At 40.0% G+C, this 71,647-nt stretch overlaps 3 protein-coding genes across 6 annotated transcripts; 2 read left to right on the top strand and 1 right to left on the bottom strand.

The window, feature by feature from the left end:
* The first annotated feature begins 5,690 nt into the window (after positions 1-5,690).
* Positions 5,691-18,730, top strand: LOC309386223 (uncharacterized protein). Of its 2 annotated transcripts, XM_081941360.1 has the most exons (7): positions 5,691-5,908; positions 8,342-9,589; positions 11,025-11,924; positions 13,393-13,487; positions 16,331-16,498; positions 17,187-17,334; positions 18,116-18,292. In XM_081941360.1, the coding sequence occupies exons 2-7, from the start codon at positions 8,343-8,345 to the stop codon at positions 18,150-18,152; spliced, it is 2,595 nt and encodes an 864-aa protein (XP_081797486.1). In that variant the 5' UTR covers positions 5,691-5,908; position 8,342; the 3' UTR covers positions 18,153-18,292. The 2 variants fall into 2 exon arrangements, with proteins under 2 accessions (XP_081797486.1, XP_081797485.1); XM_081941359.1 differs by lacking the exon at positions 5,691-5,908 and having other exon boundaries at positions 17,187-17,344; positions 18,116-18,730.
* Positions 18,731-22,242: 3,512 nt separating this feature from the next.
* LOC309386216 (GDNF-inducible zinc finger protein 1-like) lies at positions 22,243-38,473 on the top strand. Its single transcript, XM_081941349.1, has 6 exons — positions 22,243-22,294; positions 24,935-26,315; positions 30,322-30,416; positions 31,990-32,157; positions 33,386-33,543; positions 34,794-38,473. Exons 2-6 carry the CDS (start codon positions 24,946-24,948, stop codon positions 35,151-35,153), a joined length of 2,151 nt encoding a protein of 716 aa, XP_081797475.1. The 5' UTR covers positions 22,243-22,294; positions 24,935-24,945; the 3' UTR covers positions 35,154-38,473.
* A 648-nt stretch (positions 38,474-39,121) lies between these two features.
* On the bottom strand, positions 39,122-66,845 carry LOC309386503 (beta-soluble NSF attachment protein). Of its 3 annotated transcripts, none has more exons than XM_081941940.1 (11): positions 66,678-66,845; positions 58,466-58,545; positions 56,638-56,754; positions 53,654-53,700; positions 53,438-53,515; positions 52,478-52,533; positions 51,991-52,075; positions 49,722-49,826; positions 46,791-46,859; positions 44,741-44,791; positions 39,122-43,585 (listed from the first exon to the last, which is right to left on the bottom strand). In XM_081941940.1, exons 1-11 carry the CDS (start codon positions 66,782-66,784, stop codon positions 43,481-43,483), a joined length of 900 nt encoding a protein of 299 aa, XP_081798066.1. In that variant the 5' UTR covers positions 66,785-66,845; the 3' UTR covers positions 39,122-43,480. The 3 variants fall into 3 exon arrangements, with proteins under 3 accessions (XP_081798066.1, XP_081798067.1, XP_081798065.1); XM_081941939.1 differs by lacking the exon at positions 39,122-43,585 and adding an exon at positions 43,606-43,929; XM_081941941.1 differs by lacking the exon at positions 53,654-53,700 and having other exon boundaries at positions 66,678-66,725.
* Between the last annotated feature and the right edge of the window lie 4,802 nt (positions 66,846-71,647).

Below are 71,647 nucleotides of genomic sequence, written 5' to 3'. Positions count from 1 at the left end.
TAACTGATTCTGGTATCTAGCACTTATGAATAGACCTAGCTGTCTCTATATCTCTCAAGTGCTGACCTCTGGTCTGGGCTATTGAGGAGGGTGGGGGCTATTAAGAGTGAGTCGCTTCCTGCCTAAAAAAACATGTTTCTCCATTTCTCATCCAGGGAAATACAATATTCTGCCTTTTTAATATTTCCTAGAATATTTTATTCTTCTAGGAGAGAGGTGGGTGCTAACATCCTACAGAAAGAACTGAGGAACAAGATAGTGAAGTTTAGAGGGTTGGGTCTAAGAAGCTTTCTAAAGAAAAGAAGAAGAAAAGCTGTAGCAAAAAAAAAGGGAGAGGAAATAAAGTAGATAAGGACATGTTAATAAGCAGACAAAATAACTCTTTCTCTCAAAATTTGAAATGCAAGATGATGTAGAGCGGATAATTGAATGAATTAAAAAAATTGTAAAAGGCAGTAAGGCATTGCCATCAGTGAACTATATTATCTTATCTGTATTATTACTCTCTCTTACTGATCAGATCCAGATAGACTAAAAAATATAGAAGTAAGAGTATATTAGTGAGAGTGCATTATTTACTATAACTCTGCCTGAGCCTATTGTAAGAACTACAGCAGTATTTTTTGAAACTTTACAACTTTAGGATATGTGGACTTCAAGTTCCAGGACTCCCCATTTAGCATGTTGGCTGGGGAATTCTGGGAGTTAGTCCACTCATAATAAAGTTGTCAAGTTTGAAAAACACTGAATTACAATGAGGGAGAGAGGAAACCAAGAGAGTTAAGCAAAGAATTATAACATACACAGAATAAATCAGAGATCAGGTTCTGCAAACTGTCTAATTGTGGGGAAATGAAGAATTTGCCTCCTTCCTTTTTGATGGTATAGGTGTCTGTTTTATAGATCTCTGTTCTTCTGTACCTATGTGTAATTTACTTATCCTCATTACTAAAATTCCTTGACATACCTGCATAAAAGATTTTCATTGCTCAGATTAACCAAAACCAGAGAGAGCATTGCATAGCACTCAGCCAGGATAGTAAAGATTTTTTTTTTCTTCATTAAAAAAAATTTACATTTATATGAATTAGTTCTTCACGTTTCCTGAAATATCTCCATTGTTGCAATAAGGCATCCTTGGGACTTGGTTTTTTTCTTGCAGAAATTTCATTACGCAAACTAGGTAACATCACCATTGCTAGTCAGTGCTTGACTAGGACTGATGATGTTACCTATTTTGGGTAATAAAATGTCTGCAAGAAATCAACCAAGCTGTTCAGAGAGCACCAAAGACCTCCCATTTCAGCCCTGAGCTACAAATATTCTCCTTTATTGATTGTGGCAATAGATCTGTGCATCTACATGGCATAAAAATGAATTCCTGAGGCCGAACTATTCATAGTTAAGATTTTAGTGGCAAGATCTGATAACACCAATCATGTATATCACACTAGAATAAGCTGATCTTTGGAGGCAGCTTTCTGTATACACTTCCATTTTGCAATATTCCTCTACTGAGCTTCTGATATGAAGAGGTTGAGAGACGCCATATAATCAGTTACGGCTATATATTTTCAGATGAGGGTTAAGCTGGACCATGGGTTTCCTAGTGTCCTTCAGCAAGTATGATGATCAGACTCCTTAAACCTGGTTGTGTCTAGTAAGGATCCATGACAATGGAGGTTCACCGTTTTGGTTAACAAATGTGTGCATGCTTATGTGTACATAGATGAAATCTGCATCGTTAAAGTGTGGCTTTCACAATTTTATAAATCAAACTAAATAAATAGCAACTTCACTTTGAAAAGAATAAGAACTCTAATACTGTTACATAAGCATGAATGTTTTATGGGCTATTGCCAGTGAGAAATTACGGCATTCCGTTGCTCAGGCTGCTCGCCTGGGAACGGTCCCTGAATTTTCATTAAAACAGATGAAGCCTTATATTTTAACTAAACATATTCATGGCAAATTATTTAACAGCAGTTGGATTTCTCCCACCCACCCCCAGATGTAATTTATAGCACAGATTGCATCTCCTCTGTCTGCATCTTGGTGCTCTTTAATTTTTGAGCACTTCTTTTGTCCTTGCTGTGCTTGAAAATGAGCAGATGTCAGGACTGGTTTCCACCTTGTAAATGAACTGAAATGGATTTTACATTTCCGTAAGCCTCCTGTGGCAAAGTAAAAGTTCTTTGCGTAAATCTCAGCATAACCTCATGTTGTCAGACAGGGTACATATATTCTGACAGCATCCATGGATTTCACTGGCTTTATCATGATGATAAAATATACACACAAACAACAGATATTACCAGGGCTGAGGCAACTGCAAGGCAAGATTGTTTGTCTTTTAAAAGAAAAGAATGATAAAAATACAAAAACTTTAGAAAGTAATCCTGTTTTGTGGAACATCCAATCCATTTGGCCTCCCGTGCACTGTTACCTTGACGTAAATTACTCTTTGAGGGTAATTAGTTGCTCTGATAAGGCGGAAATCCCCATCATCACTTTCAAGGGTTAATAACAATTATATTAATTAAATAGGGCAACATACCTCCGCTTTAGAATTTCAAAAGGGAAAAAAATGCACCCGGTCTGATTAGATTTCCTATTTTTGTTGGGGATTTGTTTCGTGTAATATCAGGCAGAATTCTATTTCATAAAGATTTTCAGTGTTGATACTCTCTTAAGTAGGCAAAGAGAACAGATTAAAAGAAGCAGGATTGGTGTTTTTTGGCAAGTCTTATAAATGCTTCTCCGAGATAACGCTTGAGGTGCATTGATGCTTGCTCAGCATTTGGAAACATCACGATAAATGCTGTCATTCATTTATTAAACTAGAAGCTGTCTAAGAAGAGAGTTATCCCATGGTTGCCCAGCTTTCTGGACCTCTCACAGCCAGCATCTTCTTTTTACTTTTCAATGGAATTAATTGTCTTCTCCTAATGTTCACTATAGTACTCATGCAACAGATTATCATTTTGTTTCTTTGTTCTCTTCATCCTTTTAAATTGTAATCTTTAGGCCAATGTTTCTCAACTATGCTGGGTGGGGAATTCTGGGAGATGAAGTCCTCACATCTTAAAACTTGCCAAGGTTGAGAAACACGAATTGGGCAGTCAAAACAGTAATGGTAACTTCAAATGAATGGTTTTTTTTAGCACATTTCCAACAATCCTTTTCCTTTGTACAATCAATATTCTTATGAATTCTAAATTGATTGTGCTTGCTCAACATGTTATATCAGAGCCGATTGAAAGCCAAATTATATGTTTACTGTAGGAACTCCAATCTTTTTGGAGCAGTGAGCACATTTGCCATTGTGATAGTATCTTACAGGCAGTTTTATGAAATGGTTGTCATAGTAAGCATGGTCAAAAAAATTGCCAATCACTAGAGGGCAAGTTGGTGCGTTTCTCAGCAATGCAGGCTTCTTCTTCTTCTTCTTCTTCTTCTTCTTCTTCTTCTTCTTCTTCTTCTTCTTCTTCTTCTTCTTCTTCTTCTTCTTCTTCTTCTTCTTCTTTTGGATCCAGATAAATGCAAAGCTGAACTTAAAACTCACCATAATATTTATTTATAAAAAATATTTCAGGGAATACATAGCAAAAGCATATCCAAAAATGTCCAAAAAACATTTTGGACATTAAGATAATTGGACGCTGTGCTTTATTTTGCTAGCTTCACATGCAGCTTTTAACTTTTAAAAAAAAAACTAGAATAATTTTAAAACAAATTCAGCCAGGTCATGGACACCAAGAGAAGTTACTGGGGCTGGGGCAGAAGTGCCCACAGGTATCTAAATCTTATTATATTGTATAAGCCCTGACACTATGAGTAAACGTGTGTGTGTGTGTGTAGCCAACTGTGGTTTATGCACAATGTTTATTCAACAAACTTCACAATCCATTCAAAGTAAAATGCACGATTTGATTGATTCAGTAAACTATGATCAAGTAATGATGGGTATGAATTTCACCAATCAATGTTTAAAACTGCTTAGCTTCACCAGCTGGCTAAAATAATAAAACACAACATAGGCTGCGTTCATAAAACATACTAAATCCTAATTTATAAGCGATCACAGCTAAGTTATCATAGCTTGCTAGCCATATGGCTTTTTCATAATCCATGATTTAATGTATCTTCCCAGCATCATCCAGGCAGCCCTGCAGTGATATAAAGCCTGTTCTTGTTATTATTTTGGAACAACCAGGGTTGGACAATTCTGGATGAATTATAAATCAGTAATTGGGTAAACATAATATACTGAGGAAATCAGGCCTTTTTGTTACAAAGTCTTTTCACAGTTTCTGTATTATTAATTACATAGCCATGGTGCAGCAGTGGTTATAATGCAGTTGTGGTTGTAAAATGAGGACCCAGGTTATTTGGGGGCAATATGTTGACTCTGTAAACTGCTTAGAGAGGATTGTAAAGCACTGTGAAGCGGTATACACGGTAGGTCTAAGTGCTAGTGTTATTGCTAAATGTTTGGACCCTTCCCATGCCATTATTCTCTGCTTCAATTTCAGTCCTTCTTTAGAAGAACAAATACAGAGAAAGAACATGATGACATGTGAATTACAACACTGAAATATCACAATGTAATATTTGCATCAGATGTTGGAACAGAAATACACTATTGAAGGGGTCATCAAACTGCGGCTCTGGAGCCACATGTGGCTCTTTCCTCCCTCTGCTGTGGCTCCATCACCGGTCGGCGCCACAATTTTGAGAGGAGCTGGGGGGGGGGGGGAAGAGAAGCACAGTGTGTCAGGAGAAGACTCTATGGCAAGGGGAGGGTTTTCCAGGTGTCTCCACAATTGATAGGGCTTTCGGTTATGACAGGTAGAGGAAAAAGTATGCCGCACTAGGAGGAGACTCTATGGTAGGGGAACTGAACTTCCGGTCAGCTCCAGAATTGAACAGAGGGCTTCCGGTTAGGATCTTTGTGCCTCCCGGCGTTTTCTTTTCTGTGGGAAATGGGTCCAAATGGCTCTTTGAGTGTTTAAGTTTGCCGACCCCTGCACTATTGGATGTTTTGTATGATGATATCATCCTAATTTGTTATGGACACCAGTAGGATGGAACTATCCAACTTTCTTTTCAAACTACTAGGGTTTTTTCCCTTTTCCTTTTTTTTTTGTAGGAAGTCCTGTGGAATCTTACTTTTAATTTGCCATCCCATTAATGGCAAAAACAACATTTTGACAGCAATATGGTAGAAATTTTAAGCACAGAAATGCAGAAGTATGGGCCATCAAATCCAGCAGGATTTACACCAGTGTAGATATGGACAAAAACTGTATTATGTGGCTTACAGCTATTTCTCTATGCACAAGGATGGAACAAAGAAGCTGTCTCAAGGAAGCAGAAATTTACTTTAGGTGGGGATAAATCTCAGTGCATCCTAGTGCGACCCAAACGCCGCTTGCTTACTCGCTGTTTCTCTCCCTGACTTTCTCTCTCACCGAGTTTTGTAGGGTCCACGTTGCAGTTCTATAAGCTACGGGAAAACGGGGGTAGCCACGCTACAAAGCGAAAGACGACACAGTGCGGACGCAGAGTTCCAAAAAAATGCACCGCTCTTCCTAAACTCTTCCTTTCTCCAGCAGGTGGCGCGAGCACACTAAGTCTAGCGTGTTTCGCTTGAAGATGGCTTCCGAGGCTTCCTTGCCCACCAGAAAGATGGCGGACCCCGCTCCGGCTCAATGGCATACCATCGATGACGGCGAAGTGTGGGACGTGCGCCAAACTCCCAAGCACGCCTTTCCTTATTCCGTGGTCCCGGGGCTGCGCCTCTATGGTGGCCGCCGAAGTCTCTTTGAAAGCCGAGGCTTAAGTGACGCCTGCGCCAGAATCCGGCTTGTCTCCCCGTTTCGACACCCCCCCCCCTTTCGAGCAGGTCAGTCGAACCTCCCGGATGGGAGCCCCGGAAAGGCGTTTCGGAGCATTGTCCCGATTGATGTTTGGGCCAAACAGGCTGGGTGGGAAGATGGGCTGCAGCCTCTTTGTTCGCCCGCGACCGGGCAAGGGGCTAGATGCGCTGCCTAGGAATAGTCTTGTCACTCAAGGCTGGTGCACGACCTTTTCAACTATCTGAAACTCTGGCCGGTCCTAATCCAACCAGCCTTGTGGTTGATCGTTGCGATCTCTTCGGGTGGCAAGTAAAAGCCAGGCAGCTTTCCCCAATTTGCTGCTTTCCAATCAGTTTCCGGAACTATACTATACAGGTAATCCTCGACTTGCAACAAACAGATCATTTAGTGACCATTCAACGTTGGTCTGCACTGAAATTTTTTCACACTTATGACCGTTGCAGCATTTCCCCCATGGTCACGTGATTTACACGGGTGTTTGCCAACTGGTTCATAGGTATGACGATTGCAGTGTCCCGGGGCTATGTGATCCTCTTTTTGTGACCTTCTGACAAGCAAAGTCAATGGGGAAGCCGGATTCATTTAACAACTGGGTCACTGATTTAACAACTGCATAGATTCACTTAACAAATGGGGCAAGAAAAGAGGTAAAATGGAGCAAAACTCATTGAGCAAATTTCTCACTTAGCAACATAAATTCTGGCCTCAATTGTGGTTGTAACCCTCTCCAGTTGCCATTACTGCTGTATTATACCTTTCCCCAGCATAATGCCCTCGGAGATAATAGTTCAACATATTAGTGCATTCCCTTGCTGCTACAATTGACAGGATGTGTGGTCTAGGCTTATGTGGGATGATTGTAGGATAGTAATGCCTCTTTTTGATCATTCTCTGTCCAAAAAATGAAATACATATTTTAGATACATCAGCTTTCTCTTCTGGGAAGCAAGGGCAGATGTGTAATTTCCTTAGAAATAGATCCAGGGGACTTGTCCTGTTAATTATCTATCAACTAGTCCGTAAATTGTCTGATCCATTTAATGCAATCGTTCAGATGAAGGTTTTGCTGAGTTGCATTACAACAGGCAGTTTGTATTTTTGAATATTCTTTTAATAAAAACACTTCCCTTTCAAGTAGAAAGATAAAGAGTTGGGGCAAAAGTCTGATTTAGTATTTTTTGTGTCTTTTTCTACATACTGTATCTGAAAGTTTCTGAGGGAGCAGTATTCATTCCATTTGGAGTGGTACAGGCTCTGGAACGAACTGCCATTTACTGTAAAATCTACTGAACTTTGCATTAAGAATGTATGAATTAAACCTCTGACAGAGTTAGATCTATTCTTGTTTCATTGGGTTAATCAAAAAATCTTCCTCCTTTCCAAGTTGGCTGCTTTCATACATAAAAGTAATATTTCACAAAATTTTATATGAGTGTAGAAGAATTTGAATTATGTATGCTTTGTGTTTCTGTTTTTCATATGCTGGTTGTCAAAAAGTCATCCTTTCAGCTTTACACAAGTCACAATTGTAGAGGAGAGGGGCTAGAATATAATGCAACTTAAGTAAGCATAGATGATATTGTAGCTTTTGAATTAAATGAGAATTTTTCTCAGTTAATTTCCATCATCTAACCATTTAAATATGAGCCAGCAGTGTGCAGCAGCTGCCAAAAAAGCCAACACAGTCCTAGGCTGCATCAACAGAGGGATAGAATCAAGATCACGTGAAGTGTTAATACCACTTTATAATGCCTTGGTAAGGCCACTCTTGGAATACTGCATTCAGTTCTGGTCGCCACGATGTAGAAAAGATGTGGAGACTCTAGAAAGAGTGCAGAGAAGAGCAACAAAGATGATTAGGGGACTGGAGACTAAAACATATGAAGAACGGTTGCAGGAACTGGGAATGTCTAGCTTAAGAGAAAGAAGGACTAGGGGAGACATGATATCAGTGTTCCAATATCTCAGGGGTTGCCACAAAGAAGAGGGAGTCAAACTATTCTCCAAGGCACCTGAGGGTAGAACCAGAAGCAATGGGTGGAAACTAATCAAGGAGAGAAGCAACTTAGAACTGAGGAGAAATTTCCTGACAGTTTGAACAATTAATCAGTGGAACAGTTTGCCTCCAGAAGTTGTGAATGCCCCAACACTGGAAGTCTTTAAGAAGATGTTGGATAGCCATTTGTCTGGAACGGTATAGGGTTTCCTGCCTAGGCAGGGGGTTGGACTAGAAGACCTCCAAGGTCCCTTCCAACTCTACTATTGTATTGTATTGTATTGTATTGTATTGTATTGTATTGTATTATCTATCTGGCCAGTGATTGCAAGAATTTTAAATACTGAAAACTTATATAAGTCCTTAGTGAGAATATGGAAGAGCTGAAGTCAAAACTGATTTGGATGAGAAGGGTAATTTATGAAGCTGATGAAATGTTGTCAACTGTATTTCCATTTAACAGGATGGAAAAAAAGAAATTTTTCATGAAATCCAGTGTTGCTGCCTCCAACCTCCTGAGGACATTACATTCTTTCTATGAATTTGGACATTTTTGTGATGTTACAATATACACAGACCAGCTGGGTAGCCAACAAGAATTTTATGTCCACAAAGCTGTTTTAGCAGCTTCTAGCAATTACTTTAAAAGCATTTTTCTCAATAATGAAATGAATAATGTCAAAAGCTGCACAGTCATCCTCCAGGATATTCATGCTGAAGAATTTGTCTCATTCCTGAAGTTTGTCTACACTGCAGAGTTAGAAATTGAAGTGGACAGACTGCACCAGTTCAAGGAGATCGCTAAGAGATTTGAATGCGAAGATCTGCTTGAAATTTTGGAAGAAATGAAGGTTGCAGGTGGAAACGTGGAACCAAATGTTATTTTGAAAAAAAGCAAAGGTGTTAGGTTGCCTGGGAATCTAACAGAACTTGGAGGAGACAAAGCACAGCATGATTCATCTCGTGTTTTGGCTGCTGCACTGATGAAGAAGAATCATTTGGGGAAAAGAACAACCCATTCAAAACCAGCCACCAATTTTGATGATATTAAAAATAGATGTGCAAACCCTAATGAAGATAGGATTGCAAGTTGTAATTCCAAAGATGAGTCAGCAACGACGTCTGAGCATAACAGTGAGGCTGACTGTCCTCCAATAAATGAGGAGGACTTGAAGGAAGCCCACATCACTTTAAGCAGGACATTGCTTGACCAAAACGATGAAAGTAGTTTGACGCTTTCTAAGGCCAAACTCAGAAAATCAACCTGCAATATACCAAAAGCCTTGCCAAGATCATATGCCTGTGACAAGTGTAATTATTTATTCCATTTTGCTGAGCAGTACCAATCACACATTGAACTGGAGCATAGCCCAAGCTTGGGAGTTAAGTATAGCTGCAATATATGTAGCCAACTCTTTCCCAGTTGTCACACTCTAAGGCAACACAGGCTCACTGTCCACAGCCGACAGGGGACCGTCCCTTGTTTGCTGTGTGAGAAAAAGTTTCAGTGCCAAAAGGATGTCAATGCTCATATGCGCACGGTGCATGAAAAGAAGCAGCATCCTCAACAGTGCCCCTACTGTGACAAAGTCATCAGCTCCAAGGGTGGCCTGACAGTTCACATACGAACCCACACAGGAGAGAAGCCTTATAAGTGCCAGTGCTGCCCAGCCAGTTTTGCTCAGAGGTCAGCCTTCACCACTCACGTAAGGTAAATCCTTTTTTTTTAAATGCATAAAAAGCAAGACAACCATACCAAAGAGAAGTTAGCTTGTGAGCTTTTTAGCTTTTGATTTTGTAGCAGAGTTCCTACCGTGTTTCCCTGAAATAAATGCTTGGCCTTATTTTCGGGGAGGTCTTATTATTTGAGGGGTTGCAGGAGGCGGTGAGCGTGGTCACCTCATGGCTGCTGCTGCGTTGCAATATTTTCAGGGAGGGCTTATTTTCAGGGGAGGGCTTATTTTAGCGCATGCACTCACTAGCCCGATTGGGCTTATTATCCAGGGAGGTCTTATTTTCAGGGAAACAGGGTACATTATGCTCAGCCATAATGGAGCTGGTTTGGTTTTGGCTTACTGTGGGGGTTTTTTGGTATAAATTTTATTAAAAATTGATAAAGAACATAGAAACTAACCCAGAGTAATAAAGTTATTCATAAGATGACTAAGGAAGTAAGGAAGAGTATCAGAAAGCAAAGAAAGAGAAAAGAAAAGAAATGTAAAAAGAAATACCCTGTTTCCCTGAAAATAAGACCTCCCTGGATAATAAGCCCAATCGGGCTTTTGAGTGCATGTGCTCCCCAAATATGGTAAAATATCCCTTCAATGTGTTTACATTTCCAGTGGAGATTCAAAGTACTTTTATATATTCTAGAAGTTCCTGTTTATAATGATATATCATCAGTGGTAGGTTGCAAATATTTTTATTACCAGTTCGAGCGCGCTCCTGTGTGGTCACTCGTGCAACGCTCCTGCGCGTCCGGGCAGGTGGGTGGGGCCTCCCGCCGCCTCTACTAGTCCGGACAAACCGGAAGCAACCCACTACTGTATATTATTTTATAAAAATTCTCTTTGAAGCTAGAACATAAAATACAGCTAATCCCCAACCTACAACCAGTCACTTTGCAATTGTTCAAAGTTACAGCGGACTAACGAACCAGTCTCAAAATTTTGGCTGCTGTAATAACTTCCCCCTCATTCCTCCCACTGGGCCCTACACCCTCCTTCTCCCAGGGGTGGTATTCACTTACCTTCCCTACTGGTTCGCAAATGTGAGCATGCATTTCCGCCCACTTTTGGGAGATAATAAAGTGTGTCTTATGGAGCAAAAAATGCGGTAATTCCCATCAGAAGTCCGTTTTTTGTTTCCTCAAAAATGTCAATGTGATTTCTGATATATGACGGAGAGGGGCAACCTGTGTGACAGCTGTGGTTCCTGGAAAGTCCATTTGTAATTTTCAGAGCCGCCTCAGTGGATAGGGCTAAAGATTTTGTAACTCCTCATTTTGAGAACTTGGGACAAAGTTATTAGGCAAAATCAGGCTGATGGCTCTCATTTGGGAAGATATTATGTGCAAATGGCTTTTAAAAGTTTCTGTAAAGCTCAAAGAACCATTTTCCTATCTATAAATTCTTTTTTCCCAATAGAAAGATACACGAATCCATGAAAGATGGGAAACGCATGCCAGCTTACTGGGCAATAGTTCCACCAGCAGAGAAAGTAGATGTGATAGATAATAGAATCAATGCAAGTAATAAAACACAACTCAAGGTGCCAAATAATGATCTGCCAAAGGAAATACTTGGCAAAGCTACTCAGGAGCCTGAGGGAAAATCTAGTAGATCTCTTCCAGAGGAAGCACAATCTGACAACCAATCAAACAAGGAGCTGGGACTAGGTACTGAAAATAATACTAAAAAGGAGGAAACTTGTAGACAAGGGACTGTGGAGGAGAAAGGAAATGGAGAAAGAGTTTGTGAAGCCGGTGTATGCAGCAATAAAGACAACGAGGCCTTCTCTTCAGATGATAATTACAGTGAGGACTTAAATGTTCATGATACAGAAGACCCTGAATGGGATATAAATTGCAAAGTTAACAAGAGCAAGGCCATCCCGACATCTTCTTACATCATAACTTGTACCAAATGCACGGAGAAGTTTCCGTCACGAAGGAAATACGTCATCCACTGCAAAGAAATCCATCATTCCTTGCCCGGGAAAGTCTATCAGTGTGATGTTTGCAGCAAATCCTTTGCAAGTCACAACAGCTGGAAAGAGCACCAAGCCTGCGTGCACACAGAAGACAGGAAGTTTGCCTGCACCCTGTGCAACGCCACTTTCAAAAGGAAGAGGGATGTGAGGACTCACTCTGTGAGGAAGCATGAAGGTCGAGTGAAGCGGCCCCTCTGCTCCGTCTGTGGGAAAGTCCTGAGCTCCAGAACAGCCCTTGTCTTTCACATGAGGACCCACACAGGAGAGAAGCCATATCAGTGTGGCATTTGTAGCTCAAGGTTTGCTCAGCCAACACAGCTCAAGATTCATACCAGGTCAGCTTCTACTACCTCTTCCTTTTCTCCAAATGTGTTTTATTTTAAAATGCTTATATATGTGTATGTATGTATGTATGTATGTATGTATGTATGTATGTATGTATGTATCTATCTATCTATCTATCTATCTATCTATCTATCTATCTATCTATCTACTGTATCTCTATCTATCTATCTATCTATCTATCTATCTATCTATATCTATCTATATCTATCTACCTATCTATCTCTATCTATCATCTATTTATCTATCTATCTATCATCTATCTCTCTATCATCTATCTATCGATCATCTATCTATCTATCTCTATCTGTCTATCTATCTATATGACTCTGTGGGTGGGTGAGTGTTCCAGCATAACTCTGGAACGCCTTGAGCAGTTTCAACCAAACTTGGTACACAGATGACTTACTCTCTGGAAAAAAATACTGTGGGGGTAAGAAACCCCTCAAACCCCTTGGGGGGGGGGTGTTTAAGATACAGCCTGTTGTGTCTTAAAATGGCTTCTACTCTACTGCCATAAAATGGCTTCTACTGTGCAGCACACAGTGGAGTTGCCATGATAATGGCTTCACAGTACTCCAAAAGGGGGCTCCCTCTGGTAAGGGGGAAAATCTGACATTAGAAACTACGTATGGTGCAGATATTTCCTCCCTATAAATAAATACCCGGGTCACACTGGGTTATCAGCTAGCTTATTATATAAATGGAATATTTCCATTTATTTTTTTAAAGGCAGAGCCTTAAGATACGTTACTTGCACATGGCCCTATGCCCACCTCTTATTAAACTGAATCTGAACCAAAACAGCAATTCTCTCCCTCCCCCCTGCCCCATTTTAATAGAATACTATTTCCTTGAATTGGTGATTTATTTTCTCTGTTACTTCTCATGAGCGCTTAAACAGGTAGAAAAATAAGGACTCTTTATTTCATCATTCGAGGTTTTCAACGCCAGCATTGCATCTACCTTCATTTTGCCCTAGTCAAGAGAGTTATGTGATACTTCCTATTGCTCTGTCTCCACTCAAAGCCCTGGAATTGACTGCTGCAAAGTTACTGCCTAATTTCTAATATGATAGAAGGCTGTTATTAAATACATAGAGGACAATGAAATAAACTCTGTGGATTTAATTAGAATTTTATTTGACTACAATCAAATACTGTTGTTTTAATCTAGTATAAGTTAAAATGGAATGAAATCAGCTTTTTTGGGGGGTGGGGTGCTTGCTCCACCCAGCTTCCCAATCATCAGTTTAAAAGTCCTTAAATGTTATGTGCCTCTGAAAAAAAACCGGGAAATTATTTTGTCCAAATCGTTGTGGAGGCAGCTTCTTGGTATCAAGTTGCTTTCTTGCATACTTTTGGTTTGCAGTATAAGGTCTTGATGAACCCCTTGCAAAATTTGCAGTGAAATTTGGTTCTAAATCGTTTGGACAGCATTTCCATATTCCTCTGAATGCAGGTCACACACAGGTGAAAAGCCATATATCTGTGAGGAGTGTGGGGCATCTTTTGCTGATAAAGGCAAACTTAACGGCCATAAGAGGACACATACAGGTAAGGCTTAAATTAATTTCCTGAACATGAAAAGGGCAAAATTTACATACAAAGAAGGGATATTATATTCTCTTTTAATGAGAAGAAAATCAGTACAGTAGTAAGATATCTTGATTCAAGCAATTCAGCATGTTCTCCGATAGCCACATGGAGAATTATCTGGGGCAGACTGCAGGTGTGTACACATTCCTGGTTTCCTGCTGCTTGTAACAGTGGGAAAACAGATCAGTTCCTTGTTGTGGCCCGCCAGTGGCCAGCAGAACTGGTGGCAGACTCAGACAGTGAGGAGGTTGGGGAGGAACATGGGTCAGTCCTGGATTGTGGGGAAGGCTCTTGACGAGTGCTCTGCATTGGAGGCAGAGAGTGGGCCAGAGCCGTATGCCAGTTATCAGCTGCCTTCGGAGTTGGATATCAGTGGGGCAGAAGAACAGTTGGAGTGTGCGCATACGCAGAGCTGCCAGAAGAAGGGAACACCTAAGAAACAAGGGTCAACTTGGGAGTAAGGCCACAGTTAGACGGTGAATGGCCCCTCCCATTGGGAATAAAGAGGAGCGAAAGGGGAATGAAGTTTGCAGGAGACAATTTACCGTATTTTTCGGAGTATAAGACTCACCTTTTTTCCCTCAAAAAAGAGGCTGAAAATCTGGGTGCGTCTTATACACTGAATACAGCATTTTGGGCCTCCCGAAACCCTGCCCCTCCACCAAAATGGCTGTGCAGAGCCTGTAGGAGGCTTTCAGAGAGCTCCTGGGTGCTGGGGAGGGCAGAAATGAGTGAAAAGGGCCGTTTTTTGCTCAATTTCCCCCCCCCCCCAGCCCCCAGAGTACTCTATAAGCCTCCTAAAGACTATGCATGCAATATTTTTGACAAAAAATGGGCCTGTTATTGTGAAAAATGGGCCGTTTTTGTTCATTTTGGGGGGGGCATCCCCCCAGGAGCACTCTGCAAGCCCTCTAAAAGCTATTCATGCCTTTTTTTGGAAAAAATGGGGCCATTTTTGGAAAAAACGGGGGCATTTTTGCGAAAAACAGGGCATTTTTGGGAGGTTTGCAGAGTGCAAAAAAAAATTTTTTTTTAAATTTGCCTCTTCAAAACTTGGTGCGTCTTATACGCCGAAAAATACAGTAGTTCAATTCATTAGGGTGAAGATCTGTTCCTGACTTCTTGCCAAGAATTGTCTGCCTCAGAGTGGCGTTTGGAAGATATGTGCCTGGCAGCTCTCCAAGCCTGATAAAGCTCTGTAGTTGTGAAATCTCTCGAAAGACTGTTCGCAGGGACAGGAGAGGAATTCACTTTAAACTAAATAAAAGGGGTTTTATCGGGACGGGGAGTCGGCTTCATGTTTTTGGGAAGCCTAGGTCAGAACATTCCTCATTGGAAAGTTTTTGGGGTTTTTTTGCCAACTAGGTGGTCATGACAAGGTTCCCTACAGTTCCAAAAACCTGCATATAATGTAGGCGAGGGAGGTTGGAGGTTGGCGACTCAATTTCAAGCTGTTACATTGCAACTTTGCATACCGTTAGTCCAACAGCCTGCTGCATTGCAGAGTTCCTTCAGGAGAAAAGGATTGCTTAATTCTTCCCCGGAAATGTCACCTTTTCTTTTTGCAGAATTTTAGGAGAAATGAAGGAGTAAGTTTAAGCTCCCTCTGTCCATTGCATGCTTTTGTTTTACCGACGGAATCATTTGCAGAAAAGAAAAGGTTTTCAGATGACATTTATTCAGTGTAATAGAAGAAAAAGAAACAGGAAGAGTACCAATAGTCCTTGCTTACCGACAATCCTTGTTTAATGACCATATTTAGTTACACAGTGTAAAAAAAAAGCTTTGCATGCAACCAATCCTTACATTTGTGACCATTGCATTGTCACATCACATTATCGCACCTTGCAACTGGCTTTTACAAAGCTGGCTTTTATAAAATGTGAAGTCGTGTCTTGTGATGTTTTGCTTAACAACATAGTGATCCGCTTAACAATTGAAGGGGACCTGAGATGATAAACCTATCATGGTTCTGTGATGCTTCATTTAGTGACCATAGATCTTAGCAACAGAGTTGCCAGTCCCAATTGTAGTTGCTGAGTGAGGATCATAGGTAGTTGTTGACTTACGACCATAATTGAGCCCAGAATTATGGTAGCAAGTCATGCCAGTCATTAAGCAGCTCATCATGTGACTGCATGGTTTTGGTTTTTTGCATGGTTGTTAAGTCCTTAGTCCATAATGGGCCTTGCTGGAAACCAGCCAAAATTTGTAAATTGCAGTCCTGTGACGAGGGGAGAGGGGGGACGGCACTGCTAAAAGCTGTAAATGCAAGTTGGTTGTCAAGAGCCCAAAATGCAATCACATAACCAGGGGAGGGAGGGGTGGGCAGGCCGTCCGAACTTCAAATCTGTATCATAAGTGGCTTTTTCAGGGTCTGTCCTAGTTTTGAATAGTTGCTAAGTAATCAATTGTATGTCAAGGACAACTTGTATAATATGCAAGTATATAACATTACAAATAAGCCCTTGGTCATGCGGGATACAGCAAACTGACAGAATTTTCAGATTCTTCATGACTTCACAAGGTTTCTCAGTATTATGAAGAGTAAAATGCTTTATTTCTGAAAGGTTTTTAATAATCACCGGGGAGGAAAAGAGAAATATATTAAGAAAGCTTGAGAAAACATTATTTTGAAAATCTCTGACGGGTGATCCTTAATTTGGATGATCCTGCGTTGGATTTGAAATACTCATTCAATTATCCCTTGTCTGTCTTCTGCATAATGTTGCTTACAATAAAAGAATATAGCAATGGCTATAGTATATACATGTATATGTATGCATATATTTCCTTTACAGGAGAACGCCTCTTCAGATGTGATGTGTGTGGAAAACATTTTGCTACCAATGAATATTTAAAATGTCACAAGCGTTGTCACATGGGAGCTAAACCATACAAGTGCGATGTATGTGGGAAAACCTTTGGATTGAGAGCTTCATTAGCCCAACATACTAATGTTCATGCAGGTACGGAAGAAATGGTGTATTGGAGAGATGAATATGTAAAACAGATTTCTGGGGTTTACTGTTCACAGTTACCATAAATCCTATAAGTGTATCATGTGAAGAAAACTAGGATCCCCATAGTTTTCCTGTTGGTTTAAAAAATAATGACTTTCTGTTCATTAATTGCACTGAAAATAATTTAATTCACAAGCCAAACATCTATGCATCTATGCAGAGGCAGCACAGTGGTTAGAATGCAGTATTGCAAGCTAATTCTGCCAACTCCCGGCAGTTCAATTCTCATTGGCTCAAGGTTGACTCAGCCTTCCATCCTTCCAAGGTCTGTAAAATGAGGACCCAGATTGTTGGCGACAATATTCTGCCTTTGAAGCACTGTGAAGCGGTATATAAATTTAAGAGCTATTGCTAAGTGCTATGCCAGTCCAATACATATGCAAGCATGATCTAGCCTAGGGTTGTCAAACTCCCGGCCCTGGGCCAGATGCATCACATGCTGCCCATGCCCAGTTTAGCAAAGGAGGAAAAAGTCCCATAGACGTGAGTTTGACATTCCTGATCTAGCCTGTCCTCACCTCTGCAGGTCACAAAGGTCAAAAAGCAAGCTAGACGTATGTTTCTAACATTTTGACATTAGGATTTGGAAATAAACTAGCATTGGCTCGTTTCTTCACATTCATTTTCTTTCCAGAGACTCCTCCTTATTTCTGTGAGCAGTGTGGAAAGACGTTTACTCAGCAAGGAGCCCTAAGACGTCACCAGCGTATTCACACTGGAGAAAAGCCATACAAATGCAGGGCTTGTGAGAAAACCTTCACAGATATGTCTACCCTGAGGAGGCACGTATTGGTATGTTCAGTGTTTTGTGCTATAAATTTTGTCTGCGGGAATAGGTCGGTTTATGTCCTGAGGTCATTAAATAGTTCTCTCGCTGAGGGTTTTTTTAAGCCATGCATGGCATTGCAGTCATCTTTCATTCTTCTGTCACTTTGTGCATTGTGGCACAGCTGCTGGGGTAGGGAGGGGAAAGAAAAGGCACCTCTGCATGGGCAGAGAAAGCTTCAGTGATTTCTGCCCTGTTTCCTTATAATACCTACAACTCTGTAATGCACAAGGACTACACAACTTTGGAAAGACGAAGGGCTAACAGCACCCACACGGTTTGTGGTTTCAAAGCAGTTTTGAAGTTAACCTTGGGTTAGATCAGCATTTTTGAAACTTAGCAACTTTAAAATATTTGGGCTTCAATTCCCAGAATTTCCCAGATAACATACTGGCTGGAGAATTCTAGGATTTGTTCCACATATCCTAAAGTGCCACATATCTTAAAGGTGATTGTTAGACTATTCAATGTAGGAGAGGAAACTCTGTAGGAAGGATAATACACTTGTCTCACTGTAGCTAAATAAAGAATGTAAAATCTTAGTCACTGAACTGCAAATGCTTTATTTTAAAAATCAACAAGCTAATAAATAAAAAAACTGATTCAGATTTCATTTTTTTAAAGTTAATGACCCTATTTACGGAGGGATTTTAAAAATACGTTTTTATGTTTGACAAGCCAAATGAGGCCAAATGAGGCCTTGAATAATGAAGTATTTCTTTTTTCTTCTGTCATAGGTCCATGATAGGAATGCTCACTGGAGAAGTTTCTTAATCGATCTTACTATCAAAAAGGATCATAACTGGTCCAAAATAGAGGCTATGTCTACTACTTGTATGGAAGAGAATTCTACTACAGTTTTGTCTGACTGCCAAGAGAAATGCTACACTTCAGAAAACACAAATGTAAAACAACTAGAACAGATACCAGGCAGTAGTAATGTGAAAGAATCTGAACCTACCCTTATGCTTTTATAGCTGTCAACAATTAAAAGTTTAATATGGCTATAAACTTATATTGTTTCGATTTTTTTCCCTGTATAGGAAGATTCTCCAAATGGCTGTAGGATCCACAAATAGATATGGCGTCAGATATGGAATGTTTTCTAAGTGAGCTCTTTCTCTTAGCATAATTACTGATGTTTTAAACAGCTTTTGAGGACCAGACAGACATGCAATAAATAACAATAAGTAGAATTCTCTTTAAAAGAAACATCTTATAAAATAGGGACGGTCTTGTATTGTGCTTAGATGTAAATGCATATTAAATAAAAATGGTAAATGTTAAAAGTTTTACTACTCATTTGAAGACATGTTTGTTTCAGAGTGCAATAATAAAGGCAAATCCACCAACTTTGCTACATTTATTTGCTCACTTTTACTTGTACATAATAATAAAAATGCAAACCTGTATCCAGTAGTAGAAAACATACATAGCTCCAGGTTAAATTGTTGAATCCAACTTCTCTAAGCTTGTTTTGCCTCCTACAGATGTTTTATAAACGGTCTAAGTAACATCAGCGCCTAGAGAAGTGAAGTTCGTTGGGGGTTTATTTATGGTAGTTTGCTCTATCAGCCTTGGTGAAATGTTATCTAAAATTCATGGTAATAGACACAATATAGGAAGAGAAGCAGAAAAAAAGTAATGTGACCTATTCTATTACAGAAGTGTAAGGTTTTATAAGAAGTTAATTCTTAAATTATATGTGTAAGTGATACTTTTGGGTACATTGTAGAATTACATAGTCAGCTATTGCCTAGCGTGAATGTTGCCTGGGAAAAAGGGATTAGGGAAAAGGGTGCGTGGAAAAATCTGAAGGACATAAAAATTGCAGTTATAAGTAAGAGATGACTTATGTTGGAAAATACCGTGTTGGAATGAAAAGAGGACAAGGTCATGAAAGCCCTTGAAGATAAGAATAAGGCATGTTTTGCTGGATTTGGGGAACAGGAAACCCATGCAAAGATTTAAGAAGGAGCAGCATCTGATTAAAGCAAGATAAGTTAGTATTTATGAAGTGTTACATAAATAAGAGAAGCAAACAAATAGAAAAATAATAGATTGCAATAGTTCAGAGCAAGCATTCTGTGGAAGTGTAAGAACTCCGAATCTGAAAGTGTAAGACCACCAAATCTGAAAGAATGAATAAAGATTTTTTTTTGGGGGGGGGGAGATTTTCTTATAGTGATACTTGTGCATTTGGAGCACCTTTAAATAGAGTTGTAACGTACAGAACAAAAAATGGATAATTTATACGGTAATAATGCAAGGGTGCTTCACACCCTACATTTAAAATGTTTTATATAACTAAGCACTTACACTATTTAGCAGTAGTTATATTAGTAGTTATATAAACAGAGAATTGGGATCCAGTCATTTCTGTTCCTTTCTGATCTCTATTTTTTGAGGTATTGTTTTTAGGGCTGCTGTGCTCTGTACAAATGCAAGCAATTGTGAAAAGAGGCACTAAATTTAGTGCTTCCTGTGCAACTATTTCACATATTTTGCGTTGTAAACAAATTGAGGGAGTTCATATTCATGATGTTAGACTCTTATTTAAGTTTGCTGATACAGTAGAACCTCGGGTCACGAACGCTTTTGACCACGACCAAATCTGTTGCTTACCAAAAAATCTGCTAAATGTTTCGCTCTGGTCATGAACACATCCTCGGGTGGCAATCAAACACAGCTGCAGTAATTTCCCCTTCTGCACCATTTTTTTTTGGGTACACGCATGTGAAGTCAGTCTTGCTTCCGGTCACGACCAAATTGGGTTGCAACTAAAGTCCTGGAATGGTTCCACTCAGAGGTGGTATTCAGCAGGTTCTGACCAGTTGTGGAGAACCAGTAGCAGAAAATTTTAGTTCGGAGAACCAGTAAATACCATCTCTGATAGGCCTCACCACCATCTATTCTCTGCCTCCCGAGTCCCAGCTGATGGGGAGGAAATGGGGATTTTGCAGTAACTCCCTGCCACACCCACCAAGCCACACCATGCCCACAGAACCAATAGTAAAAAAAAATTGAATCCCACCACTGGTTCCATTGTATTTTACTTTTCAGTTGGGTGATTTGCATGCTAGTGATTTGCATTCCCAGGAGAGTAGGTGGAGCCCTGAAAAAGTTGCCATTTCTCTTGTTTAAAAAGTTACTCATCTTTTACAAGATGTATTACTTTTAGATTTATCAAAGTTTACTACTTTGTCACTTAGCAGAGATACACATGTTAAACTCAGGTTAACAAAACAGAACATGCAGTGAACGCCATATGTTGTCCAGTTTATCCCCCGATGTTGCAAAGTCAAACCATCCATTCCCATTGTAGTCTAGCCAAGTTATTGAGTGAATCCAACTATATTTTAAACCCGGGTTTACAATTACTATTCTTGGAAGGGTGAGTGGTAAAAGAAAACAAAGTCTCCAAAAAAGAAATAGGTGGCTAGATACCATCAAAGCCAACACCAACCAGAACATAAAACTGAAGGAAGCCATACAAGATGAGAAAATGTGAAGCTAGCCCGTAGAATCCCTAAAAATCAGACATGGTGAAAGCCTATCATCATCATCACCATGCTATGTATAGTCTCAACTGGACATGGGCAAGCCAGATGCCACTGCCCTATTTTAGAAGATTGTTTGTGTGACCACTTTGAAACTGGTTAGCATAAGACTATACACAAACAGCAAAATCAAATAATAATCTTTTTCATATGGTATTGCGGCTATATCATTTAGTAAATATTCAAAGTTACAATGGCAATGAAAATGTGTTGTATGACCCTTTTTCATACTTATGACTCAGTGGTGGGTTGTCAATTTTGTTACTACTGGTTCGGGCGTGTGACACTTCTGCGCATGACCAGAAGCGTCCGGGTAGGTGAGCGGAGCCTCCCACCACTACTACCGGTTCGGCCAATCTGGGCGGAACTGGCAACAACCCACCTCTGTTATGACTGTTGTAGCATCCCCATGGTCATATAATCGAAATGAAGACATCGGCACCTGACTCATATTTATGACGGTTGCAGTGTCCTGGGGTCATATGTGATCCTCTTTTGCCACCTTCTGGCCAGCAAAGTCAACCAGGAAGCCAGATTCACTTAACAACCATGTTACTAACTTAACGACTGCAGTGATTAACAACTGGCAAGAAAGGTTGTAAAATGGGGCAACACACACTTAGCAACAGAAATGTGGGGCTCAAGTGTGGTCGCAAGTCGAGGACTACCCGTAGTTACGCAATGCCTGCCAAACAGTCAGCTGGGAATGGGTCAGTCAGCTGTTGTAAGATAAGCGGAACCAAACTGCTCCTGTATATGTGTGCTTTCAAGTCAGCACTGACACTATCTGGATTGATCCCTGCAGTTTTCTTGGCAAGGTAGGTGTTGGTTGTTGTTTTTTTAAAGAAGCGGTTGCCATTGCCTGCTTCTTAAGGCTGATGGAGAAATCACCCGGCTGGCATTGGTGCGGTTCGCTGCATAATGGATATTCAAAAGCTGGTCTAACCAAGCGAACGAGACAATAGAGCAACCTCAAACACCGCGAGAAAAGGAACGCTCGAAAAAAAGAGATTCGGTGAAACCCGGACCTTTGCTAGGCACGGAGAGGCTCGCCTTTCTAGCCTTAGACGTCTCTATGGTGAAAGGCCTTTCTCCGTTTGGGTAGGGTAGGACAATAGAGCGGCCATCCCGTTTCATAGGAAGCCCGGCGGAAGGCCTAATGAAATCAGGGGTAGGGAAAAATCTGACTCCGCCCCTCCCCTCCCCCTCCCCCTTCTCCTGGCGACGAACGCCGTAGGTATGCTGTGACGTCATCGTGAGGAAGGAGCGGCGGGGCAGCCGTTTACCGGATGTGGGAGCGTGACGGGGGGGAGGGGCCATCCTGCCTTGAGGCTGCCCAGCTGCGGGGGCTGCCTGGTGAGTGGGATGGCGGGGTGGCGGCGGAGAGAGTCGAATCGGGAGGGGCGCGGCAGGTCTGCGGCGCTTCGATAGCGGGTCGGGCGGTGGGGGGGGGGCGCTGAAGAAGTGAGCCTGCTCTTAGGAAGAGGGGGGGGGAGACGAAGCGAGACAAAGTGGTACCCCTATTGTGTTCATTCTCCTCCTCCTCCTCCTCCCTGGTGTGTGTTTGTGACTGTGCGTGTGTGCGTGCGCGGTGGGTCTCCTGCAGAAAAGATCGCGGTGCGGAACTGAGGACCGAAAGGAAGGCGCCGTCATCTCCCCCCCCCCCCTCAAAATGCTCTGTCGCTGTGAGCTTGGCAAGGTATTCGTAGCTAAGATGGGGAGTAATTTATGCGTGACATCAATTGCGCTAGGACAAAAAAACAAAACAAAACCGGATGGCCAAACGAACCTCCCGCTTCCCCGGGGCTTTTAAAGCAACCTTGGTGCCTTTCCCAATCGATTGAGGACAATGTCCAGTTGCCCTTAGCCGTTGATCGTGTGCTATCTAGGAAGAGATGGGACTTGTAGTCCCATATATCTGTGGGGGCATCAAGTTAGCGAAGGCTAATGGTCCTGGAACGGCAGCAGACAGAATGGGAGGAAAATGGGCTGAAGTTCAGCTGAGAGAAAGATACATATTAAATGTATATGGAAGTGGGTTATTGTTTTAAAAAAAAAACAATAGTAAAGATGTGCATACTTAAAATATAGGATTTCTAAGCACTTTAGAAGTGTTTGAACTACAACTTGGAGATCATAGGGGGGGGGGAAATGCTCATTTGATTTTTTTTTAAATAGGCTGGGGCAGATTTATCATATCTTCCTGTTAGGAACTTTACATCAGGGTCATAAGGAAATCCCAAGTTTGAGACCCACAAAGCCTGAAAAAAATATAAATTGTGACAAAGAGATGCAAAGGCTGAGTGTCGGAATAAAAAAAATGTGAATTATTTTACTTAGCAGTAAATAGACATATTAAAAATAAAAACGTGTTAGAAAGTAATAGAAATAGGGAGATTGAATTGAATGCTCAACAATAGTACTATTTTCACTGATTCGTTTAAGAATTTCTGAGGTGCTTTTTACCTGCCTCCATCATAAAATTATTTCAGAACAGCTTGCATAAGATTATCTGCCAGTTTGTAATCTAAATGAGATTGTGTGAAAGGAAAAAAGCTGAGGAAAACAAGCAAATGTGGACTCTGGTTCTTGAACTGACGCTCATTATATGATAAACCCCTGGCTATCAGATGGGCAGGTTCTCCAAAGTCACCATGAATCAAACCCTGGTTAAAGCGATAATTTGTTTTAGGTTTACTTTTCTTAACCTCAGGCCTGTGTGTCATCTCAAGCCAGGTGATTTGGTTAACTGATTAACTCTTCTTCCCAACTTCCAAATGAAGAGATCTAAGATGTGAATGTTAAGCAGTTCAGGGTGACTGTCAAGATGGGGACAACTGGATGGATGGGGTGTACTTCAGTGAATTGAAAATTGTAAGAAAGCTGCATATGGGAAATTGCAGCATGCTGTATTATTCTAAACCAGTGGTTCTCAACCTGTGGGTCGGGACCCCTTTGGGGGTCAAATGACCCTTTCACAGGGGTCACCTAAGACCATCGGAAAACACATATTTTCGATGGTCTTAAGAACCGAGACACCAATTTTATGGTTGGGGGTCACCACAACATGAGGATCTGTATTAAAGGGTCGCGGCATTGGGAAGGTTGAGAACCACTGTTCTAAATGAAATAAGCATTTAACAGGGCTTTCAAAGGGGCTGAGAAGAAGGGAAGGAATGACAAAGAACTTCACTTTGTTAGGCTTCAAAGAGGCCACATACCCACTGCTTCCCAACCCCAGATTCTTGTATCATTAGAGATCTGAACTAAGCAGTTTGCCTCTCATTGCAAGTATTTAATTTAATCAATTCGTTCCTACATATTTTTCTCATCCTTCCTTTTGTAAGTATATGTGAATGAAAGAAACACAGATTCCTTGGTATGCCATCCCATTCAGGAATGTTTTTTTTTAAATCCCTCTTTCTGGTTTAAGCTTATAATGTCAGAAGAGTTTTGAGAGCACTGTAAAACCAAGTCCAATAGTTTACAACAAAAAAGAACAACTTCTCCTTTCTTGCTGTTTAGTCCTATTTAGGCTGCTTCATTTAGTGACCATTCATAATTAACAACCGTGATATAAAAGAAACTTTAGGTCCAGTTCCTGCAATGACGACTTTTGCAGATCTGTAAAGCAAAGGAAAAATGAAGTAAGATCATAAAAGAATTGCTGTTTCACTTAGCAATCTATTTGCTTAATGACTAAGTTGCTGGTCCTAATTATGACTGCTAAACAAGGACTACCTATACATGCCCAGCAATTTAGGGAGATACAGTTGCAAATCACTGGCAGCCTATCAAAATCTGTGAGGGCCGACTACCAAGGAAATTGTTATATACATATTGAACAGTCAGAGACCCTTCCAATCAATGGTCATAACTGGATTTTGAAGGTTTTATAGATCTATTTCTTTTTTCAAACTTGTTGGGAGAACATTACTTTGGGGTGTTAATCTCATTTGTGTGGCAGACTATTAACATGTAATAATGTATTTTTAGAGAGGAAGAAGATGGAAAGTAATGCTGTTCTTCTGGAATCCAAATCCTCACCCATCAACCTTCTGAATGAAATGCACCAGCTGCGTCTCCTAGGTCACCTTTGTGATGTCACCGTGAGTGTAGAATATCAAGGTGTCAGAGCCGAGTTTGTTGCTCACAAAGCTGTGTTGGCAGCCACAAGCAAGTTCTTTAAAGAGGTCTTTCTTAATGAAAAAGGCATGGATGGAGTAAGGAGCATTGTGTTACTGAATGAAGTCCAGGTAGCTGACTTTGCGTCTTTTCTGGAGTTTGTTTATACTGCCCGGGTAGAGGTAGAAGAAGATCGGGTACAGAGCATGCTGGAAGTGGCTGAGAAACTGAAATGTTTAGATTTGTCAGAGACCTGTTTTCAGTTAAAAAAACAAATGCTTGAATCGGTGTTGCTGGAGTTGCAAAATTTTTCTGAGTCACAGGATACTGATGAGGATGGCAGGGCTCATCCTGGCACTTTAATTGGGCCCAAAACTGTGACTGAACCACAAGGGGACAATATGGATTATTTTGCAAGTTCTGCCCTCAGAAGACCCAGGACTGGACCGGACCTCGAGTCCACCACCCTGAAATTAAAGGAAAAGTTGGACAAAAAAAAAGAAGCCCTGAAGGCCCCCTGTGCCAAAATCAGGCGGGCGAGTGGCAGGTTGGCTGGCAGAAAAGTCTTTGTGGAGATACCCAAGAAGAAGTACACAAGGCGTCTGCGAGAGCAACAGAAGTTTGCTGAAGCTGTTGTGGAGGAGAACTGGCTTTCCAAAGACCAGGGCCCCCGTGAAAAGGGTGGGGGCGAGGAGGAGGAGGAGGAGGAGGAGGAGGAGAAAGATCAAGTGTTGAGCAATGTGAAGCTAGAGGAGAAAGGCTCTGATGGTGCTGAGGACCACCGGGAAGAAAACCTGACTAAACCGGAGGAGGATAAAAAGAACCGCAGTGGCAACTTTACTTGCAGTACTTGTGAGCGGGAATTCCTCTACGAGAAGAGCTTTCTGAAGCACATCAAGCAGAGCCACGGTATCGCAGCCAAAATCATTTACCGTTGCGAAACCTGCGGCCAGACTTTTGCCAACCGCTGCAACCTCAAAAGCCACCAGCGCCACGTCCACAGCAGCGAGCGCCACTTCCCATGCGAGCTCTGTGGTAAGAAGTTCAAGCGCAAGAAGGACGTCAAGCGGCACATTCTGCAGGTTCATGAGGGTGGTGGGGAGCGTCATCACTGCCTCCAGTGTGGAAAGGGTTTGAGCTCCAAAACGGCCCTGAGGCTTCATGAAAGGACACACACAGGCGACAAGCCTTATGGGTGCACAGAGTGTGAGGCTAAGTTTTCTCAGCCTTCGGCACTTAAAACACACATGAGGTATGAACAGACGGGGACGGGCCTTGTAAGCTAAATCTCCAGGGAAAAAGCGAATGCCCTCCCTGAGGCAGCTTCTTCCTGGGCAAAAAAAAGGAACGGAGAGGTTGGAGCTCCTCTCTGGCGGATTCAGTAATAGGGGTTTTCTTTTGAAATGGCAGATAGCCGCCAACATCTAAAATGCTCCTGAGCCACCGTAACATACATTGGAATAAACGTAAGCCTTAGCTAAAGAACAGAGAACATTTAGAATCCTGATTATTAAACGTGTTGTGGGAATGATGATGACATCCAAGTCACAGGCTGACTCGGGTAAAATACAATACCGTGTAAGAGTTAAGGAGAATTGTAGCAGGTTGTCCCATGTTGGAAAACCAGTTCATACGATTAAACCTTGCCTAGGTAATATTTGAAATACGGTCAGGAGGGTTACAGGGGTATTTATTCTCAAGCAGCCTTCTCATTCTGGTGCTCTCCAGATGGGCTGGCTGGAACTGCCCGAACTACAGCTCCTTCACTCTCTCCTTTTGACTTGAGTTTGGAGAGCATCCGTGCTGTTTGCAGTCAGTTTACCCTATTAAACATTCAGAGAGCACTTCCTTTAGTCCTGATTGAATGTTTCTCATTACTTTTGGCCAGATTTCTTTTCTTCTGAAAAAAAACCAGAGTAGGTTTCTAATATTACTTAGAGTAGAAATGAGACTTCCTTGATAAAGACAAGGAATTGGATTGGTCTTTAAGAAAAAGATATTTCTGCCTGTGCTTTTCAGTCATAGCCGGGCAAATAAAATAATACATGTAAGAGATATGCAAAACTTTCGTCATGTTTGGAGGCTAGACTAAGCTTTTGTATAGTGTGACATAAATGAATGTAGCCTTTTTGGCTAGTCATAGTCTCTTGTTATCTCTTATGTTATTGAGGAGAACAGAATCTCTTGAGTTTTGACGGATCCTGATTTATTGTTTTGCCTAAACTGGGAATTATGGGTGAAGTCTGATACCCAAACAATTCAGCTTCAAACCATTGGTTACAAACTAGACGAAGATAATCATCATGCAAAACACTAGGTTTGAATGCAATAGGCAGCTGTGCTTACCTAACGGAACAGTTAAATACTGTGCAAGTAGAAAAGAGTCAGGTAGGGGCGTTGGCAAGCTTAGGGGAAAGTAAGCTGTGCGTACTTAGCTAAGGAAGGATTTAGAACCATGGCTGAATGGCTGGGACACTGTGACTAAGCACCTCAGCAAAGATCTATGCCACTGACTTTCAAATCTAGCAATATAGGTAATTCTCAACTTAACCATTCATTTAGTGGCTGTTCAAAGCTACAATAGCGCTGAAAAAATGGCTTACAATCATTTTTCACACATATGACCATTGTAGCATCCCCATGGTCGTATATGATCAAAATGTGTACACTTAGCAACTGGCATTTATTTATAATATTTGCAGTGTTTTGGGATCATGCGGTGACCTTTTGAGACCTGACCAGCAAAATCAATAGGGAAGCCAGATTCACTTCAGAACTGTATTAGTAACTTAACAACTGCAGTGATTCACTTAATGACTCTGGCAAGAAAGGTTGCAAAAGGGGACAAAACTCGCTTAACAACTCTCTTGCTTAGGAACAAAAAAATTGGGCTCCACTGTGGTCATAAGTCGAGGACTACCTGTATGTAGAAGGTGAGAATAAGGCAGATCTACTTTGTAACCTAACGGGCAACTATGAGTTCAGCCCCTATGTTTAGCTACAACTTCCATGATTCCCCCAGGCAATATAACTGACATCCATGCTGATTAAGAATTGCAGGAACCAAGGTCCAATTCATCTGGAGGGCATAGCATTGGAGAAAGCTACTTCAGTGTTATTTTGTTTTTATACTTCTTGTTATATTGCTGCTGATCCTAGCCTGTGAATCATCTGAGATAAGATTCTGCTTATTCTTGGAAACAGAGAAGAAGTTTGGATATACAAGGGTTGAATGAAAAATAAGCGGCTCCATAAATTTTAGTTTAAATGGGAATATTTTCATCAATGAAACAGGGAGATCATCCTTGAAATGATCTGCACTTCTCCACATAATCACTAGCATTTACTACACACTGTTGTCAATGATGGACAAGCTTCTTAAAACCGTCACAAAAAAATGTCCCAATAATCTTTCCCCCTTCTTCATTTGAGTTAGAGAGATGCCTAATAAGGTATTCTTTCGATTGTGGGGAAAGGTGGAAGTTGCACGATTCCAAGTCTGGACTATATTGCAGATGGGCTAATGCAGTGAGATCAAGCTTTGCCATTGTCTCTTGGGTGGCCCATGGACAAGGCTTGACACCTACAGAGTTGCATTCATAGCTCCTTGTGCTTCCAAACGCCATTTAATTGGGTGGGTTTTCGGCATTTTGAGTTGATAGTGGTGCTAGGTTCAAGGAACACACAAATAATACCCCATAAGTAGACAGAAAAGCAGTAACTATGTTTTCCTGACAAAGCCTGTGTTTTGATTTTTTTTTTCAAGGTGAAGTTTTGTAATGATATTCCATGGACCAATGTTTCATTTCTGAAACTCATTGACGTGCCCATGTTTCACAGAAGTTCATAACACAGTGAAGAAACTTTTCCATTATCTTCATTCTTACAATATGACAATGATTGCTGGCAAATTTCAACCCTTGGAAGCTTTTGTCTTTGCTATCAGCATGGGAGGAATGCATCTTGCACGTTATGTGGGTCACCTTACTGATATATTGAAGTATATCAGTGATGTTACTGACCCACGCATTCCTGTTACAATGCTAGGGTTGTGTCCCTTTGACTGATTCACCAATCCTCTTTGATGTGTTTATCAACCTTTCTCATGTGAGGCTCCCGCTAGTTGCTGTCATAGCTTATCTATGGTACTTTGTTCTTGATTATACAAATCAACCTTTCCCATCTGTACCTTTTTTGGCTCCGTGATGTGGAGTAGGCATATCAAGGCAATAATCACCCCCAACAATCAACATTTGTTGTGCATTTCAGTTGGAGGGATTCCTTTGGCAATCAAAACTTAAAGTGCAATCTCAGCAGGCTTCCATTTTACAAAATGGGACCGGGGGGGGGGGGGGAATGCTGAATGAAATATCTAACATCTAGTACACTAGTATTATCACCATCTGTTAACTTATGTAACATCGGAAGCCTTGCTTTTCATTCAACCCTTGTAATATAGACAAGAAAAATGGAAAATTTAATGAGGTTTAGATACGTCACCTCTATTCCTAAAGCAGATATCTGTGGTGAAATTTGATTACAAAGTTATAGGAACATTTTGGTCCTTCATGCTTCTTGATTCAGGAATAATCGCTATTTTAGGGGCAGAGTATGAAATACTACCTAGATTCGGAGAGGAAGTGACCTATAATCCACATGTACTAGTATTTTTTTTATTTAAGGCGATCAAAATGCATTTGATAAATAGCTTCTGTAAGTAATTTTTCCCAGTTTTTGAAAAGTGAAATATTTGCAATACTTGTGGTACTAAACACAAAAAGACATTAATCTGAAAGCTAAGGCATTTTCAGTTGTGATTCATTTCCCAAGTGAAATTTTAATCACGTTTGTTCCCTTTTTATTGCAGGTTAATTTAGACCACTGTTGCTTTTGATTTTAAGAAAATAATTTTTAGTTTGACCATTCTCTTGTCCATTTTGAGATTTATTTCTGGTGTCTCTCTTTTGAGGGGAAGTATGCCTAGACTTAGGCCTAGACTTTTATTCTCTGAATTTTGCTTTTAAAAAAAGTCTTTTTAATATGAAAGTCATCTCACCCTGCCATTCAACATCATGCACAAGTGATACGCTAGGTATTACATTTCCCAGTCAGTATTAGAGATCCCTATTCTAGACTGGAAATCTTAAGAGACATCCTAGTAAATGTCATTGATTGCTACCCACTGACTTACGTCTCAGTGATGCTGAGGAGCAAATATAATACATGTCTTGATTTGTGTTATTCTTCTCTTATTTCAGAATCCACACAGGCGAAAAACCATTTGTTTGTGATGAGTGTGGAGCAAAATTTACACAAAATCACATGCTTATATACCATAAAAGGTGCCATACAGGTAGTAGGATAATACTGCATTTTTACACTCCATTTTTTTTTAATTCAGTGACTGATATGTGCAATGTATAATCTGTTTTGATGTATGTTATTACTATACGTACGAGCTGATGGGGTTAAGGTTAATGTTCTTGAAGATCAATGGCTATCAAATTTTATTCTTGTGTCAATTTAAAATTATTACCCGGTTCTCATTAGTTTAGAAAAAATGTTGTATACCTTTACTCTGGATAGTCCAGTCTGTTTCCCAGAACTATTTGGCTCAGAGCTATTATTGGGATCAATAGTAATTCAGTTTTCCACTTTCAAAAAACCGATCAAATGATAAGAGTAGGTTGTTGTTATATCTTGTTAAATGTTATGATTTGTTATTTAGAGATTTTCCTGTTAGCAGTATCACCAAACCATGAAATAATTATACTAGCGAATAAGGATATCTTTTGTTCACATAAAATGTTGTCCCACGGATAACTGAGTCCTAATTCACTCAGGTAAACCCAGTTGGATAGATGTTTTTTTTTTAACCTGAAACCATTAAAATCTTATGAAGAGATTCCTAAATTGTGTTAGCCTAAACCATAGTTGGCTAGTTCGCAGTTCAGTATATGATGTGGAAACAGCCTTATTTTCTACGTTAGTCACATTAATGAGATCCTGCTAAACCAACAAGACCAGGATAAGCTCCCTTTTTTGTTTACATTAAAACAATGCACAGAAAGATAGGTGCTGTTGAAAATGCCACAATGTATTATTGTGTTAAGAAGGGATATGTATTGGCAACCTTGCTATTCTTCATAACTCCATAATCAAGCATATGTACAAACTGTGTCTCCATTAGCTAACTGCCAAGTTGGATCCAATATCCAATATTGCTGTGGTTTTATCTCAATCTCATGTTAATCTTAAATCCTACAATAATTCTGAGTATGAGATAATAGTAGTCTTTTTGTAGCCACTATAAAAATCTAATGAATCTAATTACATGTCACTCTGAAGTAAGAACTGTTTTGCGAAGTATTTTTATTTCATATTTTAAAAAATGTTGACTATAAAAAGTTCTCCATCCATCATTAATTATGGGATACATTTCAGAGAAATCTTTTTGGCCATGTTAACTTTGTAGAGATGTCAGTATAAAATATTCAACGAAAACATAGTTTTTTATAACTAGCACTAGCACTTAGACTTATACATAGATTTATATACCGATTCACAGTGCTTTTCAGCCCCCTCTAAGCCGATTTACAGGGTCAGCCTATTGCCCCCAACAATCTGGCTCCTCATTTTACTCACCTCAAAAGGATGGAAGGCTGAGACAACCTTGAGCCTGGTGAGATTTGAACTGACAAACTGCTGGCAGCCAGTGATCAGCAGTAGCAGCCTGCAGTACTGCACTCTAACCACTGCGCCACTCTTAACTATAACTATTACTTAACTATAACTATTCTAGAACTATAACAAAGCAGAAGTGGATGGCCTTGTGTGCAAACTCATATTCATGTGTGCAGGTTGAACTTGGCATCAGTAAAAAACAGTCTTTCTGCTTTTTTTCTTCCAATTCCTTTATGCTCTAGGAGAGCGACCTTTCATGTGTGAGACATGTGGGAAGAGCTTTGCCTCCAAGGAGTATTTGAAACACCATAATCGAATCCACACTGGATCTAAGCCCTTTAAATGTGAAATTTGCTTCAGGACATTTGCGCAGAGGAATTCACTCTATCAGCACATCAAAGTTCATACAGGTAGGAAGCTACAAAAACAACTTAGGAAAATGTTTGGCTTTAAAACTTTTTTTTTTTAATTTAAGAGTGTTCTCTGAAGCTTTCTTGCTAGCTGATGCCAATCCTCTTGTAGCCCTTAGTTTTATCAATGATGGTAGCATCTTTTACAATTTCCAGGTTTCCATAGTGCTATCTGCCAGATCACTGGATTGTCTGTGTTTCAGCCTGAATTCACTACTATACTGAATTATATCATATTGTGTTGGGTTTTTGCCCAGCCAATCACAGTGATTTGTAAGTCATCATTTGTGGCTTTATGAATCAGACTGCTGTAATCTCTTACTTCAAACAAACTGTTGCTGAGTTCAAATGGATTGTGAGAAATAATTGTTTCAAATGTAATATTTGAGATTGTTTGAATCTGGCATACACAATCTAGAAGCATACTCTTATCTTCAGCAGCTTGAAATTCCAGATCTCATATTTTTGACTGTTTTCTTGAGGTATTATTACTTAGTTTTAGAACTTATGTAAATAAGAGATAATATTTTAGGTTATTTATGCAGAAATATTAAAAATCCAAATGGTCTCGCCAACTTTTAAGCAGCACTATAAATATTTCTTCCCAATGTCTTTGAATCTAACTTTTATACTTTGAACGCTTAAGAAAATAATAGGTATACCTTTGTCTCGTTTTCCTCTACTTAATTGCTTTTACTTCTTGTCCCTAAAAGTAAACTTTGTCTGCTTTTGTTTGCTTCTTTATTTTTTTTAAATACATGCATCTATAAATCTGTTTCTCTGCTTATGATCTTCACTGATTCCTGCTCCTTTTTTTATAGCTTTAACAATTTGGGATTGTTAGTGTTGTGTTTGCATACCTGCAAATTCTCCAACTCCTGTTTAGCTTTCATAGATTATTCCCTGAAATTCTGTTTTCGGACCTTTAGGCGTTTTCCTCTTTAAAGTATATAAAGATCTATTTCATTGCATTCTAACTGCATCACCAGCTAATATTCTTTGCATCCTTTGAAAAGATTCTCCAGATTAATCTTCAAGAGATTAGGACTATTCTTTTTCTATAATCCCCAATTGGTAACATTTTGTTTTTGCTTTTATTTGGAGGTGTAAATATGCTGAGAAGCACAATCTCAGCAAGGTGGCAGTGTAGCCAAAGTTTACAGTCAGGTTATTCGTGCATCTCATTGGCAAAACTTCCCCTGATTTCTGTAGGTATTTTATCTTACAGGTGAGCGTCCATACAGCTGTGATCAGTGTGGCAAACAGTTTACTCAACTCAATGCTCTCCAACGTCATCATCGGATCCACACAGGAGAGAAGCCATTCATGTGCAATGCCTGTGGGCGGACATTTACTGACAAGTCTACTCTTCGGCGTCACACCTCAGTAAGAGGGAAATGGGCACTCTGTGAAAATTGCTTTTTGTGTACTTCCCGTTAACATGTTACTGTTGCATTAAAGGATAGGAAAGGTTACCTTGTATGGATCCCACAATATGATATATATCAGCGGTTCTCAACCTTCCTAATGCCGCGACTCTTTAATACAGTTCCTCATGTTGTAGTGACCCCCAACCAACGCTCCGTCGTGCAAGACCCCGCCCCTCGGCTCTGATTGGCTTGGAACCCAATAACCAGAACCCAATTTCTCCCCCCTCCCTCCCCCCACCCATATAGACTCCCTTTTTTTACGTTTGCGTTTCTCCTCTGACTTCCCTGTATGTGCGTCTGTGTGTGTATTTGTGGGTGGGCATGCGCATGTGCGCGCGCAAGAGAGAGCGACACAGCATGCTATGGAGTCTAAAGAGTTAAAGAGTTCCAATGGTCTTAGGCGACCCCTGTGAAAAGGTTGTTCGACCCCCAAAGGGGTCGAAACCCACAGGTAGAGAACCGCTGATATATGTAGTGGCCTTGGATAATGAGATTAGAGTAAGAACTTTTCATGGATGAGCATTTTATGCAGATTAAAAAAAGGGAACCTTTTACATATTAGCAGGGGGTATTTTGATTTCTCTTGATAAAATACCTTCCTTATTGATGGTTGGGGTTTCTGATTGGTGACATCTGCCAAATCAGGCTGCTCGGAATTACAGTGACAATTTTGATTTTTGTTTTGAACATCCACAAAAACTCATCCCAAGACAATTAAGAAATGTGGCACCACATTTCAAATATAGAGCCTGATCTTTGCCATCAAAAAGCCCACAAGCTTTTCCTTGAAGGAGAAAACAATTTACACATAAACGAATGCGCAGGCAAGTTTTAATACTTGAGATTATTTTTCGTTTGCTTGTAATGTTTCGCACCTTCCCTTCACTTGGGAAAAATGTGTCCCGCTTCTTGCTATCTCAACATTTTAATTCCCACTGTTCTTCTCTGAATTCTACAGTTTCTTCAATGTAAACTTTGTCACTTGAATATAAACCAATTCTCCAAAATATTCTGCTGTATTTGAATGAAAAAAGAGCTGCTAGGTTAGCTATTACTTAACCAAGAATCTCCTCCGTACTGTATCAGAGTTTAAAGCTCTGTGAGTGGGTTTGTTTGTTACAGCCCTTCAGACTATAGAAAGTGCTGTAGAATCCAGCGGGGGTATTAATGAGTGATTTCATATGGGTAATCTTTTTTCTTTAATAGATTCATGATAAGAACACACCCTGGAAGTCTTTCCTTGTAGTTATTGAAGGTGCTTCAAAGAATGATGAGGATCATAAGACTGGGGTTCCTGATGAGGAATACGATGAACCTCGTCCCAAGTTATCAGAAAAGCTGCTGTCATTCTCCGAGAACGGGCACTATCAAAGTTTGATGGCTGTTCAAGACAGCATGACTGCCGGGCATGAAAATGGATCTTCCTCTGTAACAGACTGTAAATTGAGGCCTGTAGGGGGGTCCCAAGAAGCCCCCATAGCTACAGCTTTGCATGATCTGACAGTGTTGCACGCCCAGACAGACTCACTTCAACCGCCTCTTCACAACTTGGTGAACATGGAATAGGTCGCATCAGTTGAGTGGAGAAGTTCCACAAGGGAAAAGTTACTTTATATTGTGTAAAACTCACTGTAGTACAGTAACCTGTAAAAAAAAGGTGCTGTTAAGAGTCCTGTGTTCTACCCAAATTAGTTGAATTCAAATGAAGTCAGTACTTAGCCCATTTGTCCAAGAGAAAAGTGCTCTCTCATGTTTTATCTGCATAATGTAAAGTAGGGTCCAGATCACAGTCACTATAAAAGGAAATGCAGGTTCTGTTTGAGTTCAGATTTTTCTTTTTTCTTTTCTTCTCGGCATTATATCCTGTTAAGTTTCCTTTTTAAAGAAATGTCTTATTTAACATTGTTTTCACATTGTATGCAGAAGAATGTGAAATGCTGTACCACAATCTCTCTGTGGGTCTAATACATTATGCAGTGTATTTTTTTTTTCAAAGAAATCTCAAGATGGTAGGAAATACCTAACACTGTTTTTGTAAACTGCAGAACTGCTTTTCTGATGAAATTCAGAAAAATCACCTTTTGAATCCAACCATGCCCCTTGGCTGTTGCAATGAAGTCCTGGGTTCCTCTTCCCTCAATTAACCCTTTTGCACCTGTCAAAAATCTGCAGCCAATGCTTTGGCTATTCTCCAGAACTGATGCGTACAATCATCACAAAGGGTGAGAAAGGGAAAACCACCTTGTTTGTCCCTGCAATTTGGATTTTGGCGTAGCTTTGTAAAAGAAATGGAGCACCCCTAAAATAATGTAATCAATATAACAGACTACTTCTTGGGGGGGGGGGGGACTTGGAAACATTTTTTTAAAAAATTGCAGCTTTGTTCTAGAGCTAAATTCCTCCTAGGTAAGCCTGCTAGCTCTCTCTTTCTTCAGTCCCTACTGATCTGTCCATTTGATGGTGATGTCTACTACAGAGGTAAGAAACTGAAAGCTTTCCACAGATAATGCCAAATTACAGATCACAGTGCCAACCAGCCTTCGTATTAATGAGACTAACAGAGAATTGTTATCTGGCAACATCTAGAGATTTATAGGTTCCCAACCTGTTTTATAAATTCATCATCTTAATGGCATCCACCTAGGTGTCTTCTCACTGCTGTACATTCTTTTCCCAGAATCTCTCTTCAGAAGGTATTGCACATGGTTCTTGGTTCTCCTACCCCCCTGCCCACCAGAAGTTATTTCCCAGTTGCTGCTGTGTTCTACTTACTGGTATTTGCATATGGAGAAGAGTGTTGTATATCTTGGAAAATTGCATGGGCAGGATTCTCGTAGAACAGATTGCTCCAAGATATTAAAAACGGTGTTTTTTTAAAGATGGTACACATCTTGTTGTAGATCATTTATTGTATATTTTCTTGCTTTGCCCCATTATATTAATATTTTGAATTAAGAAAGTTAAAATCATCAGATTTCTGGCAGTGGTACCTGAAATATTCTGGATGTAATTTTCCTGCTTTGGATTTATGTTTGCACGAAACACTTCCATCTCTGGTGGAAAATTAAGTTATAATTTCAGCTGACATTCTAAGCAATGCAAAAGAGAAATTTAGACAGGAAGAACTATTTGCAAACCTGTAGATTTTTACAAATATATTCACCCAATTATGTTTCGGTGCTCATAGCTCAGGAGACCCTGCACTGTAACCAAGATAAAATAGTTGCTCCAAATGTGAAAGTAAGTTTCCTATATCACACGGGTTGCGGGATGAAAACTTTTAACTCAAAAAGCATCAGTAGTGTGCCTTTTTTACTTTTAAAATCAGGAAATAAGAAGTGCCAAAGCCTATGAATCTGAAATTCCACCTATATCCTAAATTAGCTAATATTCTGGGTTTTAATTGTTATATTCAGAAACCATGCTTAATATTATTTAAAACTTTAAAAAACTACCAATTTGTTCTTTGTTTCTTTCCAAATCACATGTATTGCGAATTTCGTGGTGTCTTTCTACATTGGGGATCTAAGGTGTAAGTTAAAGCGCTGTAGTCTGTCATTCCATGTGCACTTCCAAATTTTCTTTGGAAGATTGTGGGAACCTTAAAGATGCAGCAGCTTTCAGAGAGCTACAAGATGCATAAGACAACAAAGTAGGGGGAAATCCCCTTTCAAAAGTGGAAATCTGCTCACATGACATTATCAATCTTTTAAGGCATTTTCTGCCGCTTTAAGAAATTGGTGCAACTAGTAATGTGTGTGTTGGGTCCTGGACTCTTCGTGACAAAAGAATGTTGTAAATTTGAGAGAGGCACAATTGTTTTGTCTTAAGGGACAGGATTTTCACAGAAGTAATCTTGGCATGCAAGATATCATTTTCCTCAAGGCATTTGTGGATTCAGAGAATATGCCAGCTGGTTTTGCTCCGTTACTTTTCAAAGTTGATTTATTCTCGCATTGGATCCGATTTTGAATATAGGTTGTACCCTTTGGTAAAGTTTTGGATTCGTTTAGTTGTGCATCCTCAAAATTTCCTCTTTCCTTACATCAAATTCAAAAACACTTTGTAGAAGGGAGGAATAATTTAGGCCAACTTTTCTATATTTGCTTTTCAAATTCTTGCCCTAATATTTTATTTGTTCAGAAGGAAAAGCAATAAAAAGTTCCTATATATAATTTTTTAAAGGTAAACTCTGTAGTACGAGCTTTATGTCATTTCTTCTGTTTGGTAAAATGAATGTTTTTAGAAATACTATCCAGGGGTTATATTTACATATTTATTTTGTATACCATGTGCTCCTTTTGACTTGCATTTTAATGACCAGTTGCAATACATTTGTAGGGTATATTTCAACCTTGAGTACCGATAGGGATCATTATTTTATACTGTATAAATATGTAAAAGTAGATGGACTTAAATAAATTGATTGGCCTTATTAAAAAAATTAAAGAATGCCATCTTTTTTGCAAGATACTTAGAGAAAGAGGTTACATTTCTTGGAAAATATTGCGATCCAGAAGGCTGAGTAATGTGTAAATATATTTAAGTGCACTGTAAAGCATTCAGGTTTGTCTTCAAAAGTAATGGAACTGCTCTCTACTAAAGGTTGCATTTTCACAGCACGCTAAGCCATAATGTGGTTTTTTAGTGTGAATTCAGCCATTACAGAAGGATCTGGAAGCCACTTAGGTCTTAAAGCAAAACCAGCCACTGTGTTGCAATGTACAGCTACACTGGAGAATTTTTAGTTTGTTATAATTAGAAAAGAACATAAGGGACCTAGTCCTACCTGCCAATTACTAATTTCTGTGCTGAAAGTGTTGAAATGGCATCTGTTCAGATTGGTGTGCTGTTTCATGCTAAATTAAGATCACTTTCAGCAAAGATAATTGAATAAACCACACTTGGTTGGATTTAGGATACATTGAGACTGTTTATGCTTAGTTTGCTTACTCATGGTTACTGATTAAACTGATTCATATAGTCCACTAAACCAAAAGGTGCTACAACTATTAAAACCATTACTTAACTGCATTAGTAAAGGCTTTTTCATTAACTCGAAATATACAAATCTTGTGAAGAGAGAAAATGCAATTAGAACAACTCTGGGATGTTTTATGTTGAAATAATTCCCAATAACTCCTTTTGGGGGTCATAAATCGTTCCAACTATTGAGTATTTTTTTCCTATTTACTAAAACAACATGCTAGGCTTGGAATTAAAGGGCAAAATGTAATATGGGGGGTCACTTGGCATCTGGAGGAAATACTTTAAACCAAACACATTTCCTCCCGAAATTCATATATCATCTGCAAAGGGTAGTCACATGACTGGAGAAAATCCTGGCTGTATTAAATTTTTGGGATATATACTACGCGCTTGCTCCCAATTCCGTTTTGGCCTTCAAATCTGAATCTCTGCACAACTCTGAGAATTATTTGCTAGTTGTACTACTAATGATATTGTACCAGCCTGACAAATCTCCTATGAAGAGGAAAAATACAGGACTAGTAAAAATACACTTTGTCTTCACGGTGGGTAATAAACAAGTTTAATGACACTTCCAACAATAAGCAATGCAAACAGATGAAATCTTCAGCATATTGAATCACAGCTCCTTCAATTAAAGACAATGCCAAGAACTTGGGTGGTTGCAACCTTACACCTGCTTCAAAGAGTGTAGTATTGTCCAGCTTTTAAGAGAAAAATCCAAGAGAATTGACCAAGTGATGCCACTTTTATACCCCATGTTACAAACGACCAATAATGAATTTGCTGTGTGTGCATCCAGGAAAATTTCACAGATTTCTAAACTATATTACTAATGCATTACTATATTGTGACTGTAGTCTGTCAGTGACTGAATGTAAGCATGTCTACAGTATCTCTTCAACACTGAATATTTCATAACATAGTGGATTTTTATTTGAAATATTTCCAAAGCTTACCAGGTGATGCTTTTTGTTGAAACCTAAAGCGATGGTTCTAAATACTGCTAACATTGGCCCGTGTCTTCATCCTGGCACACCAAACACACGCATGCATCAAACAACTGTCTTTAGCTTAAAAGAAATGGCATTTGTTGTTTGGGAGGAGTAAGCCCAAGCAACTCGGCCACGTATACACAAACACAACAAGTGAGTGGCACCACAAAGTGAGTTGTGCTGGCATAACATTGTGGGGGAGGGGGGGAGTTCACACTGCACAGTGGAGGAAATTCTGTTCGGTACACTGGAGAGTAATCCAAACTTGATTTTGTGCCCATATTGAACTTAGGAAACGAGCTTTTTTTTTAAAAAAAAAAAAAAAGCCCTGAAAAGCTCAAAGAGGCTGTTTTCCTCTCGAGGAAATGTTTTCAGTTTATGAAATGATGTAAAATGTAATTTTGTGTTAAGACTGGGACAGTCCAACATGCCCAATGATGTAGTTCCAAGAAGGTAGAAATAAATGGGAGATGCATTTCTCTCTAAACTCATTCCTGGATGGTTCTTCCCCTGCCCCCCCCCCCCCCGCCCAACTCTGATTGCACAATGCTTTTAGATCGGGGGTGTCAAACTCTATTTCATTGAGGGCCGCATCAGGGTTGTGTTTGACTTCAGGTGGGGGCAGCTCAACATCACTCCTGTCTGCCCCTGTGGTGGCCCGAGCACTCTGTCAGTAAAAACGGGCTCCTGAGCTCTGTTTTCGGCTTCCATAGCCTCCTGCAACCCTCTGCCAGTGAAAATGGAGCTCAGAATGCCTCCCAAGCTCCATTTCTATTGGCAAAGGGTTGCAGCAGATCGGGGCAGCTGAAAACAGGAGCTCGGGAGCCCATTTTCGCTGGCAGAAGCACTGGCGGCCAGTCCTTTGCTGTTTCCAGGGTGACCCTATGGGCCAGATCGAAGTACCCCACAGGCCCCCAAGCCTTGAGTTGGACACTCCTGTTTTAGACCTTTCCAAAGTAAGGGATTTCCAACACTGGAACCCACCAATAGTAATAGTGATAAGGAGAGAAGGGAGAAGAGCCTAATACTGCATTTGGTTTCCAAGGCCAGCATTGTTCTTCTGACCTTGGGAAGCAAACTTCAGCCCCTTCTATAGCTCTGGGATCCTTAATGCCTGAGAAGACTGCTATGTTATGGATGTTCCAACACTGGAGATTTCTAAGAAGAGATTGGAGAACAATTTGTCTGAAATAGTATAGGGTTTCCTGCTTAAGCAGGGGGTTGAACTAGAAGACCTCCAAAGTCCCTTCAAATTCTGCTATTCTGTTATAGCTTAATTAAATAATACATATAAAACTAAAAAAATATCTATAGATCAATCTTCCCTCTCCTACTACAATGCTAGGGAGCACATTTTGTCTAATGATCTTCCACTGGAACCCTCTTTAGATCCAGACTCAAATCATTTGAGTGGGTTGCAGAGGACTAAGCCCTAAGATAAACCTGTACATCACTCATATCATAAATATATGTCATATCTTCCACATCTATTATTCACTGGCTGCCTCTGTTACTTCTATCATCTATGCTTCACTGCCAATGCCATCCGAGAGATACTAGTGAAATACTCTCCTAGCCAAAAGTATAAGGCGAATGGAAGTTAAGGGTACAAATATTGTCGAAGCTGAGGGTAGAGCAGCTTGTTACTGTTTTTTAACAATGTTGAGGAGCAGCAGCAACATGAGAAAGCCAATGATAAGAGCAGAGATATGCTTATTCTGTCCTTATACTGTAGGACCACGGTGTAGACTTCTTCAGATGACTGTCACCTGCAGAGCTGAGAATGACTCTCTCTCTCTCTCTCTCTCTCTCTCTCTCTCTCTCTCTCTCATACACACTTTTTGTAAAATAAATGATAAGCTAGGTCTGATAAAGCAGAAGTAGACAGAGTAACCTGTATCCCTTTAAAATTTTAGAGTGAGATGCCACTGTAGAAGCAGGAAACAAAACCCAAGACCAGCGGAGAGAAAAAGTATCTCTAGACTGTTGTGCTGTGCTGGTTTTCCCTTTGAGGGGAATCTGTATGGAAAGAAGTGTCAACATGTATGGTCTTCTCATCTGCTATAGTAGTCAGCATTATCATACCAAGCATCTATCACTTCATTCTGTGTGGACCAGACATGTGAAAAACGATTTGGACAAATAATTTGTTTGCCATACTTCCTCACTGTTACTTATTTCAGACCCAGACTATTATGTAGTTTCACATACCTACTGAATACATACGTATCTAACCATGCACACTCTGTAGATAAAAATGGTGGCTTTTTTTTAACCAGCAGCTATTGAAACAATCACATATAGATTCATACTGACAGAAAATGAACAGTATAAATAGTATCTGATCCAACAATTCCCTGTGTCATTTATCACAAATAAAATATACACTCTCATAGATTAAAGGTTTATCCCAGCTTACAGAGGAGACAGGAATGAGCATTTCTTGGGGGCGGGAGGCTCTTTTCATTTTTCTTTTCAATTCAACTGGAATTATATAATTTCATTTTCCAGATCATATATTCAAATGCGCCCTGATCAAAAATTTTACAGCTCCAAAACAGAGTGGGCTACAATTGATTAATTCACATAAATTCCAATCTACTCTCTTGTTTATTATAGATGGTGGATCATATTGTCCCAGATCTTCTGATCTGGTTTCAAGAACTCTGCCATCCTCACTTGTCTCAAGTAATGATAACTATAACATGCAATAATCTTTTCTGATACATTCTTGTCATCAAATAAACACAAGGTTATAATTTGGACGTTGTTTGAAGATACCCTCTAGAAATCAAATTGGTCTTTATAGTGCAACCCAAATCATCTTTGCTCAAAATGGGACTTACAGGGCTAACACCAGTCCCATTGTGAAAGTCTACTTGAGACAGTGTAACAAGCTGGGCAGCAAGTTGGAGCCCAGTCATTTTGTGAGTCCCTGTTGGTGCAGTCACCTCACCACACTTAAAACACAGAGGTCTTCTTCTCCAGTTGATCACTGTTCAAACATTGCCTCTGAAACATCCTCCAGATCAGGGCACTAAATGGGCTACAATCACTGCTGCTGTGGGCAGATGACACAGCCACACTATAATATGTCATTCTGAGGATTCCCTCAATGACACATTCTGTCACATAATTCTGATGGCCAGGAAATGTCCTGCGGGGCAGGAGTTAGGTGACCACCAGTGAAGGCATCTGCAGAAGTGGGAGAAAGGGGCTAGAAATGGATCCCCCGAGGCCACCCTTTGGGTCTTATTCTTAATTATGAAAAATCACTGAAGCTTCACACAATCTTGTCCCACTGAATCATGCTTGGGATTGCACTGCAAGGATGACTTGTATTTTGGTTACCATCTCAGTGCTATTCAGTGTTGTGACTCATTGTGTTATACCTGTGGTAGTGCAAATCACATGTGAACAACGTAATATTGGTTCATATTTTAAAATATACAATAAGCGGTGTCCTTTTGTGATGATCCTGTAATAAATAATGTTGAAAAACACTCTTTCTAGGACAAGAGGTATGGAATCCCGTTTCATGAGAATATAGTAATTTAGTATCAGCAGACTGACTGGTTTGAATATGGCTTCATGAGAGCTTACTTCAGAGTTAACTTACACAATCCTATGCTCATTTATGAGGAAGATCCATGAATTTAGTGGGACTTGCCTTTCTGAGTAAACATGCATAGGATGAATCTATAGCTCTCCCTATAAGCTTTCATTTCAGAAATGAAAAACAATATAAATTCATGTTCACAGTTACAATGAATGAGCCACAACAGGATATTAAACAAGACACCAGTCAATTAAGCAGAAAGCATTGATCATATATTCCACAATGATCCTTGGCCATGACACAGGGTATTTCAACAGACAAGTCACAAGGCCACATGCTTCACAGAGAGTTCACTTTAAATCCCCATCGGTTTCTCCTTGAATTGACTTTTTAATGCGGAGTAACATGGTTGTAAGCCATTGATCCAAGCGGGATATTGAATCAAATTCTTTAACCTAGTTAGAGGTAAAGGATCAGGTGAGTCACCGAATTCAGCACAGAATTCACATTTCCTTTTCTTTTTTTGTGATTTTAAGAACTTTGCCCAAGGGGAAAACTATAAATATATGACCATCATTCAGTTACCCAAAATTAGAAGTAAGTAGAAAAGAATAACTGTGCATATTGCAAAACCATTTTTAACACCACCAACCCACACATTTGAGCAGCTTTAAGAATCTGGGGTAAAAAAACCTGCAAGTGAGTCAAGTTTTTCAGCTTCCTTTTTGCCTCCCCCATGGAAGAATAATTTCCTACTGGAGGAGGAGTGAGACTGTGTTGCACCTGTTCTTATGGCCACCTAGAATACAAAGCATCCAAGAAGAATAATGGGATATTTGAGGAAGAACAGGGTTAGTTTTCCAGCTTTCTCCTCTCAGCCACCAGCAGGCTGACAAATATCACAGCAGACTAACTGCATGCCTCCTTACAAGGCTGTTTCCCTCTGAGGCTGCAAATGAATGATGCTTGATTCCTGGCAATCATTTACACACAAGCCCAAGTTCTTCTCCCCATGCAACCCTAAATAGCCCAGAAATTAATCAGATGACCCTTAATAACCAGAGAGTATACATGTTCCACTGAGAAAAGACAGCAGAGTATTCCGACACAATGAATTTTCCATGAAATAAGGCAGCAATTGGAAATGAATCTCTCAAAATGCCCGGTCCTACTTTAGCACTGATACCATTTATTTTATTTTATTTTAATGTACTTTATTCTGAACATTTAAAAACCAAGGCAAAGTATGATGATATCATCATCAAAATATTGTACATAATTCTCTCACTCAAGTTCTACAAGTCAAATGAGTTAGATTCAAATTAAATTAGCTCCCTTGAAATCAGTGAAACGAGTTAGTTATAATTTCAAAGCCAACTGCTTTCAGTGGAAACTAAATTTTACTGAGGGTGCATCTGACACCCATTTAAGTAAGACCTACTGAATTCCATCTAGATGTGCATCAAGTTGGACTGTAATCTGATGCCTCTGTTGCTTGATTGCACAAGTTGGCTGGTTGTGGTTCAAAAATGCACATAAGACAAAAAGTTAACATTTTTCTTATCTAAAACCCAGTTCAAATGTTTAATTAAAATACTAGATCTACTTACTGCTTCAGTGTATGCATCACAATTTTGTTCTTCATGAGCTTCCAGTAATTTCTAGCAAGACAATATAACAAGGTTACCAACAAAAATGATCTTTTTACTACATTTTTTATGAAGGACGGGTTTGTGAAAGAACTCTTTCTTTATATTCTTTAACAGTGAAAAAAGATTGCATTATCTGAAGAGACATTTTATAAAATATCTAATTATTGAGAGCCTTCAACTAGAAAAAGCCATTCATATCCAATTCTCCCCCCTCAGTCCTATTCATACTATTGAATCTGATATCTTGCTTAAAGTGCTTGAGGTTACTCAAACATTATAGAGCCGAAGTGGCGCAGTGGTTAGAGTGCAGTACTGCAGGCTACTTCAGCTGACTGCTAGCTGCAGTTTGGCAGTTCAAATCTCACTGGCTCAAGGTTGACTCAGCCTTCCATCCTTCCGAGGTGAGTAAAATGAGCCAGATTGTTGGGGTGCAATAGGCTGACTCTGTAAACCGCTTAAAGAGGGCTGTAAAGCACTGTGAAGTGGTATATAAGTCTAAGTGCTTTTGCTATATATATATATTCTGAGATTGTGACCTCATAATGGCATAGTTATAGGTAGTGGAATGGGAAAGACCACACTGGTCTGAGATCCCAGCTGACTGTAATTTCATTGTGAACAGAGAAAGAGCAAAATTCAGGCATGAAGAGAAGGCCCACAAAGTACCGTCATCATACTGAGGTCCCCACAGTAGAATTACAGATAAGCATTTACAGATAAGATATGAGCAGTGCCAACCCAGAGTTTTGCGAAAAGTATTCAAGAATTCTACTTGAGGACAATTCCACTACAGTATGCATTTGATTCCATATCAATGAAAAAGGAAGAGGATGAAGCTTGGAAGGAGAAGCTGCCCCAGCATGGAAATGGCAGGAAGGGAAACACAACAGTATTATTTTTGTTTTTCTATCAACGGTTCTTCAGGTGCTCTCCTACCAGAGCAGGGATTATACAGTAGCCCAGTATATTAAAGCTCCTTTCATGTAAGGAAAAGGAAATTAAACAAGAACAGGGTATAGCTTGGAAACTGCAAGAAACAAAAGAGATGGAAAACTTAAAATCATAGAATGGAAGAGTTGGAGAACACTTAATACAATCCTTGGCTCATTATGGGAATCCATAATTCCAGCATCCTTGACAGATGGCCATGCGGCCTGTTTCATCCATCAAAGGTAAAGTCAAAAGCTTTAAGACAGCCTCTAATTTGTAAAGACCTTTCTAAAACAGAGCACTCAGAACTGAACACAATAGTCAGGGTGTACCCTATTTTTCGGACTATAAGACGCACAGGTGTATAAGACGCACCAAGATTTCGAAGAGGTAAGAAAGAAAAAAGGGGTTTTGCTTTCCCTCAGCCCCCAGCAGCACTCTGCAGGCTTCAGCAAGGCTGGGGCAAGGCAAAACGCCCCCATTTTTGAAGGCTGCTGGGGGCTGAGGGAAGGCAAAAAAAGCCTCTGTTTTTGTGAAAAATGGCTGTGGGAATGGGAGGTGGGAGGTGGAGATAGCTGGGGAATTGTAGCCAAAATAAAATTATTTCCTGAAAACCAAGGACTTTCCCACCAGGTGCAAGGACGTGAGTTCTGAGACCAAGTGACCCTTGGACTGTGACCTAATTGGACCGTGTGATGGACTGCATGGGCAGAGAAAATAAAATTTACTTTTAACTAGTGGGAAACCAGAGGGGAGTTTCCCCAGATGTGACAATATGACGTGCCTAATAAATCTATACTTTGAGGAATATGCCTGCCTTGGAGTTTTGGTTCTGTTGGGTGTGATACGTGGAATCCTGACACTTGGAACATATTTCACATAGCTAATGTTTAAATCAGACTAAGAAATAACTTGTTACTTTTTAACATGTAAATTGGGATGATCATTCTTCCTCTCTTTTCACAGTGTGACCATAACCCTTCATCAATGTTTAATAAATATAATATTTATAATTAAGATAGCAATCATACATCAGTTCTGTTTTTAGCAAAATAAAAAAGCATGCTGTTTCACTTACTTTCAATAATTTACATTCTCTTGAATCTGTGAATGCTGGGAACATTTCTTCATATTTCTCAAGAGCCAGCTGAAAAATAGCAACTGCATTTACTTCGTATCGTTATAAGATGTTTTCTCAGAAAACTAGACAATTCTGCCATGTTGAATAGCCATTCAACAGCATGACATACACAGGTTATGCTCAAAACAATGTCAGATGTTTAGATGAATCTGAGTGGTCACACATGCGCCTTTCTGTAAAGTGACAATTTGGGATATTTTAAGATAACACTAAACCACATTTAAGAGAAGAAAGCCCCCCAATATGTTTTTCAGAAATGGAACTGCATGACATGTTCTTCACCTGAGGAATAACAGGGAAGATAGTGTCAGCTATCCTAGGTGGAGTGGTTATAATAACAGCATCTTGCAGATCTGATTGTGCTGAATCTCCTCTTTCTTCTTATACAGGTGAAACTCGAAAAATTAGAATATCGTGCAAAAGTTCATTTATTTCAATAATGCAACTTAAAAGGTGAAACTAATATATGAGATAGACCCCATACATGCAAAGCAAGATAGTTCAAGGCGTGATTTGTCATAATTGTGATGATTATGGCTTACAGCTCATGAAAACCCCAAATCCACAATCTCAGAAAATTAGAATATTACATGCAATCAATAAAAACAAGGATTGTACATAGAACAATATCGGACCCCTGAAAGGTATAAGCATGCATATGTACTCAGTACTTGGTTTGGGCCCCTTTTGCAGCAATTACTGCCACAATGCGGAGTGGCATGGAAGCTATCAGCCTGTGGCACTGCTGAGGTGTTATGGAAGACCAGGATGCTTCAATAGCGGCCTTCAGCTCTTCTGCATTGTTCGGCCTCATGTCTCTTTCTCTTGGCAATGCCCTATAGATTCTCTATGGGGTTCAGGTCAGGCAAGTTTGCTCGCCAATCAAGCACAGTAATCCCGCGGTTATTGAACCAGGTTTTGGTGCTTTTGGCAGTGTGGGCAGGTGCAAAGTCCTGCTGGAAAATGAAGTCAGCATCCCCATAAAGCTTGTCTGCGGAAGGAAGCATGAAGTGCTCCAAAATCTCCTGGTAGACGGCTGCGTTGACCCTGGACTTAATGAAGCACAGTGGACCAACACCAGCAGATGACATGGCTCCCCAAATCAACACAGACTGTGGAAACTTCACACTGGACTTCAACCATCTTGCAGTGTGTGCCTCTCCTTTCTTCCTCCATACTCTGGGTCCTTGGTTTCCAAATGAGATTGAAAAGTTGCTCTCATCAGAAAAGAGGACTTTGGACCACTGAGCAACAGACCAGGTCTGTTTTTCTTTAGCCTAGGTAAGACACTTCTGACGTTGTTTGTTGTTCAGGAGTGGCTTGACAAGAGGAATACGACATTTGAAGCCCATGTCCAGGATCGATCTGTGTGTGGTGGCTCTTGATGCACTGACTCCAGCCTCAGTCCACTCCTTGTAAAAGTCCCCAACATTTTTGAATGGCATTTTCCTGACAATCCTCTCCAGGCTGCAGTCATCCCTGCTGCTTGTGCACCTTTTTCTTCCACACTTTCCCCTTCCACATAACTTTCTATTAATGTGCTTTGATACAGCACTTTGGGAACATCCAACTTCTTTTGCAATTACCTTTTGAGGCTTTCCCTCCTTATGGAGGGTGTCAATGATGGTTTTCTGCACAACTGTCAGGTCAGCAGTCTTTCCCATGATTGTGATTCCTACTGAACCAGACTGGGAGACCATTTAAAGGCTCAGGAACCCTTTGCAGGTGTTATGGCTTAATTAGCTGATTAGAGTGGGACACTTTGAGCCTAGAATTTTGTACCTTTTCACAATATTCTCATTTTCTGAGATTGTGGATTTGGGGTTTTCATGAGCTGTAAGCCATACTCATCACAATTATGACAAATCACGGCTTGAACTATCTTGCTTTGCATGTAATGAGTCTATCTCATATATTAGTTTCACCTTTTAAGTTGATTACTGAAATAAATGAACTTTTACACATTATTCTAATTTTTTGAGTTTCACCATCCATTTCATTGGATTAGGGAGGTGTCCACCTGAGCTGCCTCTGAATACTATACAGTATATCTATTGTGGACTTAAAATATGTTTCACCCCTCATCACTTTGGTAAAAAAAAACTTTGCATATCTCTGTCAAGGCCATCTTCCTTACTCCCTACAGAGAGATTGCTTAAGCCTGTCACATCCTACAATTAGTCCACTAAAAGTCATTCAAGTTGCTTTTTTCTGCTCAGAAAAAATACTATGAAGTCCATATCTACAGTTTATGTTGAGTTCTGTCTAGGCATCTCCTGCATAGCAGATAAATTAATTCTCAACTTGCCATGAACTGCAATTCTTGCAAAATGCAGCATTATGTGAATATTATTGGCATTGCACATTAGTGTTAGATTAGAAGATTCCATAAAGTAATAGTGATACAAACATCTGCAATGGCCAAACATGAGGCTTCCAGCATTTTCAATTGTTTTCAGGAAATATGGCCTTGCGGTCAATTCCAACATCTATTGTCTGAAATAATGAAAACATGGAACGTTGTTTTTGAATCGATTTGTTTGGTATTGAATTCGAAACTATGGGTCCATATTTGCAAATGACAACTCTGGTTCTAACAGGCACATAAAAAGGTCAGCTAAGTCATATGGCAAGTCTACAAAGCAATCTTATCATTCTTGTAGCACTCCTATGTTTACCCAGCCATGTTTACATAGGAATGCACAGAAAGGGTACTCAGATTAGAAAGCAGAACTTCTGTGATGTTTCATGTAATAACAGCAGGCATTATTGATAGTATGTAGCTAATAAAATATTATGTTTATTCTAGGGATACTATGGCATTATGATCTCTATAACTATAGTACATTAAAAAAAACCTGCACTAACCTTTGCGTTCAACTCGTCGACAATAAAGTGACATAAAGCTGCTTTAAAGAAGTAGTCCTTTGCGCTGTGCTTGAGCAATGGATTATCCATTGTACTTGTACCAACCTAGGGGGATAAAAATTACATTTATAATTGATAAAGTATGAAAAAGCAGAACATGGTTGAAAATAATATTTTAGTTCCTTGAGAATGCCTGTTCTCATATTTGATATTTTCCCACTAGATATTTTTCTACTACAAAAGGACCCGATTTCCGAAGTTCCCAGATGTCATATTGTTCCTTAAATTTCTCTGTAAGACCTGACACTTTAAATACTTTTTAAATTTTATAACACATTTCCCCACAACGGGGATTTACATATATTGAATCTCATGCACGTTATTGCTTGGGAAAAGCTCAACAAGCAATAGAAATCTTCAAGCATTTCATCCTAGCCAGGCATTCTTATCACTTCATCACTTACATTCATACTAGTAGGTTAGAAACTAGATATTAAAGCAGTTTGTAAGGATAACTGGATTTTCAGATTTTAAACATTGAAAATACTGCATAATAATAACTCCCATGATTTATTTCCTGCAAGAACCCTTTTTTCTTTGGCTCCAATTACCCAAAGCAAATCTTTTTGCCTGAATTATTATGCATATACATGTAATACAGATCTTCTTTCCACATATACCTTGAAATGATGTACTGTATGTTGTAAACTGAAATTTCTCTGACGGTTTAAATTTGAAGAAAATCAGTCCACTTGCTTCACTTGGCAAACTGCAGGAGGTTAGTGCTTTGGGTTCCCAGTGAATGTAGCCAACTGACCAGTTGAAAAAATGATCTGCCCCCTGGAAGCTCCATTTCGGCCTGCAAAGGGCCAGGCGGGGAGGCCCGTAGAGGCCCAAATGGAGGGGAGGATTCACCCCTCGGAAGCTCCATTTCAGCCAGCAACGGGCCAGGCAAGGCCTGCGGAGGCCCGAATGGAGCATCAGAGGGGCGCACGTGGCTGAGAGGTTACAGGGGAGACTGCTTGCTAGATCTTCACAAGGTAAGTGATCCAGTGTGGCAGGTTGGCTGGTGGTGGGGAAGCAATTGGGGGGAGCATGAAGTATTTCTGTGGTCAGGGAGGCCTTGGGTGGTCTTAGGCAGGTGGTCTGCTCCATCACTAGCCCCCCCCCCAGATCTTCCCCACCCTGAAATACTTCATGTGCACTTAACGAGCCTCACATTCTATTAGTGAATGTGTGGGCAAAAGGAGATTCACTCCCATGAATCCTCGGATTACGAATGGAACGGGCAGGCTCCATTACATTTGTAACTCGAGGACTACCCGTAAATGATTTTAGTTATGAAGATGAAATTTCTTAAAAAACGTTTAGTGTCTTAAAATGAATGTTAAAGAGTTTTCCTTTTAAGGTTAAAGAATTTGAAAGATTATATAGATTTTTGTTGATATAAATGTTGACAGTTTAGAAAGATTAGTAAATGTAAATAGAAATATCTATCATTTCCCACAACAGGAGAAAAAAACTGGATTTGGTTAAGAAGGCAATGTAAAGTGATTTAAACAAAGAAATTTTATTTGGTCTTGTTTCTTTTTTGGTATATCGCTTCTGGTTTTTATCCTTGAAACAGGAACAGATGAAATATAGAATTTAGTTTGAAGATTTAATAATTTTATAGTTATAGAGCTGGCCTGTAATAATTATAGGTATTGTAAAAAGTTGAGGTCGTAAATGCATTAGTATTATACTGTTTGGAAAGTCGGAAGTCAACATCCTTTGCAATAGTGGGGTAACTCGGGTGTAGGATGAGGATGAAGGTTTGTTCTCCGAACTTGGGGGTTGGTTTCCAAATGTTTTGTCACCAGGCTAGGTAACATCTTCAGCAGAGTTTAGGGGATGTCTGTCTCACAAGACCCTCACTAGACACACCCACACATGAAGCCCTTATAAAGAGAAGAACACTGACACTAACATCCCCTGAACTCCGCTGAAGATGTTACCTAGCCTGGCGACAAAACGTTCGGAAACCAACCCACAAGCTCGGAGAACAAACTTTTACCCTCATCAACATCTTTTTCTCTCCTCTTTTTAAAATTTTTTAACCTGCACTCCCACCCCCCTTTTCAATCTTTATTTTATTGTATTTTATGCTCTTAATAATAAACTTTAATAAAACCTCCTCTTTTAAAAAAGGTTAGTGCTTTGATTAATTTGTACTGTGTGCCTCTGATTTACAGTTCTCCCTTAACAAACCAAATGGCAGTGTACCTACCTGTTCAAAAATTTCAGTTGCTTTCTGATATTGTTCCAACTGGGCAGCATATCCAGCTACCTTCAGCAGACACTTGTTGGCAGAGCTAAAAGCAAAAGGCATAATGAATTAAAGAGCACAGAAATACAGGTAAGAAAATCAAAACGTACCCTGACAGGTGGCACTCTGGCTAAAAGGATTTGAGTAAAGATTCATTCTGTTGATATTCAAACAGAGCCATCTTCTGATATTTCTGTTCTCGCTAGCTAATTTTCAATTATCATGAGAATAACATTTCTGAACTCTGTATTTTAATATCACAATTGTCACGCAAATAGAATGCCAAACCAAAAATGGTTTTGGGATCTAACGTTCTTTTAAAGCATTAAATGAGGGAATCATAAAATTTCATGTCATAGTCACACAAGAAAAAATAAAACCCAAAACAAAATAGAATGAATATAGATGTAGACAATCGGCACTAAGATTGTCTTTTATGAAAACTTGCCTGTTAGATTCTTCCCCTTTGTAATAGTCTGCAGATTGTTCATAGTGGGCGATGGCCTAAAAAGAATTCAACATATCTACTTACAATATTATACTTTGACATTGTGGTAACAGATTAGACAGATTCAGGCCATTTCATTACTGTAGGGATTTACAACATTTTCACGGTATTGCCCAGCCATCACTGGAGTGAGATAAAACCTGTACACACCACTTTTAAGATGTTAAGATACTAACACCATCCAGGTTTACAGATGGTAAATTCATGATCAAGATGTTCTTTTTCAAAACAGATAGGAAACTTTTCACATACCATATTTTTTGCTCCATAAGACACACTTTTTTTTCCTTCCAAAAGTGGGTGGAAATGTCTGTGCCTCTTATGGAACGAATATGGGTGACAGGCAGCAGCAGCAAACAGTGGCAGCAATCCCCGCCGCCTGGAACAGTTGATCGGCAGTATTCTGGGAAGCTGATCCAAGCGCCGATCAGCTGTTTGGAGGTGAAGGCTCCAGCAGAGGCAGCAGACACGGAGGAGGCAGGCTGTTTGCTGTTTGCTGCAAGGATGCTAGCCAAATGAATACCGGATGGACGCTGGGAGGCAGAGGCAGATATGTTTTTTGTCTTGTTTTCCTCCTCTAAACCTTGGTGCAGCTTATGGTCAGGAGCATCTTATGGAGCGAAAAATACTGTATATTCATATGAAACTATTTCTTCCCTATTTCATTTACTATACATCCATACAGTAGAGAGTTGATGAGTTAAATCCATGAATTCAAGTTAAATGAGCGTTAAATGACATTCTGTGATCACCTGGGCCTTTCACTTAGTGGTAAGAAAACACACTTGGACAGTAGCTATGAAATATGAAGTGATGGGCTCCCTCAATTCTTCCAAATGTAATGGCACCTCAGCAAAGTATGATTAGGAATTAAACCCAAATCCTTTCACGTTGGCTTACCTTTTCAATGTCTACCAGCTCAGATTCATAAATCTCTGCAATAGTAATGTGATGCTTGGCAACGATAGTAAATCGGCCCTGAGAAGAGAAAAATTTGGCCTGATGTGAAAGGGGGCAAGCAACGAATACAAACTGAATACAATTTGAATTCATGACAACACCAATAGGAAAGGTGTAAATTGGAATCCCAACCTAGCACTTCGGGGGGGGTCTTACCGTGTCTGTGTAAATATCGATGGCAGCATTTAAGCAGTTGATAGCCTCTGCATTGGGTGCATTTGGAGGGAAACAATGAATACAATCAACTCGGGCATCCAAACGTAATCATTTTGTCAGTGCAAGAAAGTGGACGGTTTGTATCAGCACATTCAACAACTAGATTCTCAGCTATTTTTCTATGCAACATCCGCTGAAGACAAACTTTCTTCATCACTTCCTGCCAGCATTACAGACTGCAGATTTATAGGATATTCATTCATTTATACATTCGTTTCTTTTATGATGAAGTCTCAAAATCCACCAAGTGAAAACGGATGCAAAAACATACACCAGAGTGAAAGAATTGTGTATTAAAAGCTCTGTTTTGAGTGCTAAGGAATAAATCTCATAGTCTTTCTACACACAAAAAACCCCACTTCTAGTTATTCCTACATCTCTTTATTTCAGTAGCTTAGTTTGGGCAACAAAAGGACAAAAAATGTGGAGTGAGAAACTATAATCACTGCCCCATTCACTGCATATCATAGAGAAGTCGGTAGTCAGATCTAGACCTAGCTTTTACCCATCCCTGCTCTGCTCTTGCTCCTAATTCAGTAATGCCTTTAAAGAATTGATGTTCTGGTGTGATACAGATTTCTAGTTTCTAGAGTTTTTCTAGAAAGCTAGGTAGTCTTTGCTTAATGACCAATTGCTTGGCAATTGTTCCAAATTATGATGGACCTCCCAAAAGATACTTACTAGCCAATTTCAAAGTTCGGGTGGCTGCACCACTACTACTCCCCCGCCCTCCCCAGTCACATGAACACATTTTGGGTACTTGGAAACTGGTTCCCGTTTATACAGCCAATTGCAGCATCATGTGGTCAAAGGCTGCAATTTACAACATTTTTTGCCAGTTTCCAGTGTTTACTTCTCCAATATCTCAGGGGTTGCCACAAAGAAGAGGGAGTTAAACTATTCTCCAAGGCACCCGAGGGCAGAACAAGAAGCAATGGGTGGAAACTAATCAAGGAGAGAAGCAACTTAGAACTGAGGAAAAATTTCCTGACAGCTAGAACAATTAATCAGTGGAACAGCTTGCCTCCAGAAGTTGTGAATGCCCCAACACTGGAAGTCTTTAAGAAGATGTTGGATAGCCATCTGTCTGGAACGGTATAGGGTTTCCTGCCTAGGCAGGGGGTTGGACTAGAAGACCTCCAAGGTCCCTTCCAACTCTACTATTGTATTATATTGTAAAGAAGGAATGGCAAAATCTGGGGCAGAGTGAAAAGACGATTCAGCCTAGACTCCCTATATAGGCACAAAGTCTAAGTCCCTTTGAGTGCCATTGTCCTTTATCTAACTCTAACCAGATGCTGAAAGTTAGTTGAGAAGATTCATGTGCATAGGCTTTTAATAATAAATCAGCTTAACTGAACTTTCATGTGTAGACATGGTCTTTTGCATGTGAGAGTTACCCGTTTAATGACCGCCATCACTTACAACCATAATTCAATCTCAGTTATGGTCGTTAAGTCAAGGACTACCTATAGGTCATAGGAAAGAACTGCTTGGTAACTCAAAGGGACCTGATGTCTCCATTCCCATTACTGGAGACGCTTGCAGGAATTTGACACTTGTCTTCCAGGTGTCCCACCTTGGGTCTTTCCATCAGAATTTCTATGTGAAAAAAGTCTTATCTTTAAATTGAAGATACGTGTGTATTAGCTCTTCTTGAATTACAGGCAGAAGGTTTAGCATGTGATAATTCATTAATTGTGATTTTTTTTTCTGTTTCTATTGTGTCCAAGCTCTTTTCCAGATCTTTTTGAATGGCATCAGGTTTTATTGTTGTTATTCTATAACTGCAAGCATGCACCCTTCCCTATTCAGAATAATGAGAAGACAGATACTGCACAGTGAAAGGTAACCATCATGTATAAATCCAGTTTAGATTAGAGCTTTAATGTAAGTAAAAGACATGTACATTAAACAGCTTTGTCCAACATGTTGTCCTCTGTTCTACCATTATAGCTCTTGAAATTCCAATGCAATGAAAGCCCAGTATATACACCACAAGTGAGTTAGGACTATAATGGAGTCTGCCCATAACGCCTGTCTCGTGACAGTGGTAAAACAGATATTATGACCTTTTTTTATAGTGATCATTAAATGAACAACGCAGTCAAATGAACACTGCGGGTATTAAGCAGCTCAATGGTTTGCTGTTGAAATGCCGATTTTCAGCAGACATCGTAAAATGCAGTCATGTGACTGCAAGATATTGCAAAAGGCTGTAAATGGGCCTGGTTGCCAAGTGACCGAAGTGTGGTCACATGACTGGGGGAGGGGGTTGATCATCAGAACTTTGAATTCATAACTCCCTGGTAGGTCTGTTGGAACTTCGAACAGTCACTAAGGGACCAATCGTATGTCAAGGACTACCTGTGTTCCATTGATAATAATGTTATGTCCAAATTAATGTTTATATATATAAAATATACACCCAAAATTATATTTCTCATTAATCTCCAAATTCCTCCTAATTTTCCCATAAAGATCTTTTTAATCCTATAATTAAACCTTCAACATCTCATGAAGTGGCAGGACAAAGTTAATGATCAGCAACATATTTAGGTGTACATTAGCCAAGCAGATTTAGTTTGGGGGAGGGAGGGAAACCACACAAGCATTTTTCTTAATCATATTCAAGAGGAAAGAAAATTGGGAAGACATATACTACATTATACATACATATCTACACTCACACCCATTATCCCATCATGGCTAATGAACAACTGCATATAATGTAAATCAGTACTGGTACAGCACTCCATTGATCTCAAAGCTCTTTAGATGCTTTCAGGATTATTTATGTTGATCTGAGCAATAGTGAGTTTGTTGTTTTTGTCTGGAGTTTTATTTCTTTTAGCACATCCTCATAATCAGAGATGTTCCTATCTATCTTGCTTACCAAGAAGAAACATCACAATACACCTTACCTTGAGGATCTGCCTTTTTGTAAGCATTCCCCGCGTCAACGAAACAGGTGGCTGAATCGTGTTTACTCTGCAACTGCATGTGGAGCCTTGCTGCCTGACAAAAGGCATTCCCTGCAGCTGAAAGAGAAACAGGGCAGCATTTTGACATCAAAAGTAGACATTTGAACCAGAAACAAGCACTTCTCCCAATTCTCTCTCAAAAAAGAATTTAAGGATCTGCTACTGAAAATCTACTAAAGGGTGCCTTCATTGGGGTGCTGCTTCTTTTGACAAAGATAAGGAGCCTGACGTTATTTCCATGTTTCCCTACCTGCTTCAACCACATGGCTGCTCAATTCAGCCACAGTGCTTTTAAATCCTATCTTTTAAGATTTTATCTAAATGGAAGGGAAATCGGAAGTGTTGGGTTTGTTCAGCCTTTTCCTTTCGGCAATAATTTTAAGTGGATGAAAGTAAGTTGTGGTTTGGCTACATGGAGATTCCATTATTTAGATCAGTGGCTCTAAACTTTTATGAATCCATGGCTTAATATCGAATAGAACAGTAGTTTCTGTAGCACATTAGAAACAGAATGGAATAGGAATAGGAAACCTATTCAGAAATATATTAGTAGTTCATAAAGACAACCCAAGAGAACTGTTCAATGAAATTAACAGTTTGTTGTGGCCCGCCAGCAGCCAGCGGAGCTAGTGGAGACTCAGACAGTGAGGAGGTTGGGGAGGAACATGGGCCAGTCCTGGAGTCTGAGGAAGGCTCTGATGAGTGCTCTGCGTCGGAGGCAGAGATGGGGCCAGGGCTGTCTGACAGTTATCAGCTGCCTTTGGAGTCAGAGATCAGTGGGGCAGAAGAACAGCTGGAGCCTGTTCTCGATGTGCTCATGCGCAGAGCTGCCAGGAGAAGGGAATAGTTCAATAGTTCAATAATTCAAGGGCCAACTCAGAAGTAAAGGCACAAGTGGACAGTGAATGGCCCCTCCCATAGGAAATAAAGAGGAGTGAAAGGGGAGTGGAGTTTGCAGGGGACAATTTGTTCTCTTAATTGGTTTGTGACTCTCCAAGACTCCTTGCCAAGTATCTTCTTGTATAGCTTTGCATTTGGAAGATAGTGGACTGGCAGCTCTCCGAGCCGGATAAGGTCTGTGATTGTAAATTCACCTTTGAAAGACTGTTTGCTGGGACTTTGCTGGATGTGAATGAGAGGAATTCACATTAGCTTAATAAAAAGGGGTTTTGTCGGAACAAGGAGTCTGCTTCGTCATTTTGTGAAGCCTAGGTCAGAACACAGTTGTGCAACCAATTTTCCTATACATTGACTTAAAACAAATTAATGGCAAAAATACCGCTCCTCAATTTGTATACCATGGAGTTGAAAATACAGTATGCATAATAATTTCTGAGGAAGCATGAATCGCTCTATTTTATTTTGGGAGGAAAGGGACTAGGATATCAATGAAGAACTGAGAAAGGCAATTTACTGTGTGCAGAGATGGATGGTTTTTAAAGTTCAGCACTAGTGAGTCACAACTTGAAATATCAGATAAAGCAGCTAAATCCCCAGCTTGTAAACACTTCTATTTGCAATTAAGGCATGTTATTTCAGGACAACGACTTAATATTAATCCCCTCGACTATTGCAATGGTATCTGAATTTTCTAGGAAGACTGAGGGGCCTATAAGCCAATTCTCAGTAGCTCCAATCAACATGGCCATTCTTGAAGGGAATTGGGAAAACTGAAATCAAACAATATCAGAACGATTGCAGTACCCTCTCCACCCCTGTTTGTAGGGTCCTTTATATTTATAAAGAAGATAAAAATGTCTATATGTACCACTCCAGTTTTTGGCTATCTTGAACATATTGGCAGCTCTTGTGTACATTTCACATGCTTCTTCTAGCTTTGAATTTCCTCTAGGAGAAATAAAAGGAGACACAGAATTTAGTAGATACCGTTGCATTATGAAACAGCCAAATATGAAACATATTCAAAGAATACAAAGAAAGGTTGACAGAATAAACAACACAGAAACCAGTTCCCCATAAATAGTGCCTGCTGCAGGCAAGAAATCCTTGGTTTTGTTAATGCATTGGAAGCTGAATTGTGCATAATGAGTACCCGAGAAAGCCATAGGGACCTTTGACTCTTTACTAATATACCCTCCTGACACAATCGAGCTTTTCTTTGGTCTCACATACATATACATGTTATATACATGTTACTTGAATGGATCTAATCACAGCAGCCTGCAAAAAACTGGATTGTGGAGCCCCTCTAGAAGAGAACATGGGAGGCTGTATTGTTACCATTTCAGTACTAACAAAATAGAGCCAGACCAACATTAGGTCTAAGACATGGGTGTCACATTGTCGTCATGGGACATTTTGCGACATTTTTCTCTTCACGGACCTGGGGTGGGCATGGCTTGCATGTGACGCATCCGGCCCATGGGCTGCCAGTTTGACACCCCTGGTCTAAGACGTTGAACTAGAAGGGGGAGAACTAAATTGAAATCCCCATTCAACAGAGCTTCTGGATAACATTGGGCCAGTCATTCTCTCTGCCCAACCTACTTCATATAATTGCTGCTATTAAGTATAAAACAAAGGGTGAACCCCATGAAAATCTTCTTAAACTCCTAGAGCAAGAAAATGGGATGTAAATAAATACGTAAGTACAGGGCAAGATGCAGTGTTCCCAGAAAGAGAAAAAATGAGCCTCATCGTTTCCTAGTTGCTATTAAATAGCGCTTTAATATTATAGTAGCCTCTTTCCAAGTGAACGTATAGATACTAAGAAAGTCCATAAAGCTAAATTGGTCATTTATACTAATTGGGAAGCTGATCTCTTTATAGATGAGATTGTTTGTAACGTGATTATACAATTTTTAAAAAAATCACTGGAATTATTTAACAAAAACAAAGAATTAAGTTTATCCTAACTTTGGGGTCGGGGGCAATATTTCTGTTAGCTTGCCAATCTGGAAATTAAAAAAATAAACATCTATTGTAGGGGTGTCAAACCTGTGTCATCATGGCGGCATCGTGACGTATCAGGACTTTTCCCCCCCTTCCCTAAACCGGGCGGGGGGCAGGGCCAGCACATGACGCATCCAGCCCGCTGAATAACACCCCTGATCTACTGTATTATAAAGGTAGCCCTCAACTTACATCCACAATTCAGCCTAAAATTTCAGCAAGACATTGGCTACGTGGGTTTTGCTCCATTTTGCAACCTTTCTTGCCAGAGTGGTTAAGCGAATCACTGCAGTGGTTTTTAAGTTAATAACATGGTTATAAAATGAATCGGGCTTCCCCATTGGCTTTGCTTGTCAGGAGGTTGCAAAAGGTGAGCGATGACCCTGGGACACTGCCATGGTCATAAATACATGGCAGTTGCCAAGCATCTGAATTTTGATGATGTGATCACAGGGATGCTGCAATGGATATAAGTATGAAAAGGGTTGTAAGTCATTTTTTCAGCGCCGTTGTAACTTCAAACAGCCACTAAGCATATGGTTGCAAGTCAAGGACTATCTATACTAATAAGTATACCTGCACACAGTCCTAATTTTATTCCACAAGCATACAATGGGGGGGGGAAAGATTTATAGCAGATATACAAGTATTTTCTCAGTAACAAATTTAGGTGAGAGAATCGCAGTGTTTTTCAGAAGATGAGAAGGAATGGATGGGATATGATTACACAGAGTTAATGGGCCACCTTATAGTATGTGCATGGGATATGATATGGTGGTAGGGAAGCTACAGCTTGCTTTATTGATGGTTGTCCATAGGACCCCTAAGGTCCAGTTCTTATTCCAGCTGTTGGGCTATGGTGGTTGAAATCCCTTAGGCATGTCTAATAAATTTGTGGTATTAACTGAATTGGCCACCTTTTTATTGTTACATGCACTTTTTAAATTGTATTTTTGTGTAATGGTATTCAGGAATGACCTTGGGAGATAGGAGGAAAAGCTGCAGTCTAGACAACCATCAAACAAAAAGTATTTCAGCCCATAGAGGTTTTCTGAAAAATACAAGCAAAGAAGGGAAGAGGGGCTTTCAGACATGATTCTCTTACTGTAATCTTACAACAAATTCAGTGTTACTACAGGTAATCAGGGGTGGTATTCACTTACTTTCCCTACCGGTTCGCAAATGCGTGCCCGCGCGCATCAATGCATGCGTACCCGCCAACGCATGCGCACAGCCATTGATGCATGCGCTTTGCCTAAATTTTGATCATGTGAATATGGGGGCGCTGCATCAGCCATACCTCCGGGCACGGGGTGTAAATTCATTTCTTTCAGTATTGCCATAACTTTGAAAGGTCGCTGGAGAAATGGTCATAATTCGAGTACTACTTAATTCGTTTTGTATTGTTCTCACTTTGTTAAAATAATAAACATAAAACTAATTACTCTTCCTGATCATTTTTATAGAACTAGTTTTATTGCTTTTTAAAGTGCAAGTGAACCTTATTTAATTGTCAACCCTTTTTAATTTCACACGTACGTTTTTAGTTTGTGGGTTAATTCACAGTTGGATGTTAGCACTGGGAAAACAAACTAGAAAATCTGAATTTAAATAAATGCATTCCTAATTAAAAGTAAACGTTTCGAGAGAGGGGTCTGACCGAACTAAATCTGTGTTATGGTTATTGTAAGAGAAAACTCAGCTCCACTTGCTAGTTTACATGCAGAAGTAACTTCTGTTAGAAATTTGTAATGATTGATTGATCGTTTACTGTTTTCGCAGAATCATAAGAAGATTCCTAAAAACTGCATGTTCTCTTAAACCACGAATTAATAGTATTATTAGTAAAATGTGCCTTAAAACTACTAGAGTGCCTACCAGAGTGTTTTTTTTTAAAAAAGAGAATACTTTTGGTTACATTTCCTAACCAAAAGGCCACAAGAATTTGCCTATGGCTTATTTTAAGAATCCAAAATTCCTCCTGCCTGTCATTCACACTCAGCCTGCAGAGTATGACTTGCTGATATTCAACCCAGAGGGTTGAGGAGAAAGCCACACATCTCCAGATATGCTAAGCCAAAAAAGCATTGCAAATCAAAGACAGCACAGTATTTTTTATTTTCCTGATTTAAAACTAGTGCCACATTCAGTGCTAACCAGGGCCAAAATAAGCTATTTTTTGCTGCTTGTCAAAGGTGAAAAGTACTTCCATGCCAGTTCATTTCATGCATTTAACTGACCAGATGAATCTATTCAGAAGTAGACTTAAGGCAGGTGGGCACGTGATACCTTGAATTTAAACTTTACTACAGCCATTTACAGCACAGAATAATAATATAGAATATATGGAAATAATATATTGCAATAAAAAGAGGCAGACATGAAAAGCAGTTATAGGATAGCAAAGTGCCCCAATCGATATTACAGGGAAGAAGGGGGAGAGGGAAGAGAAGTCAAGACATATTATCAGCAAAACAGGCCAAAATAGAAATATTTAGGTAAATAGCTATAGTTTTATTCATACCTAAATGAATACAGTATGGATACATCTAACATTATTATAAAGCTACCCTATATAAAATATATTAGGCAGTGCATAAAACCTGTAAGTATTAGTAGGCGCTAACAGCTCCAGCACATATTGCCTTCCTACGTATTGGAGCAACTCCTACCGACTTATCTTGACACCAACAATGACAAAAAATCACAAAGGAAATTGGTAGAATCAACCCACAAACCCATTTGCACTGGGCTGAAAAGGTTGGAGAACAAATGGGGATGGGCTGCTTCCTACTTCCTGATGTGAGCAGCAGCTTCGTAAACTTTACACAAAACAGATATAAGAGACCCTATCGAAACATCTGGGCTCAGCAGTTTTAAGTAGAGGGAAGAACAGCAAGACTTGGAGAAAGAAGGTTAAATTCCTGAAGAGCCTTACCCGCCCTCTCTCTCTCTCTCCCTAATGTGCCTCTCCACAAATACTACAGCACAGCAGTAACTGTAGTAAAAAAAATATTCATGTGTTGGAGCGAAATAAAAACAAATCTCAAGACATATCGTTGAAGAACTTGCAATTCGGAAATGCGAGGAGGATGAACTACATCAAAATTTACAGATAGCAGCATCTGGTGCCAATTGTCATTGACAATTCATTTCCAAGGTAAAAGATAGAGGATAACTGAGACCAACCTCTGATGAGTATTTTCTTCAGAGTTACAGCAATTCCTATCAACCGCAGCAACAGTACTTACTGGCACCATCCCCGGAATCACAAAAACACCAACATTTGTTTTCTCTGCATTTATAAGAGAATCAACTGGTGCCATAATTTTTCCCTATTTTTTTTTCCTTCGATACAACAAGCAGAAGCAGTTCCACTGAAAATGGGAACATTTTGTATGAGAAACAGAGAGATGCTTTTCCCAGTGTAGCAGTCTCTCCATCTGTATATTTTTTTAAGAAAGAAAACACTGAGAGACAGGTACATAATTGGGTCCTGTATTGTAATTTATGCTATTTATCTAGCACTAATCCCTTTAAGAAAGACAGAATTAAAGGTTATCCGACACCAGATAATCAATCAACTAATAAACTGAAAACAAATCCTGAAATTTTCTATGTATAAAATAGAAAGCAGATGTGGAAAGGGTTCAGTTTGAATTAAAAATTATCATCCTAATTCTCATTGCAGCAACTAAAATCATATATAAGCAAAATTATTATGCCAATTTAGACTCTAAGTGGGATTTGACTAAAAGCTTTCCCTACAGTACTAGGAAAAGGAAAAGCCCGAATTATTAATGCACATAATTTGGACTACAAATTTGGAATAGCAATCAAGACATGGACTGTACAGTCTGAATACAGTGGTTATCTCAGTTGCTATTTAAGAGAACTGTCCCAATAGACAAGCTGGGGCATTTGGGTAAAAAAAGTGAAAACATACATGATTTCTCCTTTTCTTTTTTCCCCCTATTTAGAGGCTGTTTTACCCCTGGCCTCAGAGGCTAAACAGAATGCCTCTTACATGTCAACATACAACAGTTCATTTAGTGACCATTCAAAGTCACAACAGCACTACAAAAAGTGACTTATGATCATTTTTCCCACTTACGACCTTTGCAGCATCCCGCTGATCATGTGATCAATATTCAGATGCTTGGCAACTGCTTCATATTTATGACCGCTGCGGTGTCCCAAGGTCATGTGATCACCTTCAGACAAGTAAAGTCAATGGGGAGGGCAGATTCACTTAACAACCGGTTACTAACTGCAGTGATTCACTTAACAATTGTGGCAAGAGAGGTCATAAAATGGGTCTTAAAAAACTCACTTAACAAATGTCTCACTTAACAACAGAAATTTTGGGCTCAAGTGTGGTCGTAAGTCGAGGACTACCTGTATTTAACAGTTTTTTAATTTTCTTTTTGGTGTTCATCTCCCCTTGGTGGCATGCAAAACACTAAGGGAACTGAAGAACAGTAGCAGTATAGCAATGCTAAGAGTAAACAGCAAAACAATATCATTGGCAGAAAAGAGATTGAAGTGGTAATTATTGAAACACAGTGCCATAAAATCATCATAAAGTTTTAGAATCCAACAAATTGTATAAGCATTAATTATTAAGTATTATTAATATTGTTGCATTAATTTAGGCAATTTCAGGGACTAAATGATAGTGCAGTTGTGTGGGGAGGGGGATGTTGAATGTTTCCCCTCATTTTATCTTGCCTCAGATCTTTGAGGCAGATTGCTAAACTTCATGACTAAGCAGAGTCATGAAATATGGCTCCCCCAATCCCAGACTAGTAGCTTGATTAGTAAACCACTTTGCAGACGTGCAGGTTCTCTTTCAAGATGAACTCCTGGTGGCTTTCTGGTCATGTCCATGTAGTTTTTCAGCAACATACAACAGTAATAATATTAATAATATAGAAAAACTATGCTCCTATCTTCTTCCAGGGTGGAATTTTGATTTCACTCCTCATATTTTCTGGCTTCTCATCCTTGTGCAAAGTAGACGTAACCCTGCTTAACTTTATAGTCCACATGAAGTTTGGCTAAATGTTGCAACTTTAAGGAACCACACAAAACACCATCCTCCTGATATTTACCAATCTATTAGTTTTCTCAATTGTAGATCAATGAAAAACCATAAACAGACATTCTTTTATCCTCAAGGTGCCATGAAAGGGAATTACTGACAAATTACAGAAGACAGCCTTTATGTCTGCTGTAACTAAGCCGCACGTTGAAGATTTAATAATAGTCCATAAGCTTTCATGATTCACAGATTACTTTGCTGCCTTCATGAAACATTAGTCTCAATTGACCGGACGGGGATGGGCATGGTAGACTGAAGAACCCAAGAGTATGTTATACAAGAAATCCAATCAGACTAATGGAACTTCTGTGCCAAACTTAAATCTGTAGAAAATAAAAAGTTTCTATGGAGATTCTCAGTCATCCAGGTCATGGTTGTCCCAAAGGTGTTTTTTTTCCCCAAGAGGCAACTGGACTTTCCAGTTTTTCTTTGAAGATGTTTCACTTCTCATCCAAGAAGCTTCTTCAGAGGTGAGAAGCAAAATGTCTTCAAAGAAAACGTGGCATAAAACCAGCTGGGTGACCTTGGGCCAGTCACTTTCTCTCAGCTCTAAGAATAAGGCAATGGCAAACCAGTCCTGAAAATCCATACCAAGGAAACAGCAGGGACTTATTCAGGCAGTCTCTCAGAATCAGACATGAGTGAATGGAAGGGGAAAAACTTTTTAAGACTCCAGGCAACATAATTAAGGCCTTAACTCCAAACAGTACCCTTATAGAGTTACTCATTGATATCATTAAGACAATTGTATACCATATATGATAATAATAGTTAATTCTTATCTGGTTATTTATGAGAGCTTTAATCCAATGTGCCTGAAGGTACTGAATTAGGACACCTAGTATATGTTTAAGGCTGTATGTTAAAAACAAACTCTAGAGAGGGTTAATTATTATGAATTTAAAATATACATTTAAGCCATTTTAAGCACTGCCTTTGATGGCAGCTTTATCATATCTACACCTCTCACTGACCTTACCTATATAGGTAGTCCTCGACTTACAACCACAACTGAGCCCAAAATTTCTGTGGTTAAGCGAGACATGTGTTAAGTGAGTTTTGTCCCATTTTATGACTTTTCTTGCCACAGTTGTTGTGCGAACCACTGCAGTTGATCAGTTCGTAACCTGGTTGTTATGTGAAATCGGGCTTTCTTATTGATCTTCTTGCCAGGAGGTGGCAAAAGGGGATTCACTTCACACTAGGATACCATAAAGGTCATCAATACAAACCAATTGATTGCCAAGCACCTGAATATTGGTCGAATGACCCTGAGGCGGCTGCAAAGGCTGTTAATGATGAAAAAAGGTCATAGGTCACACCTGTCACCACTGTAACTTTGAACAGTCACTAAATCAACCATTGTAAAACTAGGATTACCTCCGCTGACTTCCGCTAAATCCCCATGCCTATGGCCACAGGTCCACAGGAAAGTATGCTGCATTAAATCCCAATTACAATTTCACCAGAGTCCTTGCTCTCATTTTGTAGACCTCTCAAATGTGCCCTGTCACTTCGCACGCTTCCTGCAACCAGCCTTCAGACGTTCTGCAGCCACGCTTGACAGGTGGCAACGTCAGATTAAGGGTGGGAGAGGGAGACCCCTTTTTATTTACAACCCTTGAGGGTGTGTAGAATTAAGTCCACATTTTCTTTTCCCACTCGCCCAGCTTCGGCCCTCATTGACTCGGGTTCGCCTCTTCCACGGTGCAGCTCCGAGCCAAAGGGTGAGCCCCTATAAGCCACCCCGCAATTCTCCCTTCGCCCGGGGTGTGCGTGTGTGTGCGTGTGTGTTGATGGTGGGGAGCTCAGCATAAGGATGCTGGCGCGGAGGGTGTCCGGATCAGAAGCCCCGGAGCTGTGTGGCGGTTGCGCCGAGGAAGGTCTCCTCTAGGGCCGAGGATAGCGGTGCCTTTGCTCCCTCCCTCTCTCCCTTCCTGCCTTTTCCCGCTCGCTGGCTCACCCGAAGAACCCCCGGAGGAAAGAATGTGAGGATTTGACCCGCTTCTCGGCCTCGGCCAGGAGCTGCACGGCCTCCCGCTCCTTGCTGCCCGCAGTTGAGGCGTCCATCTCGGCGGCGCGCAGAGGAAGGAGGGAGGAAAGACGGGGCAGCCGCCTGCGATGCTCTGATTTCTGGCGAGGGCGGCGTTGGGGTGGGAGGGAGAGGGAGGCAAGGAGATGAGAGCGGAGATCCGCCTCTTTCCCCGCCTCCCGCCTCTTTCCTCTGGCGGCGGCGCTCGTTTGCCGCCCCCCCCCTTCCCGCTTTAACACCCGCCCCCTTCAAGGAATTATCTGAGCAACCTGCAAATTGATTCACCTTTATGACGTCATGAAGCTCTCTCCCCACAGGCAACAGGCCCTCTCCCTCCCCCCAGAACTATGTAACCCGGTGTTTCTCAACCTCCTGTGGACTTCAACTCCCAGAATTCCCCTGGACTTAAAGTCGCCAAAGTTGAGAAACACTGATGTAACCTCACTATCTCCTGGTTTGGCTGGGTGTGTGTGTGTGGAGGGGGGCACAAAGATCTCTGCCTTTTCTGTAGCTTCCCCAATGCCATACGGAAAAACTTGCCTCCCGTATACAAAGAGGAGGTGGACAAATGGATGGAGACAACCTCCTTGCCTTTCCTAAAGGACCGGAAACAAATACAGGTAGTCCTCTACTTAACAGCAGTTCATTTAGTGACCGTTCAAAGTTATGACAACGCTGAAGTGACTTACGATCATTGTTCACACTTACGACCTTTGTAGCCATCCCCATGATCGTGTGATCAAAATTCAGAAGCTTGGCAACTGGTTCATACTTACGACCCCGTTGCCGTGACCGGAGGTCGTGTGGTCACCTTTTGCAACCTTTTGACAAGCAAAGTCAATGGGGAAGCCAGATTCAGTGAACAACCGGGTTACTGACTTTATCAACTGCAGTGATTCACTTAACAACGGTGGCAAGAAAGATTGTAAAACAGGGCCAAACTCACTTAACAAATGTCTCACTTAATTTTGGGCCCAGTTGTGGTTGTAAGTCAAGGACTACCTGTAAAACACAAGAAACCATGGATGGAAACTAATCAAGGAGAGAAGCAACTAAGGAGAAATTTCCTAACAGTGAGAAGTAACCAGTGGAATAACTTACTTTCAGAAGTTGTTGGTCCTCCATCATGGGCTTTCCAAATAGAGATGGACAGCTATTTGTCCAAAATGGTATAGTCTCCTGCTTAAGCAGGGGAATGGACTAGAAGACCTCTAAGATCCCATCCCACTCTATAATTCTGTATTCTGTCCTATTAAGAGTTTAGGACCTGTTGATGTGAGATCTGCCCTTTAGATAAATTGTTCATTATTTTCTTCTGCTTTTATTTATATGCATCTCTAATGGGCAATGTATAGAACTGTGTGATAAAAATGTATTTGTCAAGAACAAAAGTTGCCAGATCAATCTTGCCTTCTTGATGAATAACTTTTTTTTTTATGATTCCAACACCCAAAGTGCAGTTGGAGTAGGCCATCAAATAAATGTGTTGATGTGGCTATATGAAAATTGCAAGGGGTGGGGATTGATAAAGAGCAGAGCCTCTGGGTGGCTTGGTGTATATGGCCACCTGGACTGAGGGTGAACTGGTTGCCTGAAAGACAGCAGTCAAAGCACTGCTGATTGACTATATGACTGTGTGCAGAGTTGGGCTGGAGGTCCTGTCACTCAGTTTCTGTATTGTAGGATCTGTGCTGCTGTGCTGGTGATGGATCTAGCCAGGACCCTCACCCATGTGGCAGCAGCATTGTTGTGCCTGGCTGAGCCTGCCTCTTCATCTCCTTCAGAGCAACAAACACCCAGGGATTCCCACCCTTTCAGAGGATGTGGACACCCAGATGGTGATGCTGAATGGCAACAGGGGGGCAGAGCAGACTGGTGGATCAGCTGGAGGCCTGCACCTTGCAGTTGCAAAGCCTGCCACATTGGTGGTGGCCCTCTTTACCTCATCCTTGCTCAAAAAAGCAGGTGTTAGCAGCTTCGGAGTAGTTCACCTTTTGGTGCTAAAGAAGTGGTTGATGGAAGGATTAGGATTGACAAACTTCGATGACAGAGGATCTCAGAGATAATGGAGAGGGGCTGGTAGTGGTAGAGAGCTGATGCCTACTCCCCCTTCCAGGTGAGCGGTGTAGGGGGTGGTACGGCCATCCAATTTGTGTCAGATTGGTCAAGTGATTGGGAACAGTTTGGATTCTACCGCAGCTATCCCAGGTGGAGACAATTCAAGGACCTGGTTGCTATTTTGAAGTTTTAATATCTCAAAGCTGGGTATGTCAAAGACCTTCCTTTCCTGTAAAAATCTGCCCACCCAACTGAACAGAGAAAACTCATCGAATACTGACCTATTAGAGGATAGGGTGGGAGGGATTCAAAGATAGGTGTTTTCTGCAGGGGATCCTGTCGTCTGGAAGAATTTGCCCTCCAAGCAAAAGATGACACCCTAGGCCCTTTTCTGCAAGGCCTTCTGCACTTCCAGAACCATTACAGGTTGTCCTTGTTTTACCACCACAATTGAGCCCAACATTTCTGTTGCTAAGTAAGAAAGTTGTTAAATCAGTTTTGCCCAATCGTATTATCTTTCTTGCCACAGTTAAGTGAACTACTGTAGTTGTTAGTAACATGGTTGTTAAATGAATCTGGCTTCCCCACTGACTTTGTTTGTCAGAAAGTTACAAAAGGTGATCAGATGATTCCGGGATACTGCAGCCATCATAAATACTTTCCAGTTGCCAAGTGTCTGAATTTTGATCACATGACCAAAGGAATGCTGCAACAGTCGTTAAGTGTGAAAAAATTATTACAAGTCACTTTTCAGTGCTGTTATAACTTTGAATGGTTACTAAACGAATGGTTATAAATCAAGGACTGCCTGTCACTGCGTTAAATGTTTGCTAGCCGAACTGAAACTGAATAGCTGAACTGAAAGAATTACTGCGCAGGTCATAAGCCCTTATCAGCAATGATGTACTGCGCCTGCTCATCACACATTCCAGAGACTTCTTTCCTTTTGATCTTTGTCCGTCTGCCAGGAAGCTGGTAGACAAACTGTTTCTGCCAAAATGTAACAATTAGATAGATTTGTTTTATTTCTTATTTTTGTATTAAAAGTTTTGTTTCTCATTAGAATATGTTTCTGGGATTTTATTTTATTTTTCGCACCTTGAAGATATGCCTGTTTGGAAAAGCCGCGATCTAAAGCCTCATGTAGTTCAGGGTGAAATTTTTCCCCTGACACTGCCTGTATAAGAAGACTTATATTGTATTTATAGATTGTTTTAGACATATTGTATTGCATTATTTTATGGCATTACCTAACCATAAACTTCCTAGAGTCCAATTGGATTAAGGCAGTGTCTAAATTTCGTAAAGAGACAGATGGCACTTCTGAGGGTTTTTAAAAATGTTTCTATGACTTTTATCTTGATTGATCTGACCAAGCCAACTTGGTTAATATATGATAGGAAGTTACTAGGAAATCCTGTCTTTATGTTAAAAATTGCCAAAGAATTGGGCCTTTTTTCAACATTTTGTTGCTGAATTTCAGTAATGCAATACCTTGGAGAAACAAAAAGGGTTTAAGACCACAGGTGTTCCACCTTTTAAGGAGTTTTGATTTCCAAATAGTTTGATTCAATTCTAAATCAGATAATCTTTCTCCAAACTAGATGTGAATGTACTTGTCATGGGTAATAATTTATTTAGTGGGAGGATGGCACAACATATACAAGTTTAAGGGGACTCAGCTCTCCAGCTTTTTGTCAGTTCCAAATATTCAACAGAAATTAGAAAAAAATGTGTAAAAAATGTTTTAGTGCTCCAAGTCACGTCCCTCTTTTTTCCTTTCTTCAGAATAAGTAACTAAAAAGTAACTAAATATTATGCTAGTACATATGTGTGCCTTTGCTGTGCAGGTGACTAAAAAGGATAGGAAACATGGTGATTCAAACTGCAGTCTGCATTTCTGCTTAAAATCTCAAATGGCACTAGGGTTACCAAAAGTACGGTAGTAATAGTATATGATTTTAAAACATCCAATAAAAATATTTCTGCTGTTTGACGAGAGTGATAACCTCAAATGACCACTATATACCAGTATTGCTTCATTTGGCCCAGAAATTTAAGGACTGTACAGAAACCTTTTGATTATTTGGTTTTTCTTATCCAGGATTTAGTATCAAAAATCTCAAAGAAAACTGTCTTCACCAGCTTTTAGGAAGCATTATCAGTTTCAAGAATATTGAGATCTTCCGGGTTTTTTTTAGCTGCTGAAAGATTGATTACGTACACGTCAACACATTATATTGCCTGTTCTGCATCCAATTATTTACTCTTATTTTATGGATTATTTTTAAATATATTTTTGGTTATAGCATTATTTCTGGCTTCTATCCAAAAGCATGTATTTTAATTCATTTGAAATGTTCAACAGAATTTTTATTTCATATGTGTGTGTGTGTGTGTGTGTGTGTTTAGTCATTCTTTTTTTCCTATTATGTTGCTCTTTTTGCTGTTATTAATCTGATTTTCACACAATTCTTTCCATTTTATCTTCACAATAACGTTATGAGTTAGTATAGCTGAGCAATTATGAATAATCTCTCCCTAATCTCACAAACTATTTTCCCATCTAATTCAAAATGTATGCGTGAACGTGCTTAGCTGTTCTGTTTCAGCCGCTTTTAAAACCTCGTTACCGTTTTAGAGTTTTCTAATGCAAGAGGTCATAATCAGGCCATTCACACCAGCTTGGAATTGTTGGAATTTCTTAAATCAAAGCTGTTGAGAGTAAAATATTGTATTTTAGGAATCTGGTTTTGGAAAAGTCATCTTACTGCTTAGAATGCTGAAAGGGAAATTCATAGCTAGAATGCTTTTGATGCCATTGTTTAAAAATAGTTTGCTTA

Source organism: Natrix helvetica (assembly GCF_964273705.1).
Source record: "Natrix helvetica genome assembly, chromosome: 2".
In the NCBI taxonomy this organism is placed as follows: domain Eukaryota; kingdom Metazoa; phylum Chordata; class Lepidosauria; order Squamata; family Natricidae; genus Natrix; species Natrix helvetica.
Note: the sequence above shows the minus strand (reverse complement) of the source record. Positions and strands in the feature narration are given on the sequence as shown.

Excerpts from the sequence above, each read along its gene's own strand:
- LOC309386223 (XM_081941359.1), top strand. The coding sequence starts at position 8,343 with ATGGAAAAAAAGAAATTTTTCATGAAATCCAGTGTTGCTGCCTCCAAC. Across the intron at positions 16,499-17,186 it reads ACATACTAATGTTCATGCAG|AGACTCCTCCTTATTTCTGT; the intron begins GTACGGAAGAAA and ends TTTTCTTTCCAG. Across the intron at positions 17,345-18,115 it reads CCCTGAGGAGGCACGTATTG|GTCCATGATAGGAATGCTCA; the intron begins GTATGTTCAGTG and ends CTTCTGTCATAG.
- LOC309386216 (XM_081941349.1), top strand. The coding sequence starts at position 24,946 with ATGGAAAGTAATGCTGTTCTTCTGGAATCCAAATCCTCACCCATCAAC. Across the intron at positions 26,316-30,321 it reads GCACTTAAAACACACATGAG|AATCCACACAGGCGAAAAAC; the intron begins GTATGAACAGAC and ends CTCTTATTTCAG. Across the intron at positions 33,544-34,793 it reads CTCTTCGGCGTCACACCTCA|ATTCATGATAAGAACACACC; the intron begins GTAAGAGGGAAA and ends TTTCTTTAATAG.
- LOC309386503 (XM_081941939.1), bottom strand. The coding sequence starts at position 66,784 with ATGGACGCCTCAACTGCGGGCAGCAAGGAGCGGGAGGCCGTGCAGCTC. Across the intron at positions 44,792-46,790 it reads GAGAATGTAAATTATTGAAA|AAATTACTGGAAGCTCATGA; the intron begins GTAAGTGAAACA and ends TTGTCTTGCTAG. Across the intron at positions 43,930-44,740 it reads GTGATGCATACACTGAAGCA|GTGGCCATAAGAACAGGTGC; the intron begins GTAAGTAGATCT and ends TTTGTATTCTAG.